Source organism: Vitis vinifera, chromosome 4 (genome assembly GCF_030704535.1).
Source record: "Vitis vinifera cultivar Pinot Noir 40024 chromosome 4, ASM3070453v1".
Classification (NCBI taxonomy): domain Eukaryota; kingdom Viridiplantae; phylum Streptophyta; class Magnoliopsida; order Vitales; family Vitaceae; genus Vitis; species Vitis vinifera.
This window is the reverse complement of record NC_081808.1, coordinates 46,470-107,417: the sequence shown is the minus strand read 5'-3', so window position 1 is coordinate 107,417 and position 60,948 is coordinate 46,470. Positions and strand designations below refer to the sequence as shown.

General features: G+C 35.2%; 4 protein-coding genes across 22 annotated transcripts; 1 reads left to right on the top strand and 3 right to left on the bottom strand.

Moving 5' to 3' along the window:
• Positions 1–6,856: 6,856 nt before the first annotated feature.
• On the top strand, positions 6,857–19,974 carry LOC100245843 (protein SAWADEE HOMEODOMAIN HOMOLOG 1). Of its 3 annotated transcripts, XM_019219418.2 has the most exons (10): positions 6,863–7,067; positions 7,560–7,655; positions 9,601–9,686; positions 9,848–9,893; positions 9,999–10,137; positions 18,000–18,057; positions 18,727–18,778; positions 19,058–19,201; positions 19,406–19,525; positions 19,653–19,974. In XM_019219418.2, the coding sequence occupies exons 2-10, from the start codon at positions 7,617–7,619 to the stop codon at positions 19,695–19,697; spliced, it is 729 nt and encodes a 242-aa protein (XP_019074963.1). In that variant the 5' UTR covers positions 6,863–7,067; positions 7,560–7,616; the 3' UTR covers positions 19,698–19,974. The 3 variants fall into 3 exon arrangements, with proteins under 3 accessions (XP_010648276.1, XP_019074963.1, XP_002277697.2); XM_010649974.3 differs by lacking the exon at positions 7,560–7,655 and having other exon boundaries at positions 6,857–7,067; XM_002277661.5 differs by lacking the exon at positions 7,560–7,655 and having other exon boundaries at positions 18,009–18,057.
• A 957-nt stretch (positions 19,975–20,931) lies between these two features.
• On the bottom strand, positions 20,932–32,262 carry LOC100254265 (casein kinase 1-like protein HD16). 17 transcript variants are annotated; one of them, XR_009465464.1, is made up of 19 exons: positions 31,584–32,262; positions 31,008–31,136; positions 30,837–30,910; positions 30,656–30,725; positions 30,493–30,548; positions 30,312–30,383; positions 25,699–25,793; positions 25,533–25,599; positions 25,297–25,426; positions 25,001–25,219; positions 24,764–24,906; positions 24,504–24,678; positions 24,291–24,381; positions 24,033–24,190; positions 23,760–23,948; positions 21,769–23,637; positions 21,608–21,631; positions 21,190–21,476; positions 20,932–21,085 (listed from the first exon to the last, which is right to left on the bottom strand). XR_009465464.1 is itself a non-coding variant. In XM_002272643.5 (16 exons), the coding sequence occupies exons 1-16, from the start codon at positions 31,941–31,943 to the stop codon at positions 23,578–23,580; spliced, it is 2,088 nt and encodes a 695-aa protein (XP_002272679.2). In that variant the 5' UTR covers positions 31,944–32,262; the 3' UTR covers positions 20,932–23,577. The 17 variants fall into 17 exon arrangements, 1 of the variants encoding a protein (XP_002272679.2); XR_009465467.1 differs by having other exon boundaries at positions 20,932–21,476; positions 21,769–21,803; positions 22,023–23,637; XR_009465468.1 differs by having other exon boundaries at positions 20,932–21,278; positions 21,769–21,803; positions 22,023–23,637.
• A 12,998-nt stretch (positions 32,263–45,260) lies between these two features.
• On the bottom strand, positions 45,261–46,315 carry LOC100250983 (uncharacterized). The gene has a single exon (XM_002277641.4). It carries the CDS (start codon positions 46,168–46,170, stop codon positions 45,529–45,531), a length of 642 nt encoding a protein of 213 aa, XP_002277677.1. The 5' UTR covers positions 46,171–46,315; the 3' UTR covers positions 45,261–45,528.
• Positions 46,316–51,934: 5,619 nt separating this feature from the next.
• On the bottom strand, positions 51,935–56,330 carry LOC100852869 (uncharacterized). Its single transcript, XM_010650487.1, has 2 exons — positions 56,047–56,330; positions 51,935–52,625 (listed from the first exon to the last, which is right to left on the bottom strand). Exons 1-2 carry the CDS (start codon positions 56,328–56,330, stop codon positions 51,935–51,937), a joined length of 975 nt encoding a protein of 324 aa, XP_010648789.1.
• Between the last annotated feature and the right edge of the window lie 4,618 nt (positions 56,331–60,948).

Genomic DNA, 60,948 nt, shown 5'->3' with positions numbered 1-60,948 from the left:
CACAAATTCATACCTTGAAGGCCTATTTTTCCTAAATTTCAATTCAAGATGATGCATCCTTTTGCCATGCATTCTAACAATTATTTTGTCTTCATTCTTTAATGTTCTTTTTGCTTGTATGCATTTATACGTCCTTTTCAATATTTCACAGATATATGGAACCAAGGATTATTATATTAAAAGAATATTGAAAATATAAATCCTTTAGTCTTTTGAAACCATTTAACATAATGCCTTTTAGATAAAAATATTTTTCAATAATTTTTTAATCTCTATCTAATATCAAACACTTTTTTTTTAAAGTTTAAATATAAAAAAAAAAATATCAAAACAAAGTGATTTCCCAAAAACATCAAAAACAGAGTTATATTTACAAATTTTCAATTATCTCATTATTTTAATAAAATATTCTATAAAGAAACATCATGAATTCAAAGATATATGTAAAATGTAAAATCTATATCAAACAATTAAAACATATAATGAATGGTGAGAACACTCAGAGAAATAAGAATCTAGTAAACTAAGACTCAAGTTTTAAGACGTGATGCTAAAAGGTGTATACATTTTTACAAATTTCATCAACCCACAAAAATAAGCAAAATTATAGAAAATATATATGAAATAATTTTTTTTATAAAAATTAATAATTTTGGGTTCTAAATATTTTGTTTTATTCACAATTCAAAAGTATATGACAAAAGTGTTTTATTGATTTTAAAAATCAATCGAAAACCTAGAATAGCTTATTCCAAAATAAATTTTATTGAAAAGCAACTAACATATGTATAAATTTTTTGAACTTAGAAGGAGATTTTATGATTTTTTTTTTTAAAACCTATTTTCCTATGTAAAGTCATTTTGCCAAAGTCAATGAAGTCATTATTATTTATAAGTGAAACTAGATAATTAAATTTGGAATTTTAATATTTAATTGTTTAATACAAAGTATTTGGTTCATTGATTTTGGTAACTTGTCTTTTTCATTAAGGAAATTTGTTAACAAAATATTTATTTTTAATTATCTTTTAATTATAAATGGAATGTTTGATTTTATTTGAAAGAATAAATTTTGTAACTTTTCAAATTTCACAGCGTGTTACATTTTAAATCTATGTTGTTGGCACATTAGAGGGTTACGTCCATCAAATCCCTATGTGTTCGAGTGTTGTGAGTATTTTGGTGAATGCACTATAAAGTTAAGGTATACGCATTTCCCAATAGTAATTGCTTTTAGAAGAGTTGGTAGTGCATAATGTCCTACATGTGGGATCAGAGCCAAGGTCAAGAGTTTGAAGTTGTGTTCATCAACTCCCCTTGTGTTCGAATGTCGTGAGTGATTGGGTGAATGTACTATATAAAGTTAGGGTATGCGCATTTCTTAACATCAATTATTTTTAGGAAAGTTTTTAAGATCTAAGATCCTACATAAGCCATGTGTTAAATGTGTGTGACGAGCCCGAATTTTATAGAATTGAAAAGTTATTCATTTTTAAGACCAATTTAATGATAATTTAATTCACTAAAAAAAAATCGATGTCTACATGAATGGAAAGGATTATGAGTTTATATAAAATCTAAGTGGTAAAAGATATTATGAGCAGTGAGTAATTCAATTTTGCAAACAACCCTTCTCCTACCCACTCGGTCTAGAACTTAAGAAGAAAGTGTTTTGAACTTGCAATTACGAAGGTTTCAACCTTTAAATCAGGAAGAAGAATATGGTATTTTAGATGATGAACACCATGAAAATACAGTTGTTCATTTCTTGTTTTTATCATTAATGTAGGATTGACATGGTTTGATGGGTGTTTAAAGCTTGACCTGTCAATCTCCAATACAAATTTGGAGTGTTGTTCACTTTATCATCTTGGATAAAACCTTATATTGTCACATTTTTATTAAGAAAAATGAGAAAAACACCCAAGAGATGGGTGAATTGGGTTTTTCAAAACTTTTTCAATACAACAAATTCAAGCACAATGTAATCAAGAAATGAAGAAATAGAGTTAGAGAATTCAAACTCGGATTTTATAGTGGTTCGACACTTCCTTACCTACGTCCACTCTCCTCAATCTCCTAATCGAGTGAGGGTTCCACTAGCTTGAAGCTTCAACCAAGCTTCTAATTCTTTACACTTGGATTCCCGCTCCAATGGGCTCTTACACAATCTCTTCAAGATTCAAACCTCTTGAAGACTTTAACACTTAAGTTTTACAAGAAAGAATCCCTCAACCTAGCTTAAAGATATCTCAAGTACAAAACAAAGCTAGGATGACTCACAAGGGTGCACTAAAAGATATGCAAGTGATGGTTTAATGCACTAAGAAAGAAATGAAAACTTTTAAACCAAGAATAGGTAGGTAGACCATTGATTGCAAGTATTATCTCTATCATAAATGAAGTGGAGCTCTCAATTTATAGGTTTCTAAGCTCGGGAGCTAAGAAAAGCAAAAGGCAGCCTCGACTTGTTGAGTTGGGGGTCGACCGGGAAGAATGGAACCTCAACCAGGAAGAGGAAGCTACTGGATGAGAGAGAGTGTTTTTTACACTCCTCTACCGGACCTCGACCGGATAAGGGCAATCGGTCGACCGGTTCCTCAACCGGTTGATCCGGTTGGCCAAAGCCTCGTTCGGTTCAGCCTTTTGGCCCCGAAAACCTATCATTTTCAATTCTTTTCTTTTCTAACACTTAAACAAGGTTTTTAGGTAAATTAATATGCCAATTTTGAAACGTTTTGCCTAAGGTACATTTGATAAAACTTGGGTTTTAATGAAATCGAAATTTTAAAGAATAAATTGGGTTTTCAAAGATGCATGAAAAGGTATGAAAAACCTAAGTGCGCCCATGCATTCATCTTACATTCGTTTCCTATGATCAAAAGTCTTCCAATAGTCTCAATCTTGTACCCCTTTGGTCATTTGATGAATTTTCGAATTTATGCATGTGATTCTTTATCATTCAAACCAATTAATCACTTAACCATGATTTGTTATCATCAAAACCCGATTGGGCGAACCCTTGGGCTAACAAAAAAATCTAAGTTCAAATGAGGTAATTATTGAACTCTGTCTTGATTAGTACAAATAATGAGAATAATGAGATTAATGTATACAAAATTAAGTTAGATATAAATAATAAGATTAAAGTATAAATACATAAAACTAAAATATAAAATAATAAGACTAAAGTATAAATTGATAAGACCTAAACATCTACATAATATAAGCCACTTTTTCGATAGGTACCTCTTTTGTGGTGTTGTTATATCTTCTTTCTTATGATTTTGAAGAGCTCAAATTCTTGGACGTGGTCCTTTTTTGAATATCTACATTAGAAATTTTAGAATATGAAATAAAAGAAAAAGGATAATCTATAATGGGAGTAAGTAAAACTTAGCTACTAGTGCAAATTACTTCACAAATACATTATATATCGAGTATGACAAAATTAAACCATAAAAAGATCAAATATTATCAATAAAAAGTTACTCAACATAATGTATCATCCTTTTGTTACTTTGTTCTAACTTTGAAGGCTAAAGAGTGTGTATATTGTTGAAGCCTAGTCAATTGGGAGTGGTGCTTCTCTCTTATTCCATACAAAAGATGTCCGGACAAGTTGTCCAGACACACCCTCTGAAGCCCAAGTCAAATGCTTAATGTCAACTCGCGAGATTGCCCCTTTTTAGATTTAAAGAAGGAGTTTTGAATTGCACGCATACCTTGATTTTGGGCTGGAGGAGGGCCTTTATAGTGTTTGGGACAGTGTCACATATGTGCTGAGGCGGCTTCTTGACTTTTGTAGTCATGATGATAGCACAGTTGATGATAGAGCAAGCATCACCCTTTGGGCGACTTACAGGAATTGCTAATGGGGGTGATCTGATGGTTCACTTGTCACCTTAGTTTGTAGGCCGCATGGTGCATCGTGTGGTAGGTCGCCTGCGGAGACTGGGTGACGTCCCATCGAGCATACTTCTGTCATGAGGAGAATGATTGCTCATGGGAGTGGGTCAGGAAACCTATTCGGAATACATCGTGTAATCTTAGAGGAACACAATGTAAACGCCTACTGATACTTATAGGCTGGATTGGACATTCCGATCTGGTTATGCTCGTTCGGACAGAGATAGAAGGATACCACGTGGAACAAAGGTGACCTGCCACGTGGCCACACGGGGAAGCCCCTACATATATGATTAAATAAAATTCAACTAACATATTTACATGTTATTTAAAGTACTTTTGGAGTCTTGGTTCTTCTTGAATATAGTGTAAATGTTCTAGTTAGAATGACAATTTCATGTTAAAAACTCCTAAAAGTGTTCTCCTAACTTGAGACTTTTAATTCATTCTTTTGACTATTTGCCTCATAAATAATTTTTAAGGTGTTGAAACTGTTTCATGGATAAGACATGTAATTGAGGTCGTGAATGGTAAAATTTTTCAAATGAATGGATAGTTTGGAAAAAATTGGAAACAACCTTTTCGAATAGTCTTATAATGAAAAGTTGTAAAATTATTCTCGGAAAGGAGTCCACATATTTGGAAGATAAAAGGCTAATATCTTCTAATGAGTCAATGACATGACATAATATAACCTTAAATTATTAAACCAGACATAAACTATGAAGTGGCACAACATATTACAAAATACTCTTGTATGAGACAACTAGCTAGATCGGAATCTTCATATTCCTGTAATAAACTAATAATAGATAACGTCAAAGGTGGAAATGACATAACATATAGGAGAATTACCTTTTGGGGTAGATGGACCCCCAAATTAACAAAATGTCCATATAACTCTTTAAATTGAGTTGAAGGATATGAAATAATAACGGACAAATATACCTTTTAAGAACATATATAAAATATTTTATAAAATTAAGTTAAATAATTTTTTTCAATAATTTTTTTTTCAAAAATACTAAATTAAATAAAAGTAGTTTTCAAAAATATTAAATTAAATAAAAGTATTTTAAAAAATATTAAATTACATAAAAGTATTTTTTAAAAATATTAAATTAAATCAAAAATATTAAATTAAATAAAAGTATTTTTCAAAAATATTAATTTTTTTTTCTCAAAATCAACAAAGGGCATTTTTGGAAATACTGAAGGATGATATCCTTCAACTCAATTTCCATACTTTCATTGGGTCTTATGCTCAATTTGAAGAGTTACATGAACCTTTTGTTAATTTGGGGGCCCATCTACCTCCAAAATATAATTCTCCTATATATGAATCCTTCAGGTTAGACCATGTGACTACGTCGCATATTATTATTATTATTATTATTATTATTATAGTGCTAATATCTTGAACTAGAAAAATAAAATAAAATTTTACTAAGTCAAATATAGCGACCTAATTTGTTTATTACAACTCCAATCCCAAATCAACTTGCAAATTATATTATTTTATAGATATATAAAATAATTAAGATTAAAATAAGAATAAAACTATCAAAGTCCTCAATTTTAAACATTTAGGTAGTGTTTGTTTGTTTTTTTTTTTTTTTTGAAAATAATTTATTTTCAGAATTTAAATTGTTTGTTTTTCTATTTTTTCTGACTTATTATAAACTTTTTACTAAATATAAAAAACTAAAATATGTAATTTTTTTTAAATAGAAAAAAATATTATATTAATTTTCCTTTACTTTTTAATATTTAATAGAAATAAAATACTAAAAAAACAAATGATATTTTATTTAACACTATTAAACATTAAAATTTTATTTAAAATTAAATAAAACAACAAACACCATCTTAGTTTATTTGATTTTAACCAATTTAGTCCAACATGGTTCATGCTCATCCTATTCAATTTATTTATTTACCTACTCAATGTTTTCCACAAAAGTGTAATACTAGATAACAATGGCCATTTTTCTTATTTTTCACAAAGAGTAATATAAAAAGAAAGAGTATAAACCATTTAGTGTTTGAACTGTCATGTATAAAAACTTGACTAATAGAATTTGAACCTTTTTTTTTTATAGAAATAATTCATATTCTTTAGAATGTAAATACTTTTCTAATTTTTTTTTTTATAAAGTTTGACACATTTTTATGTGGTCTTGAAAATAAGTTATTTTTAAGAATTAATTTGAAATATTTTTAGGTGATTTTTATAAAGCATATTAAGAGATGCCCGAATATACACGCACAATAGCCTAACTTTTTCGTATTTGAGTTGCTAAAAATAATTTACAAAAAAAATAATAATTGAGAACTATTTTTAAGAATAATACTTAATATTTTTATTGTTCTAAAAAACTTGCTAACCAGATCTACTCAGTAATGTCTATGGCTCTATTTGATAACATTTTGAAAAATAATTCTTAATTGTTTTCAAAATTAAATCTTATTTGGAAGTTTAAATATGATTTTTTATTTTTATTTTTAACCTTATTCTCGTAAAAGTTTCAAATTATTCTCTATGTTTTGCAATTGTTGTTTAAAATATTTCATAAAAAACAATTGAAAACACTTTAAATTTATTCTCAAAAAATAATTTTTAAAATAAATTCTAAAAAATATATATTTTTAGTTCAAAGATGTTTTTTAAAGGCCAAAAACTGTTTTTAATTTTAAAGAACAGATAGAACACTTAAGAAATCTTCCTTGCTTCCTTAGCATGAAGCATATCCAAATCTACCTAAATTTACATAATATAAAATTTGAAAAATATTGAAAGATTGAAATTGCTTGCATTTGGACGTAGGCCCAAAACCCAAAACCCAAAGCCCAAAGCCCAAAGCCCAAAGACCAAAGCCCAAAGCCCAAAGCCCAAGCCCTTTGCCCTGACAAGAGAGGACAGTAACAGAAGGGCATGTCCGTTCATCGGGGTTTTAACTTGCAAAAGAACAAAAAAGAAAAAGGGCGCCCAAAACCCAAACGAAAGCTTCAAACCACTGGACTCATTTCTCCGTACTATAGTCAATAGCTAGGGTTTTTCAGTTCTATCTGTGACCAAGTTAGGGTTTTTCAGGCTCGTCATGGATCGCCTTCGCCCTAGAGAGAGACGGCTGTTTTCTGGCTTCACAAAACTCGAGGTGTAATTCTTAATATATCCTTGTTTGTTCTATTTACATAATTTCTTTATACGGGCATTGATTAATTAGCCTAATAAGTTGAATTTCAAATGCTGGCTGTCAATTTTTGCTTGGTTTTTTTTGGGGGAAAATGCATTCAAATGTCAGATTCATGTGTGTTTATAGTGCATTTTTTTTGAAATAATTTATTGAGTTGTGGCTTTGTTGTAATGATAAAACGTGGGTGTTGATTAATAGTCATAATCATGCTGAAATTTGAAAGATTAGGTCTGGTTTTTGGCTTGGCTTCTTTACGTGTGTGTGAAAAAATACGGTGAAATATTGATGTGTGTTTGTCGTATGATGCATTTCCTGGTTAACATCATAACATGCAAGGAATTCTAGGGTTTCGATTTTAATGGCCTAGAGGAATGTGGGCGTTAATTAATTGTCATAATAGCTTTGAATTTGGAATCTTAGCTCTTCAAATCAGACCAGTTTTTTCCTATGCAGGTGAGCTATATTCAAACGTTTGTTTTTTGATGTATTGTTTCGATAGTGCTGCAATGGATGGATACTCTCATGCCTGTGAATTTAGCTCAGAGGAATGTGGGTATTTATTTATCATCATATCCATGTTGGAATTGGAAATATTGGCTCTTAATTTCTTCCTATTCTTCATGCTTCTGGTCTGGTTAAAACATGTATGGAGATGTTTTATATGCTTCTTGTATGGTGCATCATTGAGCATGCAAATGTTATTTTGACTGTGATTGTGCTAAATTATACTCTTGTATTAGCAAGAAAATATTGGTCCAGAATTTCCAAAGCTGGCTGTAAATTTCTTCTTGATTTTCTCTGGACTGTATGGAAGATGTCTGGAAATTGAGGCTATACATGTTATATAATATCGATGGCAAAGTTAGTTTATATTGTAATCTGTAAATATTTCTTGTTTTATGGTTGTTGTAGTGTCATAGATTGTAGCTTCTGAGTAGATGGTTCATGTTGAATCTGATTTTGCTTATTTTGGCTTTTTGATAAGTAAGCAAAAGAGAGAATTTATTAATGAAAAGGGCTATACACAAAGCAAAAGGCATAGCCAAAACAAGGGAAAATAATGCTCCCTCCCTCAATTAGACCTAGCCAATCTACAAACTCGAATGAGGACAGAATTCCTTATGCTATGTACATCCTAACCCCAAGACAATAGATTAATCACAAATGAACTCTTCAAAAAGTGAACCAATTGTTTTGTATTTTCAAATGCTCTTCAGTTTTTCTCTTTCCACAAAGTCCACAAAATACACAATGGGGCAGCGCTTCAAACTTTCTTTTGCTATCTTCCCTCCAGGGAGCATTGCCAACTTAGCAAGGCCTCCTCAACCAACAAAAGGACCCAAGTGACTCCAAATAAAGCAAAAAACAGGTATTGGAACCAACAAGATAATTAGGGTGCTGAAACAATAACCCAAAACCTGCTTGCTTAGAGAATCGCTTGCTAAGAGATTCAAACTGTTCTCATCTTCATATCTCTCCTAACCTTCTCTGGTAATTTTGCTTATTTTGTTTACTTTGTTGTTGTGTATTAGGCTGCTTTGAGATTTATTGTTTTTGTTCAGGGTTTGATTGAGGTTGTCAATAACTATTATACTTTCTACCTATTAAGACCACTTGGATAATGCCACTCTGTTATTATTATTATTATTTTTTTGATAGGTAAATAGGAGAATATATTAAAGGTGCTTGCAAAATGGCGCAATATAATGCCACTCTGTTATGACATAGTCAATAATTTTATTGCTTGATAATGGTGTTTTTGGACTTGAAATCCCTGTGGAGTGGGAATTGCAGTCGTCAACACATTTGTCTGTGCTTTATCTTCTTAGGATATACTATTTTGCTTGATTTTAAGTTTCTTCTGTATATGGGTGCTTAGCAGCTCCTTCCTAAGGAAATACGTGAAAGTCAAAATATATTATATACTGGATGGTTTCTCTTCAAGGCATTTGTTATGCAGTTTGACTATTTGGAATGGAAGCTGTGAACGTCTATTCTACTTGAATTTTAGCCATATGGATAAACTTTTACTTCTTTTCTAACAGTGCTCTTTAATTAACTTTTTGGCATGCAATTGAAAGCTGTTAAAATCATGTTATGTGGTTTGTCCTTATATACTGGAAACACCATGAAAGTGAGTTGTTATGATATTCTGTAGAAATTGGTGCATGTACGAAGTTTTTATACCATCTCATCATCTGCCAAGTAAGTGGGAGCAGTTGGATGATAAAGTTCCTTTCTTTTCTCTGGTTGACTAAAAGGTTGCAATGGTTTTCTCCACAGCAGTCACAATGATGCAATTAATGTTTCAATTTGCATTTTACCTATAAAAAAAAAAAAAAAAGTTTCAATTTGCATTTAGTTGTTGAATGCTGTGAATTTTTATTTTTGAGTCCGTTAGCACCTGTTGAAATTAGTGCCGATTCTATATAAAAGAAAAGGTTTCATGCTAAGTGGCATCATAAAACTTTTTTCCTTTCTCTCAACTAAACAGGTGGAAAAAATGGAGAAGGTGCTCAAGGAATCAGGAGAACAGGCATTGAACCCAGATTTCTGCAAAAGACTAACGGGTGGTTTTAAGTGAGTTTCATTTTGTCCATTACTGAATGTGGGTACTTTGTGAACCACATCAATTTGCAAGGAATTGAATACAGATAGAGTGGTTTTTCTTTCTTTTTCCCCATGTAAGACAGCTTGTTTGGGTATTTGGTGATTTTTTTTGGCATGTTATCTCCTTTCAGTCGCTCTTCAGGTCGTGCTGGGAAACCTGCTATAAAATGGATTGAGGTTCTACTCTCTCCCTCTTTTTCCCTTGGGCTAGATTATTTCTTTGTAATTAGTTCTTTTTCTTTTAGTGGGTGTATCACTCCTATTATTATTATCATTTTGCAGGTGCAAAGTTGGTTTCAGGATAGGCTACAAGAGTGCACGCACAAAGTTTCTTGTCCACCTAATGTCTCCAAGGAACTGTGTGTTTTACCAGAAACATTCCCTTCAAATAAGCTACATGAAAGTTCTCAAATGCCTGAAGGTGCTATATTTTTCTTTTCATTTTCTTATAGAATATGATTTGCAACTGTGGAATGTTCAAAATTCCTACCAATATTTGTTGCTTAATAGTCTTTTAAATGAACTTGACACTTACTCTCATGCCCACAGTAAGGATCCATGTATTTTATTGCAACCGGATGCAGGAAGGAAAAAAACTAATGCATTGTTATTCAATTCAAAAAAATAAGAAAAAATTGCTGAATAAATAGACTTGGTTACTAACAAAAGACCTAAACTGAATCCTTTGTTCTAGGGATAAACAACTTCAAATTTAAACTCCTAAAAAATTGGATAACAACCTAACAAACAAATAATTAAAAGATTTGAAAAAAAAAAAAAACAGAATCTGCGACACTCCCCCTTAAGCTGGGTTAAAAATATTGAGCATTCCCAACTTGTGTACCAATTTTTCAAGCATTGGTCTTCCAAGACCTTTTGTCTGCAAATCAATAGTCTGCTTGGATGTAGGGACATACAACATGCAAACAATTCCTTTCTCAATCTTTTCCTTTATAAAATGCCTACCAACCTCAACATGTTTAGCACGATTATGATGCACTGGAATATGATAAATACTTGTGGCAGCTTTGTTGTCACAATAAAGCTTCATAAGACCACCATTTGCAACTTTTAATTCTTCTAACACTAGCTTCAACCACAATAGCTTGCAAATCCCTTGGGCCATAGCTCTAAATTCGACCTTTGCACTGCTTTAAGCTACAATAAACTGCTTCTTGCTCCTTTAAGTCACCAAATTCGCCCAAACAAGGGTACGATATCCTAATATCAACTTTCTATGCTCCGACCTCCATTCTTCTTGAAGAACAAACCTTCATTGGAGTTTCCTTCAAATACTTTAATATTCGATAAACAACCTCCAAATGCACCTCACAAGGAGAACATATAAACTAACTCACAACACTAACAACGAGAGCAATTTTTGATCTTGTATGAGATAAGTAGATAAGTTTCCCAACAAGATGTTGATATCTCTCTTTGTTAATTGGACTAGTATGATCTAGCTCTCCTAATTTCAAATTCGAATCCATTGGAATATCCATCGGTTTACAACTTATCATACCTGTTTCTTTCAACAGGTTCAAAGTATATACTTCTTTGAGAAATTGATATACCTGTTTTGTTCCTTATCACCTCCATGGCAAGAAAGTACCTCAATAAGGTCCTTGATCTTGAACTCAGTAGCAAGAGCTCCTTTAAGCCTTTTCATTCCATCGACATCATCTCTTATCAAGATTATGTCATCAACATAAACAATGAGAATGGTAGTCTTGTTGTCTTGATGTCTAAAAAACAATGTACGATTTGTTTAAGCTTGATTATAACCTTGCTATCAAATTGATATAGTAAACCTATCAAATCATGCTCTGGGTGGTTGTTTGAGGCCATAAAGACATCTTTTGAGCTTGCAAACCAACTCACCTCTTCTAGCTTCATCAAAACCTAGTGGTAAGTTCATGTACAATTCTTCCTCAAGATCCCTGTTAATAAAGACATTCTTGACATCTAGTTGTTATAAAGGCCAATCGTAGTTGGCAGCCAAGTATAGAAGAATTTGGATTGTGTTGAGCTTAGCAGCTGGGAAAAACATGTCTTGATAATCAATACTGAGTGTCTACGTGAACCCTTTTGCTACAAGTCTCGCCTTATATCTTTCAATTAAGTCATTGGAGTTATACTTCATGGTGAAAACCCATTTGCATTCAATTGGGGTCTTTCCTTTTGACCTTTTCATTAGTTCCCACATTCCATTTTTTTCAAGAGCTTTCATTTCTTCTATCATCACATTCCTCCATTCAAGAACTTTTAAGGCTTCTTCCACATTTCTTGAAATTTCAATATCTGAAAGGTTAGTGGTAAATGCATGGAAAGAAGGTGATAGATGACTATAGGACACATAGTTAGAGATTGGGTGTTGAGTGCAAGATCTAACACCTTTTCTCACAGGTATGGGAACATCAAGATCATTTATTGTAGGATTGGGATTAGACGTGAAAAGATGTGTACCTATATTTAGTTTAGATTCTTGACCATGCTAAGAGTGCAGAAAGTTTTCCGCCCTTTGAGAATTGTTTTGATGTGAATAAACTAGTAACTCATGTTGCGGTTGTAATTCTCCCCGTGAAGAAGAAGTGTTACTGCTTGTAGGTAGCATTGACTCTGGTGGGTTTGATGAAGAGGACAAATTTGGAATATCTAAAGGTAAAGGAGGCACAGTAGAAGATATAGGCACGATTGGTGTTGATAGAGATGTATCCTAAAAATCCCCTTGAATTCTCCCCCTGAAGGGAATTTGGCCGATAATAAGGTTGTTGCTAAAAGAAAATGACATTCATTGAAACTAAATATTTATGTTTTGCAGTGGAATAACATTGTTATCCTTTCTGTGTGGTAGAGTATCTCAAGAAAATACATGTTAAGGCTCTAGGATCTAACTCAGATCTATCATGAGGCTTATCAAAAAAAAAACAAAAAAAAACTTAGATCTATCATGAGGATGAACATGAATGAACTCAGTACAACCAAAAATTTTGTGAGGGATCAAAGTGATGACTCATGTTTGGGGAAAAATTGAAGGAGAGTATTTAATGGTGTTTGGTACTAGAGAACTAGAGAACTCGAGAGAGCATTCAGTTTATCAAGTATGAAGCTGTAAGAACAACAGCAGACTAGAATTATTTTGTAACACTCATTGACAACATGAGAGCACGTGCAACCTTAAGAAGATGACGATTTTTATGGTCAACAATTCCATTTTGTTGTGAGGTATCAATGTATGAACTTTGATGTATAATCCCATTTTTTGTCAAATATTCCCAAGTATTAAATTAAAATATTTTTTTCCTTTATTAGTTTGAAAATTTTGTATTTTTGTTTGAAATTGATTTTGGATCATGGAATGAAAATTTTTTAAAAATTGTTCAGCATTAGATTTCTCCTTCAAGAGGTATGCCCAACATAGAGGTGTGTGATCATTGATAAAAGTAGTAAACCATTTTTTTCCATGAGTGTTTTGAAGCCAAGAAGGGCTCCCAAATATTGTTGCATATTATAGCAAATGGTTTTGACACTTTGTAGGGTTGAGAATGATTTAAAAGCATGAGAATGTTTAGCTAACTGACATGCTTCACATTGCAAATTAACAAGCTCTTTATTTCGAGACAAAGTTTTGAAATACGGAAAGCTTTTATGGCCTAACTTATGGTGCCATAGCATTATTTCTTGTTCTCCAAACACAGATGGAGAATTACAACTAGTGGCTTGAGCATGTTTATTCACATTGATGTCCTTTACAAAGTAGTAGTCCTTCATGTTCTCTAGCATTGCCAATCAGGTTATGGAAGGACACTTGGTGCAGGGATGTGGAGCTGGCCCGGAGATTCCCTCAACTCTTCAATGTGGCTGCCCAAAAAAGTGCCACTGTGGGGGAATTATGGGACCAGAATGCTGGCCAAGGAGGCTGGAACCTAAGGTTTTTTAGAAGCTTCAATGACTAGGAGCTGGCCTTGGTTGACGAATTGCTGCAAATCCTAAGGAGTCAAAGAATTACCTTGGAGGAGGACTTGGCCTTATGGAAGAGGGGAAAAAATGGGAAGTTTGACGTCAAGGATGCGTATGGGCTGTTGACCAGCCATAGTACATCTTTGTTCCCCAAAAAGGGCATTTGGGTGGAGAACGTGGCTTCCAAGTTAGCGTTTTTTGCGTGGGAAGCTACTTGGGGGAGGGTTCTTACTATTGATAGGCTTCAAAAGAGAGGATGGCAGATTCCTAACCGGTGTTATTTATGTGGTAGTGATGAGGAAAATGTAAATCATCTTCTTATTCATTGTACAGTGGCTAGTGTGTTGTGGGGGATGGTTCTTAGTCTGTTTGGAGCCCAGTGGGTCTTTCCAGAAACTGTAAAGGAGGTGATTATCAGATGGAAGGGTTCTTTTGTGGGCAAAAAGAGGAAGAGAATCTAGAGATCCATACCGTTGTTTATTTTTTGGACGGTGTGGAAGGAAATGAATAGATTAGCATTTAGGGGGGGGGGGGGGGGGAGCTAGCTATACAGAAAATTAAGTATTCTTTTGTCTGTAATATGTGGGGGTGGGCAAAATTGTATAATGGTGCGGAGTCCCGTTCCCTTATAGGTTTCCTGGAGTGGATAGCCTCCAGTTGAGGGCTGGTGGGTTTTTTGTTGTTTTTTTGGTCCTTTGTTGTGAGGCCTCGTCGCCTCGTATACTCCTTGTATGCTTTGCGGCGTTTGCCTTTGCTATTATATATGTGATTACTTATCAAAAAAAACAATCCAGGTCCTTTGTCGATTTACTAATTGAAAGGAGTTGATAACTTTTGGACATGGGGAAGGAATTTTGAAAAAATATTAGGAGCAATTTCTATTGTCCCAGTCCCTGCGACTACAGAAAATAAACTGTTAGCAATCTTAACTAAAAGGTTTCCTGGACTAGGGGTGTATGACAATAAAAAATTTGCACAACCTGTCACATGGTCTATAGCACTTGAATTAATGATCCAAGGTTCATGAAACTCATCTAGGGAATTTAGGGCAGCGGAAAGAAAACCTTTTTGTGCTAAGAGAGAAGTTTTGGACGGTTGTGATAGTTGTGCAGGGGTAATCATCTTTACAAATTGCTTTAATTACTCTTTACTAAAAGAAAGTTGATAGGATCTGGTACTGCCTCCATCCCTTTTTTCAGCATCACTTTCAGTCATTGCCTGCAGTCCCCTTGAATCTCGTCTATTCACCTTCTCTCTCTGATTTGGAGGTCGCCCATGTATCCTCCAACAGTTGTCATGAGTGTGATAGGCTTATTTCAATTGTCATAGAACAGTTGAGTATCACTCATCTTCTGCTCTCCTCTCTTCTAATTTCAGAAGAAATCTCTGGAATATTTGGTAATAGTTTCATTGCAAGACATCTCCCTCTCACTTCATCGAGTTGTTTATTCAACCCAACCAAAAGATCATGAATCCTATCTCTCTCCACCATCTTCCTATAACAAGCATCATCTTCAGGACATATCTAGTCGCTGTCATTAAATACATCCGGCTGTTGCCATAATTTTGTGAGCTCATCGAAATAACATGTCACGTCTAAATCTCCCTGTTTTAATTCTCTGGCCTTGTTCCTTAAAGCAAAAGCTGTGAAGTATTTTCCTGTTCTGAATACTTCTGTTTGGTGGAATCCTAAATGGCTTTTGCAGTTGAATACAGAAGACACGCTTGCCTGACATTATTCTCCATTGAGTTCACAAGCCAGGTCATGATCATGGAAATTTTGGCATCCCATTCTGAAAAGAAGGGTCTCCTTCCTTTGGTTGCTTCTTTGCACCAGTAAGATAGCCTATCTTTCCACATCTTGTATCACCATTTGAACGGTGTGGGACCAGTAAAGGTAATTTTTGCCATTAAGTTTGTGGGCTGTAATTTGCAGGGAGTTACTATCCGGAAAAACAGTGGGAGCAAATGTAGGGGTCGGCTGTGAGGTTTCTGTCGAAACCTTGTAGCCGTTGCCCCTGCTCACTCTAGTCATGGCAGTTTTCACCATATTTTTTTTTCGCAACTGATCTCCAGCTTTGATACCATGAAACCGGATGCATGAAGAAAATAAACTAATGTGCTATTATTTGATTTAGAAAAATAAGAAAAACTGCTGAATAAATAGACTTAGTTTCCAAAAGAAGACCTAAATTGAATCCTTTATTCTAGGGATAAACAACTTCAAATTTAAACTCCTAAAAAATAGGATAACAACCTAATAAACAGATAATTAAAAGATTTGAAGTAAATAAAAAATAAACAGAATCTGTGACATTTATATGTGTGTGTGTGTGTGTGTGCATGCTTATATATTGTGTCTATATCTCAACCTTGGGAGTTGCAATTTTCTTACTGTGCCTATCGGTCAAAATGCATCAGGATGCACCTTATGCTTGGCTCATACATTTCTGTTATGAGCCTGTAGGCATTATTACAGAGTCTTGTATCCAGGCTTGCATTCACTATGTTCTACCAGCCTTTTAATATAATCCCATTTACAAAGGGCTTCAGTTGTTGATTTGTTATCTCAGTTGATGGTGATTCTTTATTCAAGTAACACTTTAGCATCACTGGTGGAGCCAAGTAAGGCTCAGGGGGACATTGAACTAAAATTTAAAAATAAATAAATATCATTTAGTATTGGTACTTATTTTTTCTTGTTTATTCAATCTTTTTCCTTTTTATACTTATTTTTTATGATTCGGTCTTATCGGGCTTAACTAAATCATAAAAAATAATATTTTTAAACTATTATTGTTTTAGTGATGATTTATTATATGAAACATAAGTTTTAAGTAAAAGACTTTACTTTCAATTATCTTATATTTAGTTATTCAAAAAAGGAAAAAAATTAAGGTATTGATTCAGTATCTATGGAAATCTTAATTCCCACTTTTGAAAGTACATAGAAAAATCTAGGCCTTGGATGTAGGTACAAAGAATGAGACTAAGGTATAAATAAATAAAATCCGGTTATAAGACAATGAAACCTAAAGGCGCATGCCTCTTCCATTTGAAAAATATCAAAATTTATAATAGAAATGACTGGATTCTTTAAAATAATTTTAAGGGTTTTTGCTACAAAAGACTAAAATGATTGAAATTTTCTAATGATTTTTCTTTATAATTTTTATAGATAATCTTAAACTTTTTAAAATGTTCTTAGTACTATTGTTGTTTAATTTGATACATTTTCATAATTAATATTTCAAATTATCCAATTTTTTAATAATAATAAATACCATTAATTACCATAACCATATTATAATATTTTTCTCCTTGCCCCCCTAACAAAGGTGTCTGGCTCCGCCACTGATTAGCATCATGCTGTGAGATGCACTCTCTGTATAACAACCTAATATGATATCACTATTGATTGCAAACCTTCATATCCTATATGATGCTAGCAAGTTTCTTTCCAAGGCAGATGGAGTAGAGACTTGATGGACTCCAAATTGTTTTGAAACTTTTTATCCCTAGCATTGGGTATTTGACTATGTGATGTTGGTGAGTTGACCACGTGCTTCCCTAAGTCCTTATACAGCCTATGAATTGGATGAGTTGTGGTTTTGGGCTTGCCAACATTCAACTGGTCTTTATGTTCTCATATACTTACTGTAGCATTTGGACCAAGATTGTGCCTAGTTTTTATTATGTATCTGTTCTTTGCGTAATGACTACTTTACATGTTTACAGTAGTAAACAATTCTTCTCCCCAGTTTCTTCTATCCTTCATGCCTGCTTTGTGTTTCTGTTTACTAAAGTATGGTTATAGTAATTAAACAATTCTCCTTTGCCTTCTAGTGATGCTTTGGAACTGTTTGCTAGTAGACATGAAACTGGTTTTTTCAGAAATGTTTTAGCTTGAGAAATGAAAACAATGAAAATGATCGTTTTTGGATCACTTTAATTTGTGAAAGTGCTTGCATTTTTTAAAATGTGAAGAACAATATGTTAATGTTCTCTAAAAATAATCAATTTTCAAAAGAAATATTTAAATTAGTTTTTGAAAACATGTCAAACTACTTTTAATGTGTTATGTTCCTTTTTTCTAGAATAATGCTGTTTAGTCCAGACAGACTGGCTGATTTGCTTCTCCAAAAAGATGTTTAAAAAAAAGCCCTTATTTGCCATTGAATCTGTTGAAGGAGGAGCCTGATGAACCAAATCAGCAAATCAAATAATTTTGTTCATATCTATTTTTGTTAACAGAAAACAATTCTTATTTTTGTAACCAAACAGAATTCTATTTCCCCCTAGTTTACTGATGTTTGCTGGCAGGAGACCCAGATTTATCAGAATTAGAATTTGAGGCACGGTCATCCAAAGATGGGGCTTGGTAAGGATGCGTATATGGTCATTTCTGACCTGTTGAAAATATTTGGATGTATAGTATGCTTGTTTATTGCTCACTCCAGTAATTTGGCTGCATAATTTTAACAGTGTGCTATAATTTCATCAAACCAGCGGTCTGCTGTAATACATTGCTGCTCAGGCAGCTGGTAGAAATTGCATAAGCATGTTTGCTGTAATCATGATGGAATTACTTTGATGCACATGACTTTTACAGAAAGGTTATTTATTCTAAGTCACTCACAAACTCTTGTAAAGACCTGTGAAACATAAAGAGCTCTAGAGCTTGAGGTTGCTGGCCCCATTTATCATCAATTGATTTCAACGAATACACAACAATACTGTTCAATCGATATATTTTACTTCATCTTCTGTCTGCTTATTGTATGGCATTTCTGTTTGTCTCTCTCTTGTATTCTGCATTGTAATGCATACTTCCCTCTCCTTTTCAAAATAAAAAGGGAAATGATGACCTGACAGTATGCTTTTTATCTTTTGAAAATATATTCATAACTGGCTTGCTTAGTTTTGTGCCCATTCTAGAGAATTTGATCATTGTTGGAATGGATGTAGGCAAGATTTTTAGGATCAATCCTTTGCTTTCTTTTTAGCTAGCACAAACCTGCACACCTTTCTAATTTTTCTGCCTTTACAGGTATGATGTTGATACATTCCTCACCCACAGATTTCTTAGTTCAGGTGAACTTGTAAGTAGTCAAAATATGATTCTTTGTTTTATTGCTTTTAGTACTAAAAATAATTAATTTAGAGGCCAGCTTCTTACTGTATGATGTTTTAGCCCCTTTTTTGGGTGGGAAATGCCTCTTTATTTCATTGCTTGTATTTTATTATCATTTGCATTATTTATTTATTTTTTGCCTATTTTCAATGTTAGAAGTCTTTTCTGAGTGATGTAGAACTGGCGAAAACATGAGTTGATCTTCAAATCTGAAGGGAAGTTTAGCATAATTTTTCATTTATTGCAGGAAGTTCGTGTAAGATTTGTTGGATTTGGGGCTGAGGAGGATGAATGGGTAAATGTGAAAAAGGCGGTGCGTGAACGCTCTCTCCCCCTGGAGCATTCAGAATGTCACAAAGTTAAGGTTGGAGACGTCGTTCTCTGCTTCCAGGTACTTTCAATTTTTTATTAGTCATGCACTTCCAAATAAGCTCATGTCTCCCTTTCATCTTTAACCATAAGAATCTCACTAATTACAATAGTTTCATTTTCACAATATATTTATAACAAGACTAAATTTTCTTTAGTTTTTATTGTTACCATTAGCTAATATCCTCTCCGTGTTAGCTTATCATTTTATTTGCATAAACATCAGGAAAGGAGGGATCAAGCAATCTACTATGATGCCCATGTTGTAGAAATTCAAAGAAAAATGCATGATATAAGGGGATGCAGGTGTCTCTTCTTGATTCGATATGACCATGACAACACAGAGGCAAGCATTGTTGAATCCACACAAATTTTCTTCTCTCCTTTTATATCATCAATCAAGTTAATAATTCATCCCTTTGACTTTTGGTTCAAATATTCTTCTGTTTTCTTTCTTTTTTCCTTTTTCTCAGGAAAGAGTTCATCTGAGGAGATTATGTTGCAGGCCAACATGTTAAATTTGTCAGAAAATGGCATCGACAATATAGGTATGGTTGGAAATCTTTTAGGGTTTTTGGTGGGGGGATAGCTTAGTTGGTATCAAGGGGTATATAGATTGGTGAAATGTAGTGTACAGGGTTGTCGAATGTAATGTAAGTGTTTACGAACTCAACTGGGATTCCATATTTTATATGCTTAGACAGCATTTATCTTGCCAAGCCCATTGTGGTATTCAGCGTTTGCTTTTTGGCAACTGCAGTGAATTAAATGCTGCTGAGATTGATTGACCAGCAATCGTTTTGTTTAGCGGCAAAATAACTGGGATGGTGGGGGGCTAGATATTATAATGGATTTTTTCATGCTCCTGTTTTTTCGTTTTAAAAAAATTTAATAATGGTTTTGGAAAGTGCAAGGGAAGGCTTTTTGTTTTTTTTCTTTAGAGTTGTTTAAATAACTGAATATTTAAAAAACTTAAATTACCTCAAAATCTAAAATTATAATTTAGACAACCTTCTGCATTGATCGCCTTGATTTACGTGGTTAATAAAAATTTATAAAAGATAAGACAATTTAGTAAATATTTATACTGTGTTAAGATACAGAAAATCATTGATAAAGATTTTATTTTGTTCAATTTATCATAAAAAAAACATGAACAAACTAAACACGAATAAGATTAATCAAATACATACACATTTTAAAATTATTTAAAATAAATTTTAATGATATCCAAAGACGATTCCTTAACCTTAAATTTTATTTTACTTTCCTTTAATTTCCTTTCTTTGTTTCCCTTTGTCCATTTTCATCTCTTGCAGTTTCCCCCGAACACAAGTTTCCCACAATCAAAAAAATGATTCTTAACCCTCTTGAATAGGAAGAAAATACGAAGTGAAAATGCTCTAAACCCTTTTGAAACTCTTCTTTTTCTTTTGCTAAATTCAAAAACCCATGTAAGAGGAGCCTCAAAAGTGTTATCAGATAACAGTCGGAGACTCCATTGTTCATCACCACCGTGGGACTTCATCTGGGCTCTCAATCAAACTTGGCCTCGGCCGTTTTGCACCACGAGCGAAAAACCACCACAAAATCCAATCAGATAATACAGATCCAAACTTGTCCTCGAAACCATCATCCAAGATTTGCTATCACATAAGGTAAAGATCCGCAAATCTCACAAAAATCATTAACCAACCCAAAACCTAGTAGTACGCACAGAAAAAGGCAAAAATAGTATGATAAATCCTCACCTGAAATCAAATGTCCAATCTATTAAATAGATTTCTCAATAACACTTCTATCAAGTATCACAGCCATCGCTCTTGATCTATAAAATACCACAATACACTGAGATGACCATAAAATCTTCAAGTTCAGCATATGCCGTCTCCCTATTAAATCATGGCTTGGAGTTGCCAAAAAACAAGAAACAGGCACAGATATGTATCAGATAGGAATTTAACATGTTAAGTTCAGACATGGATGTTGTTGGCAGCACTCGTAGTATACCGTGTCCACAAACAATTTATGGCGTCAACAGTTCTTATTTGGGTAGGCAGCTTGACCACCAATGGCTAATAGGTGCAAACCAATCATACCTGCAATGAGGGTGAAAACCTAGGAAGCTGTAGAGAAGCACAAAATCGACAAAGCAAAGACCCTTTTTTTTTTTAATTCCGATCAGGTTAATCAGAAGATGCAGGTTCAATTGCGCCTTGCTTCTGAAGGGAACATTCCCCGCTTCAACAGGCCATCAAGAAAGTCACAATGTGATAATTCCATGCTCAAAATGAACCCTGCTTGAACCCAAACCATCTGGTTAGCCCTCTAGAAACAACAGAAAAAGAAACCCTTGGAAGTGCAGGTCATTCTAAAGGTCACAGCACCTAGAATTCAGAAAGTGCACATAAAAGCAAATGACACATACCATGTAGCAGTCACCTTCACAGCCCTGTAAATGCATGACAAGTGTCAGAACCAGGTCGTGTCCAAGTGTGCAGCACCAACAGCAGAGAAAGAAGAGGATACATCCATATGCACGAATAATCCCAATGGTTAGAAAGTAATATACAGAATCAGATGTCTCACTTGTAAATTTTCAACTTGTACATCGTCTGCTGCTTCTGTTCACAAGGTTTGAGGAAACCTATGACTTTCACAGATTATATATCAAATGAAACAGATAAAACCAATCATAGATCATCATATTTAGTGACTACACCATACAGACATAAAAGCCATGCCAGCAAAGTCCAATTTCAACTCAACTCGAGTATAAACAGCAAGCTAAGGAACTTTGTATGAGATTTCCAAGTGATATTCCAGGCAGGCTAGGACCTTACCAAGTGTAATAGCTGGTGGGCTTCTTGGTATGACAAAGGTGCCTCAGCTAATTGTGCTTCTGTTCCAAAGCAAAGATCTTGACCAAAATCGTTCAGCCCATGATAAATTATATACCAACATATCTAGTACATTCACATCCTCAAACTTTAACAACAGTAATCTAACCAAGCAGCCACCAATATGTTCAGTGTCAAATGACCAGCTTAAAGTATGAACTGAGTGAAAGTAACAGTGTGATGTGGATATTACAACATAAAATGCTTCCCAACCATTATCCTATAGGGTCAATCCCAAAAGCCAAGCCAAGCCAAGCCAAGCCAAGCCAAGCCTCTCAGTTTGATTCATGAATGGTTCAAGTGTTCCCTAGTTTCCAAATATTCTTCAATTAAGAAAATGGTTGAAAGAATCAAGACAATAGTTTGCTTCCGCCAATTTTTCAAATAATGAAACATTTAAATGTGGTTCACATCCACTGCAAAATATTGACTGCAATGACCACTCTATCAATAAATTATCACATGAAGCCTCTTGGGATAATTTGATGTAGAGTACATTAGCATTAAGGTATTCAAATATCTGGTTGTCAATGTGCGAAGTTCATTCAAGAGAAACAATGTATTCAAGTCAAATCAACAGATAGGAAACCACCAAAAAAAAAGGTAAACTAAAAAGTCTGCAATTAACAAAATGTATGCATGGTACCATCCTCGCATATTTTCAGAGAATCCATGCAATATATGCTCCTAGTTTGTGGAAGAAAATTGGAAAAAATCCATGTTGCTAATCCTGCATGCAGTGCTTGCATATATTCAGAGAATCCATGCAATATATGCTCCTAGTTTGCGGAAGAAAACTGGAAAAAATCCATGTTGCCATATTCCCACACACAGTACTTGCATATATTCAGAGAATCCATGCAATGTATGCTTTGAGTCATTTGGAAGAGGCACAATGAATTGAAAAATAGGGGGAAAAAGACAGCTAAACTGATTAAGATGTTATAAGAACTGTTTCTGAAGATTAATACACATGAGTATCATTCTCTCAAGTCAAGTTAAAAAATCTCCGAGGTCATACAGCAAACAAACATAGGTTGTGTGAAGAGACCAAAAAAGAAAGAGCATAAAGAACCAGAGAGAATTGAAATGTCCATTATCTGTCGGAAAATCTTAAAAATTGCATGTTTCTCAAAATAACAACAATCGAAACATGACCTGTGCACATGCCTTCAATAAAGTAATTATTGTTCTAGACTATACAACCTTTTCAACAGTAAGTAAAATAACCCCATCCAGATGGAATAGACATTAGCTTGAAAGCATTTCGATACAATTGAAAGACAGTGCACAGGTGTTAGTAATAGGTGCAATGTGATGGTGACAATTAAGTAAAGTTTTGCATACATCAATGCCCAACTGCCATGATGACCAGTTTTGCTGCGGGAAAGATTTGGGTTTTGCAGACAGGGCATGGATGGTAAGAGCAGGCTCACAGCTTGTATGCATGAGCAGTCAAAAATAACTTCAGTGAACATCCTGATAAAACTTTGCCAGCTCAAGAAACAGTCCGACCATAGCAAACTGATGCAATGTAAAGATTTTTTGCCCATTTCTCCTGTAAGAAACCACCATATATAAATATTAAATTTGAAAACAAAAACCAATTCTAAGACAAGGAACAGGCAAAAGAAAAAAGAAAAGAAAAGAAAAGAAAAGAAAGTAATGCAAATAATCCACCTTGACATGTGTGCTAGGAAAAGCAGAAGTTCTGAGCGTCTCTTGTGTTTCATCTGCAGGTTTTCTTCTTGGTACACTAAGAACAAAAGCAGCCTGGTCCCAGGTTGCTGCAGTTGCTGTGATGCGATAACCATTATCCCACCTCCGATGAATACCTTCACTAGGATACAAAAAATCTAGCTCTACAACCTACAAGTAAAAAATCAATCAGAAACACCTTCTTTGCTACCACAAATAGCATGAATGGAGATAGATTCCAAAACACAAAAGAACCTGATCAGAAAATCCAGCACCACGAGACATGACAATCGCCCATCTACTTCCTGCAGTGGCCATAGCAGTAACATAGAAACCCTCTCTCCATTTTTTATTTATCCACTTAAATGGAAATGACTCACTGACTTTATAGGACTGCTGTAAATATTGCGTGCCTATATTCAGTAAATTAACAGAGGTTAAAAGAGACAGATAACAATCATAAAAGAAGTCATTGTCTCAAAAAATGATTGGTTTTAAATAAGTCACACTGACCCTTGGACATCACCACCAATGAGCTCCCATTATTAGCTCCTGCTATTGCACTGATGTAATAGTTCTTCTCCCATTGTTCCATAATCCATTCCTTCAGCAAAGACAAAAATACAGTATTAACTTGTTTTCAACACAATTTACGTGCCAGTTTGTGACATGCATACTGTTCAATGAAGTGCTAACATGCAATGCCTGTTAAGGAATATAAGCAACCTTGTGAAGGAAATAAGGAGAGAGTTCATAAACTTGAGCACTGAAGCCTGTGCCAGCATCCATAATTAGGGCCCATAAGTTTGAACAAGAAGCCACACTACTAATATATAATCCATCTTCATTTCCTTTCTCTACGTGCTGGGGAAGTCTCACATCTGCAACGTTATAGTGATACCTACAACAGTAAATGTTAAACATAAACCTTTTTATCCCTTTTGCAGTAAACAGGAAGAACTTAATATGTAACTCAAAGCACATACCTTTGCTTCATAGGCCGACGAGCATTGTAAACACTAATCCATTGTGTTGCAGGCATTCCCATTCGGACCTTCTTCTTTGGTTGCTCATCATCATCCTCCTCCATTGTCAGTCGTCCTCTCTTATGTCCAACCTGATATATAAGCTTCACAATAGGTAAATACATGTTAGATGCACTCCAAAGCCAAATGTGAAAAGAAATTCATATTCAGTACAGACAGATAAACATAAATGGGTACCTTCTGAGCACCATCAGTGTTTATTGGCCTGATATCCGGATTTGGACCCACAATCCCATCAAAGAGGGAGATATATTTTGCATAATTAGGTTCTTCATCAAACTTCAAGTTCACCACATATTCAACAAACTGCCGAAAAGGCTGAGGACAAAAGCAACACAAAGCTTCTGGAGATGTTGCCATCTTCTTTTTGCAAACAAGGTACCCTTTATTCTCTCCCTAAAGAAGCTGTTGGTTCAGAATGATGTACAGAATCACATAAAAGAAAATCCTATTTAAGTTTGGAAACTGTCAACCTGGTAACCTTGCCAAGGCAGCCGTCCACGGAGAAGAAAAATGAGGGTGTAAGCAAGAGATTCCAAATCATCTCTTCTGCTTCCAGTCCTTCCAAGGTGAGCATGCACACTAGCATAACGTACTGTTCCCCTGTAGCATAACATATTGTACCAGCAAGTAAACAAAAGGATATACAAAATCCCACATTAAAATGAAGCTAACTGAAGGCAGTTGAATACTCAAGTTCTGATTTTACCTGAAAACATCTGGCCGTTGATCATATTCAACATGAAGGCCAGTTGAACTATCTCTCCACTTGGTGGCTGGCATGTCAAAATTAGATTACACAGAAGATAAGAAAAAAATACATTAAGTGAACGGATTTATGCTGCAGAATGGGAAAAATATGTGTTACAGTTTACCTAATCCAAGGTCAACAAGAAACAGTTTTTTCTCCTCATTAGTTCCTGGAGGACCAAGCAAAAAGTTCTCAGGCTTTACATCCCCATGCACATACCTGCCAGAAGTTGCAGGAGTCATTATAACAGCACTATATCTTTTTTTTTTTTTTTTTTTTTGATAGGCAAAAGCAGAAATATATTAGAAAAGGGCACCAAGAGGAAAACCCAATAGCATACAGGGAGTATACAAAAGGCCCCTTAAGGCACACACAAAAGAAGAGAAAAAAACAAACCCGACCCTCATCTAGCGCCTAGCCAATCAAAAAAACTAGGTAAAGTAAGAGAACCTTCATTAACAATTGTTTTTGTCCACACCCAAAAATTACAAACAAAAGAATTTTTCAACCTATGAGCCGAAAAATCCTCATTATCGAATGCAATCCTGTTTCTTTCTATCCAAACCGCCCAAAAAAGGCACAACGGGGCTGCCTTCCACACCTTTCTATGCTTCTTGCCCAACATAAAGCCTCTCCATTCAATAAGGGTCTCTCTAGCCGAAAAAGGAAGGACCCAACACACTCCAAAAAGGGCGAACAATAATTCCCATAAAGCTCTTGCCTTGGAGCAATGTATAAGAATATGATCAATTGACTCCTCTTCCTCACAGCACAAAAAACATCTGTTAGCAACAGCCCACCCCCTCTTTTTAAGCTGATCCATAGTAAGCACCTTGCCCCAAGAAGCCTCCCAAGCAAAGAAACTCACTTTGGAAGGCACATTAGGGTTCCATATCAAACCATGAGGAAAAATACCAGCTCTTCTTGAAAAAAGATCATTATAGAGTGATTTAACTGAAAAAATCCCATTCAAATTCGCCTTCCACATCATTCTATCTTCCATAAGAGGACTAAGTCTTGCACCTCGGATTGTCAAAAGAAGCCTCTCCACCTCTTCCACCTCCCAATCATTGAAGGGCCTAGAAAATCTAGGACTCCAAGCCCCTTCCCCTCCCGACGTGTCCCAATACTCCTCTACCCAAGCCTCCTTAGAGGAGGCAAAAGCATACAAGGAGGGAAAAGAATTGCATAAGGCGAGGTTCCCTCACCATATATCTTTCCAAAATTTTACCCTTCTACCATTCCCCACTACAAAAGCGACTTTATTTTGCATAAGGGCACCTTCCTTCCTTATTTCCTTCCAAAGACCTACTCCATAACTCTCCCTGACTTCTCTAGAACTCCAACCCCCTTCTTCCTCCCCGAACTTCCTACTAATGACGTGCCTCCAAAAATTCTCCCTTTCAATCGCAAAACGCCAATTCCACTTGCAAAGAAGGGCCCTATTAAGGATGGACAGGCGTCTAACTCCCAAACCCCCCTTCCTTTTATCCATGCAAACGGTATCCCAATTAACTAAGTGAGGCTTCCTCTCCAAAGCACCCCCTCCCCACAAGAAATCCCTTTGAATTTTCTCCAACCTTAGACTAACCACTCTTGGTATTCGAAGTAAAGACATCAAGTATATGGGCATACTTGACAATGTACTCCGAATTAGAGTAATTCTCCCTCCTTTGGAAATAAATTGTCTCTTCCACAAGGCCAACCGTTTCCGAAATTTCTCTTCCACCCCATCCCAAACAGCCACAGACTTGTGATTCGCCCCCAAAGGGATCCCCAAATAAGAAGAAGGCAGTCTGCCCACTTTACAGCCAGCCTCAAGAGCCAAATTCTCCAAATTCTCCACTCTACCAACCGGCAAAATTTCACTTTTGTCCAAGTTGATCCTCAAACCTGATATGGCTTCAAACCACATCAACAACCAGCTTAAGTGGACCATCTGATCTTCAGAAGCTTCACAAAACACTAACGTGTCGTCGGGAAACAGCAAATGAGAGACCAAAGCCCCATTCCCACCCCTTCCATTAACCCTACAGCCTGATAGGAACCCTCCCCCCACTGCTCTATGAATCAGCCTACTAAGGGCCTCCATTCCTAACACAAACAGGTAAGGGGAAAGGGGGTCCCCCTGACGCAGCCCCCTTGAACTGTTGAAGTAGCCTTCTGGGGTGCCATTGATCAAAACTGAAAACGTTGCTGTAGAGATGCACCAGGAGATCCATCCAATCCACTTTTCCCCAAATCCCATGCTTTGCAATACAAACAGCAAAAAATTCCAATTTATGTGATCGTATGCCTTCTCTAAGTCCAATTTACATAACACCCCCCTCTCGTTTCGTTTCAACAAAGAATCTATTGCCTCATTGGCAATAAGGGCAGCATCGAGGATCTGTCTTCCTTCAACAAAAGCGTTTTGAGCTGAAGACACCACTTTGCCCACTACCTTCTTAAGCCTATTGGCTAACACTTTTGCCAACAGTTTATACAAACCACCCACCAAACTGATCGGTCTGAAGTCTCTAAGGTCCTCGGCGCCAGCTTTTTTTGGGATTAGGACCAGGAAGGTCGAATTTAAGCTCCTAACGAATCTGCCGCGCTCATGAAATTCTAACAGAAAGCCCATGATCTCTTCTTTGACAACATCCCAGCAAAATTGCCAAAATCTAAGGGGGAAGCCGTCTGGACCCGGAGCCTTGTCCCCGTTCAGGTCTGAAAGAGCCTTGAGGACCTCTTCCTCTGAAAAAACCTCCTCCAGTCTTGCTGCATCCTCATCTCCAATTCTATTAAATTCCAGACCTTCCATAGAAGGGTGCCAGCCCCCCGGGTCAGTCAACTGGTCCTTGAAAGCTCTAACCACCCCTCTCTTTATCTCCTGCTCCTCTGTTAACCATACCCCGTCAACTTTAATCTTGGACAGGCAGTTTCTCCTTCTATGGGAGTTAGCCATTCTATGAAAATAACCTGTGTTTCTATCACCCTCCCTTAGCCAAACTTCTCTTGATTTCTGCCTCCAAGAAACCTCCTCCATTAGAGCCCATTTTTCAAAGTCCCCCTTTGCTACCTTTCTATCTTCCAATTCCTCCAATGATAAGGGACGAAGCTTCTCCTGACCATCCCAGAAATTCACCTTGTCTAGGGCCACTTTCTTATTGACATCCACCTGCCCAAAAACATCCTTATTCCACGACTTTAGAATAGCCTTCAAAGCCTTCAACTTCTCAGCAAGAATGAAACTGAACGACCCATTAAAGCTTAGACTCTGCCACCACCCCTTTAACAGATCCTTAAATCCCTCCTCCTTAAGCCACATATTTTCAAAACGGAAAGGAACAGGACCTCTTCTGACCCCTCCCCCATCCAATAGAATAGGGAAGTGGTCGGACACAGGCCTAGGAAGAGTACACTGCACCGCCCCCTTAAAGTGACCCTCCCAATCCTCCGACACCAAGAAACGGTCTATTCTGGTCATAACTTGATTATTCAGTCCTCCACTCCAGGTGAATGGACCCCTCTGAAGGGGGAGGTCCCTCAAATCCAAGTCATCAATCACTTCCGAAAATCTTCTCATTGAAGAAGACAATCTTCCCCCTCTTCTACTCTCATTCGGAAATCTGATTAAATTGAAGTCCCCTCCGATACACCAAGGATCGCTCTGGAGCCCGCGGATGGCCCCTAGCTCTTCCCAAAACAGCTCTCTATATCTCTTTAAGGTAGGGCCATACACTCCTGAAAAAACCCAATTAAATCCATCTTCATAGTTCTTGAACCGGCAGGAGATGGAGAAAAGACCCACCTCCATCCCTTCCAGTTCCAACACTCTTTTGTCCCAAAACACCAACACCCCTCCAGCTGCCCCTCTCGCATTCATTACTCCCCAATCTAAAAATCTCCCCACTCCAAGACTTCTCACCACCCCTAAAGACATCTGAGACATTTTAGTCTCCTGCAGGCATACCAAATCCACTTTATGGGATCTGATCAAGGCCTTAATTGCACTTCTCTTATTTCTGTCGTTCACCCCCCGGACATTCCAAGAAAGGATTTTAATTTTCATTTAAGACACAGAGCTCTATCCCCATTTAGTCTATCCGAGCCTTTTTTCCTGCTTTCTCCTTCATAATTAATGGACCATTCCAATTTTTTCACTTCCCTATCAAACCTAGTCATCCCTGCATTTCCTTTCTTCTTGCCTTGATCCCTCCTTGATTTCAGCCTTAACAGTAGTTTAAGGACTTCCCCTTCAACGCCAACTGTCGAGAATCCCAAAGTCTTACTGAACTTAGCCAAGCTACTGTCATTCCAACCGCTACCCTGGTCTATATCCACCACAAGTATGTACAACCCTAGAGATATATTGAGGTCACATAGAATAGACCAATTGTTTTTATGCAATAAGTCCAAGATATTATCACATTGTTCATAAAGCAGCAGCAGAAGTCGCAGAAATAGAAGATCACCCTCCTATATCATTGACACTTCAACCATCTAGATTCAATTCAAGGGGCCTCAGAATCATGAAATAAATGAACTGTCTTTCATTATTCTTCTGCATAAAATAACACAGTATAATGCTATCATGGCCATTGATACTGTTTATGTGCCATATCCAAACAGCCCCAAATCATATACACAATTTGGATAAATCATGTCCACCCTCTAGAGGTCCAAACCCTGGTACAAAATCTTTTTCCTTATACTAAAGAAAACAGGCATCATAAGCAGATTAATAGTACTCACCCTCTAGAGTGCATCTTCTCTAATATAGAGATTGCTTCAATAGCAATACATGCTACCATTTCAATGGACATCCTGAAATTGACAAAGTGAAAGTAAACATTAGATAAGAGTAAATTGCATGTGTTACATATAAACTAAAAGATAACACACTTTCCGCCACATATTTGAAAAAGAAACTTACGTGTGTGAGTTGTTATTCCAAACATCCCACAAACTAGGTCCAAGCATATCCATAACCTGTATGCATTGAAAGGTTTTCTCCATCGTCATTCTAAATCCATAAAGAAAAGCTAGATCACACTGTTATAAAATCATAAAAAACACATAAAATACTTGGCACATACCATGACATAGTAGTCACCTTGTCGGCCCTTGTAATGTACCCGTGGCACACCATGGCTGCCACCAAGTGCACTGCAGGAAATCAAAGAAAGCAAATAATACCATCACATGTATATATATCCAATAGCTACCATGGAATACATGCCAATCAGACAGATAAGAAGAAATCAGAAGATGCCTCACTTGTAAACTTGCCACTCATATGGTGGTCCATAATTGCACCCTTTGCTGCTTCTATGCTCAAATTTTAAGGCAACCTAAAATTCATGAAGATCAGAAAACATATTAACAAGATAAAACCCAGCATAGATCACCACATTGAGTGATTGTACCACAAAGTCATAAATGTTACACCTCTACAGCTCCTGCGCCAGTTCTTTCATTTGAATTTCCACCAATGCGTCGCCCAACATAAACTTGTCCAAAGCCTCCTTTCCCCAGTTTTCTATCAATTTTGTAAACTGGAGAACCACCCACCTGGACCTGTTTCCAATAAAGCAAACAACAAAATTCATGATCAAATATAAATTTTATACAGGGTCCAGATTCTGTCATTGTAGCTTTTAAAATTCTCCAGATATCCAATTGCCAAATTGATATTTTGTAGAAAGTTCACAACAAACTAGACCCTTTGCAGAAAATTGGCTTCCACATTCTAAATTAGACCCATACAAGAATATCATTTTTTTCATCCAAAAGATATAAATAGATTTTCCATTCAATTTTCATGCAATCAAACACGCCATTATGCAGTGTAACACAAAAATCTTCAAGACAAAGGAAAAGAATATTTTAAGATTTCTTTCCTTTTTTTCTCAATTTCCTAATCAATCAATACGCAACTATTTAACTTAGCTCCGATTTTTCGTTTTTTTTTTCATTTTCGAAAGAAACCAAAAAAAGAAAAAGAAAAAGAGGTCATTCATCAACCTTCTCAGGAAGCGGCGCAGTGCTTCCCTCATCTTCAGCTCCGGGACCCTTGTCGCCGCTCCTTCCGCCGCTATCGTACTCATCCATCTCCTTCTCCGCAACCTCTTCTCTTGGGGGACCACTACCACCACCAGTCGCACCCAAAACCTTAACCTCCTCTTCCTCAAACGACGTCGCTTGCAGACCCAACCCCCTCAAGATGTCCCTCTCTCCACCATCGACAACGACCTCGCCCCTCCTATTCTGCGCGGCCCTCCTAGGTCGGGTCCGTACCGCTGTCACACTCTGGTCCTCGATTCGAATCGCGTTGGGGTTCCTGTGTGCCCGGCCTCTGCGCACTCCACTACGCAGTTCAGGCATCGTAATTCATCCATGATATTTCATCAGCCGAAACCCCATTCCAAGCTTCGGAGAACCTTCTGGAAGCATCCAGAAGAATTAGATATCAGCCGAAACCCCAAATTTCTACAGAGAGAAAAATTAGGGTTGGATGGTCTGAGATTTTGGAGATCTGTGGAGGGAAATGAAATGAAAGGATTCTACTAACACAGATAGAACGAAAGAAAGAGAGATGAGACAAGCAACAGCCTTTCTCTCTCCTTTTTTTTTTTTTTTTTTCCTTCTTCCTTTTCTTTTATTTTTCGGGTTTAACGTTTGAGGAAAGGTGGTTCATCTACAATTTTCGCTGTACATTTGTTCCAAATTTCAAATATGTTTGCCACGTCAGCAGTTGGGTGGATTATGTAGGGTCGCATGTCTGAAGAGTTCGAGAAAATGCTAAAACGTGTATAAACATGCATTCATTTCTAATAAACAGCATGGTATTGCACCAAGAATGACGCCTTCAATTAAAAAAAAAAAAAAATCATTCAGATTTTCTTGATAAAAATTACACTTTTAGATGTTTTGGATATTTCCTATCTCCGGCTCATTCTTAACAACAGTAATAGTAGCATATCATCAACCGTATATATATCTAATAAAAATAGTTCCATGTGAATTGGGAATGAAAATGGATAGGTGATAGAGTTGAATTATAAAAAATAATTTTTTATATAAAAATAAATCAAATATATTTATTTGGACTCTATCAAGTGATTAGTGTATGAGATAGATCATCAAGAAAATGGGGAGGAACTTGAAACCATTTTGATACGGAATTCCAAAGCTTATTCCTGCATTCTCCATCGCAATTGCTCATTTGATGTGTAAATAAAATAATAAGTCATTGTTGCGAGTTAACAAAGAAAATTTTTTGTCTTCTTTATTTGGAGTTGATAAAGATGTACATAAGGAATTTTTTTCTTAAGATTAAATTATTTGTGGTGATTAAAATGGAGCAACGTTGCCTTAGGAAGTAACAATTGTCAGGTAAATATGTGTACTCTTCTTGATATTTAATAGATTATAAATCTTTGTCTCTAACGATATTTTACAAAACTTTGAAAAAGATTTTTGGTAGGTAAACTATCAAATGTTCAAAATCTCTTAATAAATAATTTTAAATCTGTCAATATATAAATGAACAACTTAAGAACCTCAAACCTATAATTCGAGTTTGATCAATTGAACAATTAATTCAATTGATTAATTAACTATTAGACATTTAATACTTTGTTGGGGTTGAAACAATGCCTACTCTTAAGTCCCCGCATGGGTCACCTAAATGATAGTGGTCAAATGCCATAAAAAACATTTTAGGGTTTTATTTAAAAACATAAAACTATCTAATTTTACTAAAATATGTTCAATTTAATAGCATAAGAGGACTATTTTAAAACCTTCAAGTGCATGAAAGGTTTTAATCAATTCAAGCCCCCTAATAGGAACAGTCTTATATTGGTTTCTTAAGTTTTTAAGAGTCTTCAATTGGGTCAAGTCTTTGTTAAACAAGTTTAAACTTTGAATTAGTTATATTTTATTGAAACCTGAAATAATTAACTTAATTGAATCATTTTAATCTTATTTTGTTATCATCAAAATCTTATTAGGGCAAACTTTGGGTGAACAATAGTTTATTATTATTAGGATATAGTCAAATAGATTTTAAAATCGTTTAATTATATTTTGAATTAGAAATTTTAAATATATTTTAAACTTCAAATTCAAGTTGATTTTAAAAATTAATTGGACTTAAGACCTAAATTAGCTTTCATCAAATTGATTGTCTAGATTGAACCAAACTTACATGAAACAAGTTTGGTTCGATTTAAGTTTTCCATCATTAAAAGATTTGTTTGATCAAAAATCAATTATGTTAGTGTGACTATTTTTTCCATCTAAAAATCAATTGAGCCAAACCTTTTTTACATTCCTATGTTCAATTAAAAATTTTGTAGAGTGGTTAGAGCATTAAACATGAGTCCCTTCTACTTGGTGGTTTTGTGGTGGCTTTTGCTCACCCATATGAAATCATATGAAAGATTAAAGCATTTGACGAAGAAAAATAGAGATTCCTTCAAAATTTTGTTTTAAAGAAAATGATTTTAGCTTTTATTAAAAGTATGTATGAAAGGTCAAAACGGGATTCAAAAAGGATGAGGGAACTAGTTCTCTAATACGCTCATCAAAAACAATTTTTGAGAATAATTTTTAAAAGCAGTTATCGAATATTTTGTAGAATAAAAGTCTATTAACAACTAAAATATATTTTTTGAAAATATCATATTTTTTATTTTAAGAAGTAAAAATCGTTTTATATTTCTTTTACTATTAAATATGTTTTTCTATTTTCTTATTTTTGATAACAAAAGATTATTTTTGAAAATAATTACTAAACAAACTCTTAACCTTTTACAATTTATTTTTGGTTATTTTCTATCCAATTATATATAGAATGTGTAGCCCGAATCTCTTAAAAGGTGTCCGAGTATGAGCTACTTAATTGGTTATCATATATAAATTAAATAAAAAATTATCTCCTTTTAGTAAAGTTTATTTAAAGCTTCATCTACATTTATGTGTTTTTTTAACAATTGTTTTTAATTCAATTCTAAAAAGAAAAACAACGGCCAGAAAAGGCTAACGTGCAAGTTTCATTGTTTACTTTTAATTATTACTCAACTTAGTATACATTGTTGAATTGTGTTTTAAGGTTTAGAATTTTATCAAGTGATGGTTAAAGATGGTGTCAAAATTTTAGGGCATGTTTCGGAATATTTTGAAATCAGTTTTAAGGAATAGTTTTTGTTGTAAAATAAGGACAAATGCAATGCAAATAAAAGTAGTAGAGATGAAATATATTTTACGTTGATATATAATAGAGAAGCAGAAATTAAAGAAGAGAGTTGAGAAAGTTGAGAGAATGAAAAACAGTGAGAATGAGAGAAAGTAAGAAATTTCTTTCTTGCTTAGGGATCCATGTTACAGGGGATGAGAAACCTTTTATAGGCTTTCTAAATGGTTTCTATTAATATTCTCATTAATGAAACTCATAAATAACATTAATGGTTCCATTAATGAGTATTAATGGAAGTTATAAATAATACTTAATTAACATTTATTATAATTAATGTGGTGACATTCATTACTTCAGTTATAACACTCCTCTTGGATGTCCACCACATTAAAGAATATGTCTCATTAAAACCTTGCTAGTAAAAAACCCTATGGGAAAAACCTAGCGAAGGAAAAAGATTACAATATTCTTATAATTTTTTAAGTTGCTTTTAATATGTTAGGAATGCCTCGTTAAAAACCTTGCCAATAAAACCCAGTAGGACAAAACCTGGTCGAAGGGAAAAAGAGTACAATACACTAACACCCTTTTACAAGCATACTCCCTCTCATGTCGATATCCTTGAGTTGACGCATTCCAATCTTGTGTATTAACTTCTTGAATATTGAGGTTAGTAACGATTTTGTGAATAAATCTGCTAGATTATCACTTGAGCGTATTTGTTGCACATCAATTTCACCACTCTTCTGGAGTTCATGTGCATAAAAGAATTTTGGTGAAATTTGTTTAGTTCTATCTTCTTTAATATAACCCTCTGTTATTTGTGCAATGCATGCAATATTATCTTCAAATAATATTGTCGGGTCACCTTTGATAGAGGAGAGTTCACATGATTCCCGAATATGTTGGATCATAGATCTTAGCCATATACATTCACAACTTGCTTTATGAATTACCAGTATTTCTGAATGATTTGATGATGTGTGACCACTATTATTTGTTTAACAGATCTCCATGAAATAACAGTACCATTACAATTAAACACATACCCTGTTTATGACCTACCTTTATGTGGATCTGAAAGATATCCTGCATCTGCATATCCAAGCAATTGTTGCTTTGATTCCCTTGAGTAAAATAAACCCATATCAGTAGTTCTGCGAAGATAACACAATATATGTTTGATACCATTCCAATGTCTTCGAGTGGGAGCGGAATTGGATCTTGCTAATAAATTGACAAAAAAAACAATGTTTGGACGTGTACAATTGACAAAATACATAAGTGCACTAATAACACTAAGATATGGTACTTCAGAACCAAGTAATTCTTTATCTTTTTCGCTCGGAAGAAATAGGTCATTTTTCACATCAAGTGATCGAACAACCATTAGAGAACTTAAATGATGCACTTTATCCATGTAAAAACGCTTCAATACTTTCTTAATGTATGCTGATTGATGTACTAAAACTCCATTTGGAAAATGCTCAATCTGCAGGCCGTGACAAAATTTTGTTTTTCCAAGATCTTTCATCTCAAATTCCTTTTTCAAGTAATTTGTTATTCTTGTGAGCTCTTCAGGAGTTCCAACAAGATTTAAGTCATTAACATACACTACAATAATTGCAAATCCGATTTCTGATTTCTTAATGAAGATACATGAATATATAAGGTTATTCACATACCCTTCTTTTAGCAAGTATTCGCTAAGGTGATTGTACCACATGCGTCCATATTGCTTTAATCCATATAAAGATTGTTGTAACTTGATTGAGTACATGCTATGATGCTTTGTACTATTTGCTTCAGACAATTTAAAACTTTCAAGGATTTTCATATATATATATATATATATGTATGTATATATCATTATCCATGAATCCGTATAAATATGCTGTAATAACATCCATGAGACGTATATCTAGTCATTCTGAGATTGCCAAACTAATTAATAAACAAAATGTGATTGCGTCCATGATGAGAGAATATGTTTCCTCATAGTTAATACCAGGTCTCTACGAGAAACCTTGTGCTACTAATCGCACTTTATATCTTATGATCTCATTATTCTCATTGCGTTTTCGTACAAATACCCATTTGTACCCAACAAGCTTTACATCTTCAGGTGTTTTGACTACAGGTCCAAAAACTTCTCGTTTTGTTAATGAGTTTAACTCTGCCTGTATAACTTCTTTCCATTTTGGCCAATCATTTCTATGTTGGCATTCTTCTATATTTCATGGTTCGGGATCTTCATCATTTCTTATAATATTAGAGGCCACTTGGAAAGCAAAAATATTGTTAATAACAATATTATTTCGATCCCATTTTTCTCCCGTGTATAACTTACTGAGATCTCATAATTTTCAGGTACCTGTGCCTCTTCAAGGGCTTCTTGTTCAATATGTGCCTCTTCAATGGCTTTTGGTATTATTTGTGTCTCTTCTAGGGCTATAGATTTATCAATTTTAAACTGATCAGTTATTTTGATGGCTTCTTCTAGAGTGCCAAGTTTTTCTTGGGTTCTCATCTTTCGGGGAGTTAATCCTTTGAGCCGACAAGTCTACCAAGCTTTAGGCGTATCTTAGATTCTATTGTTAACTGTCCTATAAGGACATCAATCCGTACTGGAGTATTTGCAGCCGAGATATGTGACTTTGTCACTTTCTTTGTATCAATGAATGCATCTGGTAATTGATTTGCAAGATTTTGCAAATGAATGATCCTTTGAACTTCTAGTTCACATTGATTTGTACGAGGATCAAGATGGGTCATAGTAGATGCCTTCCAACTAATTTCTCGTCGTTCTTCAGGAATCGACTTTTCTCCTCCTAATGACGGGAAAACACTCTCATTAAAATGACAATCTGCAAAGCGGACTGTAAAAACATCGCCTGTCAAAGGTTCAAGATATCTTATGATAGATGGGGAATCAAAACCTACATAAATCCTAAGTCTTCGTTGGGAGCCCATTTTAGTGCGTTGTGTGGGTGCAATTGGTACATATATTACACAACCAAAGATTCGTAAGTGAGAGATATTTGGTTGTTTTCCAAGCACAAGATGTGAAGGGGAGTATTCATGGTAAGTTGTAGGTCGAATACAGACTAAAGTTGCAGCATGCATAACAACATGTTCCCAGCCGGACGTAGGTAATTTGGTTTTCATTAGTAATGGTCTAGTTGTTAATTGGAGACGTTTGATGAAGGATTCTGCTAAACCATTTTGGGTATGAGTATGAGCAACAGGATGCTCAATATTTATCCCTATTGACATGTAATAGTCAATGAATGTTTGAGAAGTAAATTTGCCAGTATTATCAAAACGTATTGTCTTAATTGGATAATATGGAAATTGTGCTCGTAATCTAATTATTTGTGTAAGGAGTCTAGCAAAGGCAACGTTATGTGTAGAAAGGAGACAAACATGTGACCACCTAATAGAAGCATCTATTAAGATCATAAAATAATGGAATGGTTCATATGGTGGATAGATAGACCCACATATGTCCCCATGTATTCTTTCTAAAAAGACTGGTGACTCAGATATGACTTTAGTAAAAGATGGTCTGACTATCAATTTGCTTTGTGAGCAGGCAATTGATTGGAGCCAAAATATGTGCTATAATGACACATATTCGATATGATTTGTGCACCAAAGGACATTCAAATCACCCAATTTGACCTAATCAATGCTAAGGCCCTAGCCATGAGTTTAATTTGTACTTTGGAGACTTATCTCAGGTTCAAGGGAAGAAAATGGTGCAAGTTGAATCACTTTAGATTGTGAAAGATCAAGAAAGGGCTAAATGAGGAAATAAGTGAGTCAAGACTCATGAACCGTAAAGAAATGCAAGATGAGGATATAATGCATTTGGAAGATAAGAAATGACCATTATGGAGTAAGAAAGAAGGCAAGAAAACATGAGAAATGAGGCATGAAGCAAGATTCAACTGCATGGAAATTTAGAACTCAAAAATCTGATGGTATTATATATTCTAACTTTGAGGAAAAATTTAGAGGACTTTCTAGAGTCCATTGTATACATACTATATATCGTTTTGAAGCTCGGGATGTCAGGAGCCCAATGCTTCAAACGGTGTGCAAATCGGAACTGAAATGAAGAAGTTATGGCCATTTGAAGACAATTACACCAAGTTAGAGGGTCATTTAGAAATGATTTCGAAATTCAACTTATGATTTCGAAATTCAACTTATGATTTTGAAATCCACTTTGAAATGACACCAATTTCGAATTCACCCACCGTTACTTTGATGTTCCGTCTTTTCTACCTCGGGAATTGCATCTATTCAACTTATGAATTCGAAATCCACTTTGAAATGACACCAATTTCGAATTCACCCACTGCCACTTTGATGTTTCGCCTCCTTTACCTCGAGAATTGCATCTAAGGCACTTCATCCGCCCTAAGTGGACCCCACACGACTAGAAATCACCATTTTATTATTTTTGAATCATTTTTAGGAAATTATTTTGTAATAAGTGGCCAATAAGAGTGTGCCACATGTTAGGTAATTGATGATATTATATAAACTCTCTCAATTCTAGGTTTGAGGATCTTGGATTTTTTTCCGGAGAGTTTGACATTGAAGGTGGAAGAAGATGAGAACTTTGGTTTGTTTTTTTTTTCTTCTTTATTAAATATATTGTTTTTAGTTTCTTTTGATTCAAATTATGTTACCCTATTATGGATTGTGAATGTGACATCACCCCCATGAGAGACTAAGAGCCAACTTGGGGCTTGAACCATGAAAACCTAAGGGCTAGGAAACCTATAGGGACAATGGGTAAATTATTATAACAATGAGATTAATTATTGGTTGGGTGACAATTTATCATTTTTTTATCCTATTCTTGTGAGTTCGTTTAGGGAATGATACGGTAGGTTATTACTTGATACTAGTGATTCTTAGTAATTCTTGATCATTAGTTATCCTCGTCTTCCCTACCGTTATTTACCCCTAAACAAAGCTATAAAGAGTAGGAAGGGTTAAAAAGCCAAATCTTAAATTGGTAATCAATCTCATTCATTTGATGGTTTTAGGAATTTGTTTTAAAAAGGAAAAATTAGGTTTCAGATGCAATTTTGAGTTATAGAACTCAACTTGATTGCGAGTGACCAAGGATCCCGAAACCCTAAGATCATATTACTTAAAAGACCCTTGTTTTCTCTAATTTCTATACCCTAGGTTGGATTGTGGAATCTCCAAACTTGAATCAATTGAATTTAAAATCAATATTCATTTTTTTTATTAATTTAATTTCTTTTACTTAGTTTCACATTATTCACATATTGTTTTTCACTTTAGGATTCAAACAAAAACAATTCATTTATTCTAGTATTGATAATTTCCATAAGTCAGTCCTTGAGGACGATACCTGGAATATTATAAAAGCCGTAGTGACTCTTTCTCTAGTTTTTTTTCTTGACCAGAGTTACTACGTAAAAAAGCTAAGTATTTTGGTACAATAGAGAAGTTCGGTCAGCAACACATGAGTATTCATTGGGCAAAAGAATCTTCTGATTCTTTAGTGGATGCCCATGTGAGTGTTCGATTATTCGACGCATCATTGAAGACCCTGGGTGACCTAGCCTGACATGCCAAAGGATAAAACTTTTGGGTCATTGAACTTTTAGTTCATGACAACATATGATTCAATAGGCTTTATAGTTATATGACACAACCTAGAGGAGAAAGCCAAGAGTTTTTCCATTATAAGCTTCTAGCCAAATATAATGGAAGTAATGTAAAGATATTCTACATTATCTTCATTCATAGTTTCAATATGATATCAATTTCTGCGGATATCTTTAAAATTGAGCAAATTTCTTCTGGATTTGCTAGAATATAAAGCGTCATTTATATGGAATCTAGTTCCATTTGACAACGTTATGTTTGTTCTTCCAAAGCCTTCAACTAAGTTTGTAGTACCAGATATGAAACTTACATTAGCTTTTATTAATGTCAATTCGAGGAAGTATCTTTTATCTCAAAGAATTGTGTCCGTGGTTGCATAGTTTGCGAGACATTCATCATCCTTATTCATCTTGAGACCAAATAACACATTGATTTCATATATAACTAAAAAAAAAACAAGACATAATGTAAATAACAAAAGAAAATTAGATGTAAATATAAGACATAATAATATATTATTTCATATATAAAGTAACATCAATCAATGTTAATTTTCTCATCATTTATTAAATGGTATGTTTTTTCATTGGGACCTCCAAAGAAATCAATGTCATAGTAGGTTAGGTCCAATCCATCACCATCGGTAAAGTTCATCTCTATCTCTTTTCCTTTTGCTTTTATTGATGCTTGGTAAAGGTCGACCAAATGTTTGGGCGTACGACAGGTACGCAACCAATGCCCCTTTATACCATATCTATAATAATTATTCCCATGGTTCTTAGGAGGTTTATCTTGTAAACGCTTCCCATTTTCTTGTTTGCCTCAGTATTGTTCCACTTCTGGTGGTGCAATGAAGCTTTCATTTTATGAGAATTATTACTATGAGAACCATGGTATTGGGGATTTCTTCCACGACCACGACCACGTCCTCGTTCTTGTCCATGTCCACGAGTTTGGGACGATATTGCATTCACTTCAGGGAATGGTTTAAATCCAGTTGGACGAGATTGATGATTTTTCATCAAAAGCTCATTATTTTGTTCAACAACAAGAAGACATGATATTAATTCAGAATATTTTGTAAATCTACGCTCTCGATATTGCTGCTGCAGGAGCACATTCGAGGCATGAAACGTAGTAAAAGTTTTCTTTAACATGTCTTCTGTGATTTTTTCTCCACACAACTTTAATTGAGAGCTGATTTTGAAAAATGCGGAGTTGTATTCACTAACAATTTTAAAATCTTGCAACCTTAGGTACATCCAATCATATCAAGTTTTTGGGAGAATCACAGTTTTCTGGTGGTCACATCTTTCCTTCAAATTACTTCATAGAGTAAAAGGGTCCTTTGCCGTAAGATACTCATTTTTTAAACCTTCATGGAGGTGATGGTGAAGGAAAATCAATGCTTTTGTGCGATCATGCAAGGATGCTTGATTTCCTTCTTTGATTGTAGCTCCAAGGTTCATTCATCAAGATGTATTTCAGCATTAAGGATCCAAGATAGATAGTTCTTTCCTGAAATGTCAAGTGCCACAAATTCGTGTTTTGTGATATTCGACATTGTCAAATAACTTCATATATATGAAAAAACAATATTATTAGAATAAGTTATAATAACTTGATAACATTGGTATAACTTTGATTATAAACAAAATCAAATAATTTGTTTATAACTTTTAACAATATGAAACAAAACAAATCAACAATAATATAAATATGTAAAATTTTATTTTATATAAATAACTTCAAGTTTAAGATACGAGAATTATCTTTAGAGCAATTCATGTTGATAACGTGTTGTAAAACAAGGACAAATACAATGCAAATCAAAGTAGTAGAAATGAAATATATTTTATTTTGATATATAATAGAGAATAAGAAATCAAAGAAGAGAGTTGAGAAAGTTGAGAGAATAAAAAACAGAGAGAATGAGAGAAAGTAAGAAATTTATTTCTTGCTTAGGGATCCATATTATAGGGGATGGGAAACCGCTTTCTAAATGGCTTCCATTAATATTTTCATTAATGAATATTAATGAAACTCATAAATAACATTAATGGTTCCATTAATGAGTATTAATGGAAGTCATAAATAATACTTAATTAATATTTATTATAATTAATATGGTGACATTCATTATTTTAGTTATAACAATTTTTAATTATTTTGAAGAATATAAATTTATTTATTAACTCAAAAACAGTTTTCTCTGTTTTTAATTACCAAGGTAATATACACGTATATACAATATAAAAGTTTTTAAAATATTTTTTGTATTTTTAGTTGTTACTTAAAACACAAAAAAAGAAAAAAAAATTGAAAATACTCTAAAAAATAATCAAGGCCTAAATTTCAAATACTTTCATGATTAATGAGATTGACTTTCCCAATAGCATGCTTGGGTTTTCATGCTAAAATTTGTTGATTTAGATGACAGCCAAAAGTATCGATAACCCTAACCATTGTTCTTGGAGGACTTTCACACAAAATTAAGGGCATAATCTGTCATCTAATGTAAGACTAAGGGCACATTAATGTTACATCTTTATGCAAAAAGGTAGAAGGAAATTTCCAAGACCCAATAAAAATATTGGAGTGTTGTTCCTCAAAAGACAATATAAAAGATTTTGGTCAAGGCCTTGCGTATGTCTGCTACAATCATTGTGCACATCAGAAAACACGGATGTCAACGAGACTCAAGAAAAAAAAAAAAAAAAAAAATCTAGATTTTCCTCTTAATGCTCAAAATTGCTGAAGACAAGACCTGCTTTTGAATTTTGATAGCTCTAGATACTCTAAATGGCTCGGAGCCTATCCAGCACTTGCTAGCATAATGGGTAGAGGGAAAATGATTGAACAGAGTCACCTCTAACTTGGAAGCCCATAAATTTTTTTTGCAGCTGCATTGTATGTGGGCTAGATGCATCACTTGGTTGACCCTGCCAATCTAGCCAATGAAGTGTTACTATACTCTTGGAGAGACGGACAGGGGCTCCTAGACAGAAATCCATTTTCCTGGTTTCTTTGCATGTGATACTTATTATTAAAGTCTATAGACAGAAAACAGCCATAACTTCAATGCAGCTGTGGTACAAGAAGCTATTACCAACTCTCACAGACGCTGGCAATTGCTGCTCGGTTTGTGGCCACTGGTTAGGATACCCCACCAAGATGTCAGTAATCACTTCTCAAGATAGGTATGCAAGAAGTACCATTCAGAAAGGATTCATTGCATCCTTTTAGACCCAGCTGAGGACTTCAGTCTGAGCTTAGCCAAGCCCGATTTCACCCAAAATGCTGTGCCTGAGTTCAGCTCCCCCTAGTTGGGCTAGCCCTAAAGCACTTTTCGGGCCAACAGACCCAATTGGCACCCCTGGGTGATCTAAGCTCAAGAATTTCTGAAGTGATAGGTATGTGTACATCCACAGCCACAACCTTAGACACTTGGGAAAAACCAAGTCATTGATTCAAGAATTGGTTTCTTCTGTCCAAACAGATCCTTAATCTTTGAGTTTTTTCATCGTTCTAAGTGACAAATTACTAATCGGATGGTCCATCTTAAAGTCATTTTTGTCCTAGAAGCCTAATAGATGATTATTAATGCAGAGAAAATGAAATAGAACAGATATTTTTTAGTCATTTGATCATAGTTAGGGATAAGCATTCAATCAAACTGCAAATTGCATGAGAAATAAATAGCAGCTATAGGACATGAAAGAGACTATTTGATAATTTAGCAGCACCATTGCCCCAACGACACCACCATCTTTCCCAATCTTATTCATTAGTCTCTTTCTCTAGTTGCTTTATGTCTAGCGGTATCAGCTACCATCATTTTCTAGAGATGCGTCATTGTTCATTTCCTCAATTCTAACCAATCCCCACCAACTGTTTGCCAAGCCTACCCCATCAATCTCGAACTATAGAACTAGATCTTTAGTGTAGTTCTCCAACATCTATCTGGATCAAATGTTGTGCAATCAAACGCCAAACCAAACCCAGTGCTTAAATATTTCCGAACTTGTCTCAACCTGAAAAAACCATTTTAGGGCATAATGATCTCTTCAAATGAGTGCTAACATATCTCCCAATTGTAAGCTAGCTCAATTTATATACTGTTTTTGTCAAAAGCTTGTTAGTACTTTCAAGACATTTGAAACATCTCATGAATCCATGAATCCATGTTTCCATGTAAAAGTTGTAAAGCATTCGATACAGTTATAAGCTTCTCATACTTCAATTATAAATATGTCCTATAAGAAAAAATCTACCTTGCTCACAACTATATATATAGAAGAGATCCCCAGATTCCAAATTGAAGCTTGTTGGATGACTCATAGTTAAATCATAACTCTACAAAAATCTACCTCCTTTTCATAACTTCAAATTTAAATGCCCATGCAACTAAATACATTTAATGAGATGCAACTGAGACCTAATATTTAATAATTTTATATCTCACCATTCAGTCTTCGTTCACTCTATTATTGAGTGAAGGTCTCTACAACTTTCGCATTTGTCAAAGTGCATGAGCCCCCAACCACAGGTCTAATAGCTTTCATGCTTGACTATGGTGCAGAGAGCCATTAATTCAAGAAATATACCTATAGATGCTACTAATAGGATACATAGGTAAAATTCTATTCTTAATTCTTGTATCAATAAAATAAAAATTATTTAAATTAACGTATTTTACCATTCTTTAAGTTTCCATATAAAAGACCTAAAAAGCATGAAAATAAGAATTTATTGAGCTTGAAAAATTATTATTTTTATCTTCCTTCACCCTTACCTTCTTATGATTTTGCAAACAAGCAAAAAAAATTTGAGACAACTTTTGTCTTGAATGTACAAAAGAGCTCAAAGCTGACAAATTTTTAATTTATTTTCCAAATATACAGTGCAAACGTAAAAATAAAAATAAAAATATTAACAATATGAATTAGGCTTAGGACTTCTGTTTTCGTATGATTGTAATCGGATTCCGCTGAGTGTTCCTATAAGTGGATAATTTTATCCCTAAAATATACAATCACTAAAGCAAGATTCTCCATAGTCTCATGCATTTCACTTGTAGATGAACACGGCTCTGACCAGAACACATCAACCATAATAATAGGCTGCTTCTTGCGCAGCCTTCCACTTCTGCCGCCGCAACTCCTTGTAAAACCTCTCAATAAACTCGTCAGCAGCTTTGTCCACGTGGCAGTCCACGTCATCATCCTTCAAAGGGAAGGGCGAGTCAGTGACCCTCAATTGCCGCACGGCCACTGGGCTCCGCCCGAACGCCGCTCCCATCAAAGGCGACGCCGCCACATCACCACTCAACATTTCGAGCATCGTCTTCATGACAGTCACCGCAGCAACGTCGTTATCCGCCGTGGGAGCGTGATAGCGGGCGTAATGATGGCGGGGGCGGTTGCTGAAGGTGTAGGTGAAATGGGCCTTGCGCTTGGTGAGGTGGAAGGGGTAGGCGGGGCTGTTGCTGCAACTGAACTCGTAATCGTGAGGGGAAACGAAGGACATGTGGAGGTCACGTGAGCGGCAGCTGAGGGAATCGAGGGTTGTGTGATGGCGGAGCATGAGTTCGTTCACCTCCTTCCCTAGGATCTTGCCGCATTTCATGATGATTTGGCAGAGATCAATCATGAGTTTGCTTTTCGTCAGACCCTTTCTCAACATGAATAACACAATACGTACTGTGTTCAACAGTTTCTTAGTCACCACTGGTGGAATTGATTCCATTCTCTGAAGAGAGAGCGCGAGAGGGAGAGATTTGTAGTACCAGGGCTGTATATGGTTGCAGTGGAAGGGGAGCAAGATGTATTTAAAGGGCAGTCGAAGCACCAAAAAGCTACGAATTTGATAAATTATTGGAGTCCGACTGCGATGATTTCGAATTTAGATGTATGATTGAGTCACCGTAAACTTTATAATGAAATGTAGCATGCAAAACTCCAAAAAGCAAATTAAGGTAAATAGTTCTTAAAAAACAAATTTTTGAAAACAGTTTTTGGGAATAAAATTTGATTTCAAATATTGTTTTTAATAATAATAAGACAGACCCTTGGTGTTAATTTTTTTTAAACGAAAATATTTACATGCCTCAGTATGCTTGTAATCTCCTGGTGAAATCTTTGAGAATCTAACCCTCTTGCTATCAATTCAAGCCGATTTAATAGAACCCTCTACTTGATTGACTATGCTCAAAACACTAGTTAATCCCGCACCAACCTTTTTGTTTCGTTTAATTTCTTTTCTGGTGGTCTTAAATTAATTGACTCAGTTTGTAACTAAAATCCTACTATGCATTGATTACTGCATTTTAATGTATCAATGATGTGTTTTATATAGTGATATTCGTGGTAATTATAGAAATTAATTAATTGAGCCCCGATTTTATTAATATGGGTCGTCGTTTTAAATGACTTCAAAATAAGAGGTTGAAGAAGCAATTACCTCTGTTTTTCACCATTCAGGTGAACTTAGAAATGATGTTGTACAAAAAGTCTCTGTCTAGCTCTTAGGTTCTTGGTCACAGAAAGGGATTTGCCAAACCACCACAGCTTAGCCAGAATGAATAGAACCAACTACCTTGACACCTGGCTGGCTCATAGGCAATAATCCCAGACTGGATCATGACCCTACATTTTGATGCCAATCTTAAGTACTGAAATCTCAGCCATTCAAGCATTTTTCTAAGAGTGAAATTACCTTACAGAGGCCACTAGGTTAACTAATGTAACTGCTAAGAGAGATGCTCTATTTGGTTCTTCTAAAATTTGGGTGCATAATTTCTCATAAGACATTGGAGTCCACCTTAGTATCAGACAATATTTTTTTAGGTACCAAAAGGGCATCACCAATTAGATGATGCCATGGATATATCTTCAAGTCCATTGCTTATTCTCAATCCTGTTTATTTATATTATTATACCTTAATCCTATTTGTTTGTACTCTTAATTCGAAAGCCTAAATCTCACCATACACGATCAATGGTCCTGATTTGAAGTTCAGTAGGTACCTCTCTAGTAACTTGGCATTTTCCAAGACATTGATACATATCAACAATTGGAACCAAATCTTTCTAGTAGAACAGCTCTAGCAGAATTGTTAAGATTCTTAGGGATTCTACAGAGGGTTGGTGTGGCGAAACCCAAAGGTAGAGGATGTGCCAAAACAATTAGCTGGGATTTAGGGGTTTTATCTATTTATTTCGGCTCATGACACATTAAACAAAGATTTCCATATACATCAGATACTACAAATTTAGGGGATGAATGACCTGAGTAGGGTACTAATTTTTGAGCGTGGTGTTTGTACAGTAGGTGGCAAATTCACATCAAGCAAGGGGGTGGTAATAAGGGTAATGAGCTAACAGCCTGACGTATACAAGTGGTGGCCACAATCCAAGCCATTGTAGTTAATGTGAAGTGTTCAGTGCCTGCATAGACAATGTAAAGATTTTGGAAGCTCATTTACTCAAATCTAAATGGAGTAAATTTTTATGCTTGGATCTCAATAGAAGTGCATAAATTTTTGGTCAAGCAAGCACCAGATTTTGTCATCAATTAATAGAAAAAAAGAAAAAAAGAAAAAGAAAAAGACTAGATGTCTAAAGTTGAAAAGAAATATCCGGATTCCAGAAAAAAAAAAAAAAAAATACAAAACACCAGGAAATTACATACTCAAAGGTATATTGCTGCTGGCAAGGACACCTTGGCTAGTTGGTATGGTAGCTTCATTGGCAAAAGTAAGAAGAGGGTTTGGAAGATGACCCGTCTTTCCTTGTGATATATTTGGAAAGTGAGGAATCAAAAAAGTTTCCAGGTTATGAAGCTATTAAATTTTTCTTTGAAATATTTTATCCAACAATGTCCATTGGGGCAATGGCCTTCTTGAAGTCTTTAATTTGTCATTCTTATATTTCATTGATTGTATTGCCAGGGTTAATACCTAAAATTTGCGTCCTTTTTTTTCTATTTTTCTAGTTCCTTTATTCTTTATATTCCTTGTACACTTTCTATATCAGAATTGCACCTTTTTGGCTAGATGCCTTTTAATATATCCTTCTATTTGCCTATCAGGATTTATTTTATTTTACTTTATTTTCTGTTTTGTAATTTAGTTTTGACAAAGTCTGCTTTGCATGCGAAGAAACAATCAATGAAAGCTTTTCCAAATGAAAGAGCCATCAAATGAAAGCATATCCACCTACCTTCCTTAATGGTTTTCCCGTATTTGTGTAGACTGACTAAACGAAGCTCTATTATTTTAGATATTTAAGTTTCAAGTATAATTATTGGAGGTTGCGAAAAAGAAAGTAACAGGAAGCTGGTTTCGTTTAATAGTCTTAGCTCTCTAAGTATCTCAACTAAATACCATTTGGTCTGAGTGTTTAAAAAATTTCCTCTTTTTTTTTTTTTGATTGGTCAAATTTTTCCTCCCTTTTAGCCAGTTCATTTTCCAGATAGTTTGATTCAAATTGTTTAGTTATATGTTAAAATGACCCACTTTTTCCATAGGTACCACAAACTAGGTAAAGGACAAAATTTAGGTATTTTTCCCAAAAATGACATAAAAAAATCATGGTTTTGTTATAGTCTTCTAGCTTGTATGCTAAGGCCTTGCACAGCAAGTAAATCAGCAACAGAGGAATATGGTTGGAGGTCCTACCAATGTTATGTTTCAACCAAGTATTCTGAATGGAAAGGGAATGATCTTTGGCCACAAATGTGAGTGTAAATAAAAAAGCAAACACATGAGCAAAAATGTCACACCCCAAAACTCACTCCAAGGGCATGATGCTCATTTTATACCTCAAGCCCAAAGGTTCAAAGTGGAAATAACACAAACATTTATATTGTAACTGGAAATTTACCAATTACTTAATTCCTGTTCAGAGTAGTATGACAAAATTCTAAAATCTCCAAGTATTAACTTTTAAAAAAATTAACACATCAACTAGAGTGTTATTGTTCAAATAACTCCAAATTTAAATAATTTAAACGAGAATTAAATTTTAACATCTAAACAATATCCAAAATAAAGTTTGAACCAAAATCCTAACAAAGAAAAATTCCCCAGCCTAACCATCACCCCTCGCCCGAACTAAGAGTATCTAAAAAATTATAAACGAAGGGGCATGAGCTTAAAGCTCAATAAGGAACATCAATGCAGTTTCATGGATCAAACATTTTTCAATCATGCTTGCAAATATGAGATATAACATATACTTATTTTCATAAAAACTTTTGAGTTCAAAATACTAATACATTCAAACTTTTCAACAAACTTTCTTATATCCATTTCAAAACAATTTCTCATCAAAACCAAATCAAAATTATTCAAAATATCTTTACTCTATTTATCAAATAACAAATGGTACCCAATTAGGTGGGACTTCACAAGTGAGTGACTAGTTTCAAATTTGTTTAAGTTAAAGTGAACAAAGTCAAATGTCAATAATTATAACCCGTTGACTAGAGTCATAAAGTCAACTATTATAATCCGTTGACTAGGGTCATATAATATCAACTATTATAACCCGTTGATTAGGGCCGAATATGTCAACAATCATAACCCATTGACTAGGGCTATAAAAATGTCAACAATTGTAACCCGTTAACTAGGGCCATAAAAAAACCAGAGTCAAACACTTTATTTCATTAATTCAAACTTGCAAAACAAAATATCATATTTCCAAAAATTTTCATTTTTCATAAACAAAGAAAATTCTCAAATGTACTTTCCATACAAAACACATATTTGATCCATGCAAAAAGAATTTTTTTTTTTTACACATTTTAAAATACAACATAAAAAGGAAATTATTTTCTTTTATAAAAATCTACATTAATTTCCCTTACCTCGAAAAAGCACTCAAAACTTGAAGTATTTAGCTTGACGAATTTACTCCGCACCTCACATAATATCATACATAATATTGATTATTGATTATTTATCTAAATATATAAATTTGACAATCTTAAAAATATTTTATTTAGTATCAGGGATCCTAATTAATTTATCATGTTAATATTATTATCATCCAATATTATTTTCAACTTCCTAAACAATAATTTATTTCGTTTTTTCTAACTTATCTAAATTAATTATTTTAAGAATATTTATTTGCATTAAACTATTATTACTATTATTTAAATCTCCTAAACTTAACAAATACCCCATGCAATTTTTTACTTATTTTTTTCAACATGCCAAATCCTTCCTACGCATCTTTCATCCTTTTTTTTTTTTTTTTTTCTCTCTAAAGTCAAAACTTTTAACCTCCATACTCACAAATTTTATGTAATTTTCACATCCGAAACTATATAATTTTTTATTTTTTATTTATCTAGATCTATTCATTTGAGTAATCAAAATTTATCGATCTCCATTAATAAATCAAACTATGTTCATAAATTTTTAATCTTTTTGACCTAGAAATTAATTAAACGAACTTTAATCAAAATTGAGATATTCCAAAGAATATCTAGAGTGTTCAAAACTAATTAACGAATATAAAATATTAACTAGAGTTAGAATCTTACCTGAAAAAATTTGAATTTCAAACTCTAGACCTCTGAACCTTTAACCCTACGTTATTCAATTCTTTGATTTTTGGTTAATAGAGTTTTCTGAATAAAAAAGATAAGAGGAAACTATAATTTATACATAGGATTTTTAATTGTAAAATGACTCTTTTACCTTTAATGAGTTTAATTAATTAATTAATTAATTAATTTTAATTTACTATTTTGCTCCTAAAGTTTATTTTGGGCTGTTACATCCTCTCCTTCTTAACAAAAGTTTAGACCTCTAAACTTGACATACATAAATCTTCAAATAATGAGGATGCTTTTCTCTTATCTCATTTTCTAATTCCTAAGTGACCTCTTGAATACCAATTAGTCTGCAGTCTATATGCAGACGATCGATGATGCTGAATACCATATCTCTGCAATAAGGTGTCGACTTCTGCTCTGAAATGTACTCTTCTGTCTGAAATCAACTCATGAGGGACTCCATAGCGATAGATAATGTGTGATCTAATGAAACCAGCAACCCCAGTTGATGTCAATCTCGCATATGAGGCGACCTCCACCCACTTGGTGAAATAATCAATGGCGACCAAGATGAACTCATGACCACTGGAAGACTTCGGCGAAATCTTCCCAATGATGTCTATACCCCATACTGAAAACTACCATGGTGAAGTCAATGCATGTAACTCTGAAGGTGGCATGAGAATGAGGTCCCATGAATCTAACCCTCTAGACATCTTTGAACAAACTAGCAACAATCCGTCTCCATGGTCAGCCAAAAATAGCCAGTCCTCATGATCTTATGGGCTAGCATATGCCTTCCCATATGTGGTCCGTAAACTCTCGCATGAACCTCTCTCATCACTCGATTGGCAAAGGCGCGATCTAGACATAATAGTAACATCCCATTAGCTGATCATTTGTTTAATGTCTCCCCATAAATCACAAATTGGGTGGCCAACTATCTCAATGCCCTCTTATCATTGGCTGTGGTGGCCTTAAGATATGCACCAAGTCTCAAAAACTGGTATATGTCATGATACCAAGGCAAACCATTATCTAACTCTGTCTCATCAATCAGACAACAGTAAGCAGGAACCGATCTCGACTCAATCAGTAAAGAGGGAACAATAGTATCCGTAGGAATATCAATCATGGAAGCTAGAGTAGCTAAGGCATTAGCGAAATGGTTCTGCGCTTTACGTGGATGTGTATACCTTAAATCATTAAATCTCCTAACTAGTAGCTCCAAGTATGTGTGGTAAGGCCTAAGCTTCACATCTCTAGTCTTCCACTCATCCTGAATTTGTCTCAAAACCAGATTGGAGTCACCAAACACCTCAATCTGTCTAATCCTGAGCTCAAAAGCTGTCTCTAATTCCAATATGCAAGCCTCATACTCAACAATATTGTTTGTGGCAGGGTGTCGATTAGAGAATGCCAAACAAACAGATCTAGGAATGTGGTCACCATGAGGGGATATCAACAAAACACCTATCCCGTATCTAGAATGGTTGGCCGTACTATCAAAGTACATACGCCAACCTGACAGACTAGTCACAATAGCAACATCCTTATCTGGGAAATCATCATCAATAGCCCTACCATCAGAAACTAGTAATGAGGCTAAGTGATCTGCAACAATGCTCCATCTGATAGACTTTTGAGTGACATAATGAATGTCAAACTCAGTCAGAAGTGCCAACCATCTCATGAGTCGTTCGACCAAAGCAGGCTTGTCAAACAAATATCTCAAGGGATCTAGACGGGATATCAAATACACTAGATACTCTGTCATGTAATGTCTCAGTCTTCAAGTAGCCTAAACCAATGCCAAACAGAAGCGCTCAATCATAACATATCTCGTCTCATAATCACGCATCCTCTTACTCAAATAATAAATGGCTCGCTCCTTTCCCGAATCATCAAGTTGAGCCAACATGCATCCCAATGCTATGTTTGAGACTAACAGGTATAGAAGTAAAGGATGACTTGGTGTAGGAAGCACCAAGACTGGAGGTGACAACAAGCACTCTTTGATCTTCTCAAATGCGCGATGACACTAATCATCCCAAACAGTAGGTTAACTATTCCTCAAGAGTTGAAAAATGGGCTCACAAATGTTTGTCAATTTGGCAATGAATCTGCTGATGTACTGAAGTCTACCTAAGAAGCCTCTGATATCTCTCTCGGTTCTCGAAAAAGCATGTAAAGAATGGCTCTGATCTTATTTGGATCCGCCTCTATGCCTCTCTCACTGACCATATATCCCAGTAGCTTTCTAGAAGTCACTCCAAAAGTGCACTTCTTGGGATTCAGTCTCAACCTGAACTGCTTGATCTTCTAAAAAAATCTCTCCAAAACTGCTAGGTGATATGCTCTATCTCAGGATTTCACTATCATGTTGTCTACATAAACCTCGACATCCTGATGCATCATGTCATGGAAGAGGGTAGTCGCTGCTCTCTGATAGGTAGCTCCTGTATTCTTCAACTCGAATGACATGACTCTGTAGCAGTAAGTACCCCACTAACTAATGAAGGACATCTTCTCCATGTCCTCTGGAGCCATCAAAATCTGATTGTACCCGAAAAATCCGTCCATAAAGGACAACATCGAATGATTTGTCGTACTATCAACTAGCATGTCAATGTGTGGGAGAGAAAAATCATCCTTAAGATTGGCCTTGTTGAGATCTCGGAAATCAACACAAACTCTCACTTTGCCATCTTTTTTGGGAACATGGACAACATTGGCTAGCCACTCGGGATACTTGACCACTGATAAAAATCCTACACTGAGCTGCTTTTGGATTTCTTCATTCACCTACAAACTCCAGCGATGGTGTAATCGTCTCAACTTCTGCTTAAACGGTCTGACATGAGGTAGAAGTGGCAAGTGATGCTGGACGATAGATGGATCAAGGCCTGACATGTCCTCATAAGACCATGCGAAAATGTCCAAATATGATCTGAGTAACTGGACGAGGCTATTTCTCTCATCTGTGATAAGTCCAATATGATCCTCAGCTCCCTAGGCTAATTTGCTATATTGAAATCAACAATCTCTGTGTCTCCTATAATAGGTTAAACTCTCTGATCAATGGGGCCCGGATCAGAAACAGAAGATGAGTCATCATGTGAACCATGTTGTACAATCTCATCATCCATATCAAATATCTGTGATGTGGGTGAAGATAATGTAGATAAAGTGATATCACAAGAGACATGCAGATACTCGAAAATGCTCAAATCCATAAGTGAAGAATCATGAACACCGTCAAAACGGGAGACAAATCCCGATAAAACATTAAATAAAATAGGTGGTATGGACCCGCATTTTTCATCTGCGTCCCCACTCAATCGGCAAGACTCGCTTTTATTTAGTGAAACATTAATTTTGGAAAAATTCGGAGTCGCCACTTATTTGATTTATTTTAAAGGGAAAATAAAACAAGAAATAAAACCCTAAAAAAATGACTTCATAGTTTTTTAGAAAAATATGTCTTTGGAAAACCTGAGTCTAGGTCCGAGGATTAGGTTACTTATTGGGAAGGTATATCTAGGAGGTAGCACCCCTCTAAGCCCTATAAAGGTCTCTACTAACTTGGTTAAGAGAAATATGACAATTAATTGGTTAGTTACAAATACCTAGGTAGACTAAGGTGATTTAAGAATTAACATAGCAAGCCCATTAGTCCAATCATGATCATAAAAAAGAGTCAAAGTGTGTACCTGAACTGTTTCTCAAGTGCTATCATAAAACATCAAAGTTAGTTCAAATAAATTATATCATCCAACATGCGCTTTATAAAAAATAATCGAACAATGAAGAATATATATCAAGACACCCAAGCACTATCAAACATAGACGCAGTTCACAGTGACAAGCATATTCATAGAATTTAGAAGGTAGGTGATAGGGGGTGTACCTGGATAGCATAAATAACTTGTAATATGCTTCCGCAAGACACGAGAGGTTAGATAATAAATAATAAAATAAAGAAATCCTAGCATGCTTGTTATTTAATTATCATAGCAAAAATGATCAAAGTATAAAGAAACATCAGTTATCACATATATCTTGTATACAATTCCTAAAAAAATATGTAAATATGAACAAATAAGTAGCAAAGATGGTAGCTAAGATGAGTTTTGAAAAGATTTTCTTATGTAGGGGTTTCACCAATTTCCTAATTGATATACACGAATCTAGCCTAGAATCATCCCATTTATTTGGGACCACAAGCTTTGATTCGTGTTTTATTCAAAACCAGAATTTTTATTGAAAACTGAGAAAGATGCGAACCGATCAAAACATGGTTGCATATTATTTAAGAAAATGAGATTTTGATTTCAAGGACTCAAAATGAATCTTTTTAAAATAGATTTTCAAAGGGATCTTTTGAGAAAAATGTTTTACTTTAAAATAAAAGAAATTAATTTGAAAAACAATGGAACTTAAGAAACAAAATACCAAGCAAAACAAAAGAAAACGAAATCACAAAGTAAAATTTTTGACAATCGAGCAAACTAACATGGTGAGAATATGGCCAACCTTCATGGGTTTCTAGTGGCTTTCAAAAAGGGATTTGACTAACAATCACTAAGGCAACGAACTAATGACTTCCAAATCAAACAAGCTATCAAAATATTATTCAAGACTAACCTCTGTGAAGTGAAAGAAAAAAAATCCTCTCTTGATGCGTCCAAGTGGCAACCCAATCCTCCTCCGAAGTACTCTGCAACTCTCCAAAATTTGTATGTGTCATTCCAGAAAAATTTCTCAATTTTATGTTTTTCTTATATTTTATTTATATGGCAGTCCATTCCTTCTATGGAATATTGTAATTCCTTTTTTAATGCACATGGATATGGAAAGTGCATACATGGTGGCTCACTTGGAAATTTCCACCAAAATCTTATGTATATTGTAGGAAAGTAACCACGAATAGGGGTGAACCAATGTCAGAAAATCTCTTTGATCCATGCACCGTGGGCCCAATGCCAAACCTCTCAACTTGGGAATTGGTTTTTTTTTTGTTCGGATAGCTGCATTAGTATCCTGAACCACCCAGCTTGGTGAATCTTTTTCTGGATATCCAAAATAGTAGCGGTATTTGTCGGGGATGAGGCCACCAGAGCTGCAACACTGGTTGAACCTCCTACCATCGATTCATCAAGTTCTTTGGAAGGAACATATGAAACAGGATTATCGATAGATGACAACGGAGTAGTTGTGTTGGGAGCGTAGTCTTGGAAACGATTCTTGAGCGAGGCGTTGCTGTCGGCAAGGGGATTTGCACCTAGGGTTTTGCTAGGGTTTTCTTGCAAGAGCTTTTGTGTATCGGTCGCCATTAGATTGGATTACGTCAGGAGAACGCAGTCATAGGAGAGAGGAGTAGACCTGTCGAGGAGGTGTTGATACTTGCAAGAGATATTGTGGGTCCACTGAGAGAAGGATGTGGCTAGAGAAAATGAAGAGAGATCATCGAAGGGCGAGCCTGGGTCGGTGTTCCAACGTGATGAAGAGGATGCCCTCAAGTGTTGTGTCATAGCTGTGGGTTCGGAGGTGGTGATGAAGAGAGATCATCAACACTGACACTACCGGTCGCTACAGTCTCCATATGAGGTTTTATTTCATAGTGATCGATGATGGTTGAGGTGTGGAGGAGGATGAGTTTTCTATTTTGAAAACAAATGGGTGGTGCGGCGGACTACTCTAGTAGTGACGAAGTCTATAAGTGACCCATCAAGTTTCAATGGCGGTGCATTACACCGACAATTATGAATTTGCCTTTTTCAAGGGAACACCCAAGAAGTCCTGCTATCGGTGTGGTGGCTTATTTTTATACTAGCATCAGAAGTCACTGGAACTTCAGTTGTCACTCATTCTCAGGCGTGGTGTGCATGTTCCCATGTTCATTGTTCTTTACCCCGAATCATCTTCTAGAGACTTCTCCAAAAACTTCACCGAATGCATGTTTTCATGTATTCTTGAGACACGCCTTACATACTTGGAGTTATGGGAGGGTGATCACTAGCATGGGCTCCTGATTGTGGCCTGTGAAAACCATCATCCACTAGCTTCTGTACATAGTCATCCCACGTTAGATTCATTACTTGCATGCCAAGTGTGTGTGGACAACTGATGAAACCTTGAGTATATAAGCGTTCAACTAATTTCATAGCCATAAAAAAATCTAAGATGTCAATTCATGGAATTAAAGAATGAATAAATAAGTGAGTAAACAAACAAATAAATTGATAAGGGTATAAAAATAAATATTAGATGTATGCAATTAGAAAAAAATAAATTAAATTGATGCAACATATTATAATAATTTAAATGTCAAACTCAAACCCTCAAAAATAAAAATAAAAATTCATTTCATGCAATATATAGTCAAGCTAATACCCATCCTATCTTGAAAAAAGAAATAACCAAAATCCAGAACATGCCTAAGTGAACTATGCCAAAAGAAGTGTCCAAGTGGCTTATTATGAAAAAGTGTTTAAGTGACCTAGGGTGAATGTGTGCAAGCTGGAAGGTGTTTAGGTGAATTTAAGCGGGTGAAGGTGAACCTAAGTGGGTCTAGGGTGGTGCCTAATGGGCCAAGTGCATCTAAATGGGCATAGAGTGCCTAAGTGTGCTATCCTAAAAAGAAAAAGAAAAGCCTAAGTCTAAATTAAGGCTGCCTAGGATCACAATGGGATAAGATGAGTCCCTCAACCAAAGTTTCCAAGGTGACTTAGAAAGAATAAGCTACATGAGTAGTAATGGGCCATCAGGGAATTGTTGTAAAGTACCAAGCGAACACGTAATAGGACATGTGCTAGAAGGACAAAATGGAGGGTCTAGAAATATGTCACTCTTCGGTAAAGATCACGAGTGTAGGGAATGTGAGTAAAAATACGAATAATGAGTGGAACGAAGTGAACTATACTAAAGAACTAAAAGAAAAGGACTAGAGATTTTGTTATAGCACATAATGAGAGTAAACTTGAAACATAGGGTTGTAATTACAAAAATGGAATAACTCTATGTGGGGGAATGACAATGAAGGGTGAAGAGTATACGATGAGTTACATGAAGATGGAAATAGGTGAAAAAAAATGACTCAAAAACAACTCTGGGTCGTGAGCTCAAGGCTTTAAATGGAAAGAATGACTCTAGGTCATAAATAAGAAAAACGACTCTGAGTCATGAGATCATGGCTCTAAATGGAAAGAATGACTTTGGTCGTGAGCTCAGGTCTCTAAATAGAAAGAATGAATCTCGGTCATAAATAAGAAAAACGACTTTAGATCGCGAGCTTAGGGCTCTAAATGAAAAAGAAATGACTTTGGGTCATAAATGAGAAAAAACAACTCTAGGTCGTGAGCTCTGGGCTCTAAATGGAAAAGAAATGACTCTGGGTCATGAATGAGAAAAATGACTCTAGGTTGTGAGCTCTAGGCTCTAAATGGAAAAGAAATGATTCTGGGTCATGAATGAGAAAAACGAATTTAGGTCATGAGTTTAGAGCTTTGAATGAAAAAAGAAATTACTCTAGGTCATAAATGAGAAAAAGGACTCTCGGTCGTGAGCCCTAGGCTTTAAATGGAAAAAAAATGACTCTGGGTTATGAATGAGAAAAACGACTCTAGGTCGTGAGTTCTGGGTTCTAAATGGAAAAAAATGACTCTGGGTCATGAATGAGAAAAATGACTCTGGCTCGTGAGCTCTGGGCTCTAAATGAAAAAGAAATGACTTTGGGTCATGAATGAGAAAAAAAACGACTCTAGGTCGTGAGCTCAAGGCTCTAAATGAAAAAAGAAAAATAAAAAAGAAATGACTCTGGGTTATAAATGAGATGAACGACTCTGGGTCATGAACTTAGGACTCTAAATGAAAAAAAGAAATGACTCTAGATCATAAATGAGATGAATGACTCTGGGTCGTGAGCTCAGGGCTCTAAATGCTAAGAATGACTTTGGGTCATAAATAAGAAGAACGACTCTGGGTCGTGAGCTAAGGGCTCTAAATGGAAAGATAAAGAAGACCAACTTGAAAGTGGATAGGAAGTAAAGGGGTTCAAAGCTGTATACTCGAAATGCCGAGGGTCGGACTACTGAACTAAGAAGGGAAATATGCCATAGTATCCAAGGTGCTCATATTGTTGAAACAACCAATAAACCAATCATCCACTAAAATCAATGAGTTAGAAACCGATGCATCATGACAAACCTCTGAAAAAAATCTGAATTGAAAGAACTCTCTATGTCTCACAAGCTGTTCTAGAGACAAACCTCGAAAGGTAAATCTTGGAGTGTGTATATCACGACTCATTTAAAAGCAAATCTTAAAGTGTACAAAAATACTTCTCATTTGGATAACCCAATCTGCAAGGTAATCAATAACAAAAGTAATCTATCTCATGAGCATTTGGTTAGAGGATCCACCCATGCTCCTTGAGTGAAACCTAATGTGATCCATCTCTATCTCAACAAATCCATGTAGGGACTAGGGAGGTCTTGATACAGTCAATCATCGAAAGCCCCATACTAGTACTCAATCTAAAACCAAGCTGGCCGTTGTCTCAATCTCAAGCATACTCAAAGAAAATGGATAAATATGCCCCAGTATAAAATCTAATGTCAAAGTCATGAGGTAAATAACCAACACTAATAATCTATCCTCATACCATTGCGTAAACAAAATCTCACCAAGGAAGGGGGAATAAGTTGCAGTACGATATCTGATGTCGTAGTCGTGAGGTAAACAACCAACAATGATCATTCCTTTATGTACCGCTGCCCGAACACAATCTCATCATGGAGAGGGGAATATGCCCCAATATGGATATCTGATGTACAATAAAGAATCTGTCAAAATCAATCAAACATCTCTATGACCATAGATAGGGATAACCATATCGCCCAACAACAACTAGGAACCTCAGAGAAAAGGGAAAATATGCCCTAGTGTGGATATATGATGCACGACAAAAAGGGGAATCCGATATCATCAATGAACTGTCTCCAAGCTCAAAAATCCATCAAACATCAATATGCCAAGCAAGAGAGATCAAATGCTTCCAAAAGTATCTTCCATAAGAGAAAACGTAGTAATGACTATACTTCAACCAATCTGCAAAAGCCTGTCCAAGTGAAGACTGTTAAAGATAACGTCTAATCTTATGGCCTCAGAGCGGTCTTAAGACATGAGACGTAACGTAGGCCAGGGTGAAAAGGCAAAGAAATGAAAGAAAACTAGGCTTAAATACCCAATGATCAATTTCGTACCCTCGTGTATAGTGTACAACGCATAGAAAAATATTATGAGCATGTGAGCTTAAAAGGAGTTGATGAGAATGTCGATGGTGAAATGAGAAAGAAGGAGAAGTGGTCAAGCCATTAGCAAGTCATGCAAGTGATGTGAAGAAAGGTGTCAAATCGGGAAGGTGTATAGGTGTCGGAATAGGATGAAGAAATGAATAAATAGTAAGAAAGAAATGATGGGAAATTACATGAAAGTAGTGAGAAAGTAAAAAGGAATGATGAGCAACGCATATTAGTACAACAAGGTAAATCATATCACCCATGATGGAGAAATAGGGAAGACACTGATTCAGAGGCCTTAGTGAAAGGTTACTCAACTCTCATACCTATAAAATACAACTCTGATCTAAGAAACAAAGGATCTCACAAAACTCAAATCTCTCACAAAAACTCTCACCTCTCCAACTGCATAATGAAAATGACTCAAGGAACGAAAAAGTCCTCATGGAAAACTCACATAAACCCTCAATGATAAACCCAATAAACAAGCCTCAAATAACAACATATGCTCAATGAAGCAGGATATCAAGTATAAACATATCACTAGTTTTTTTATTTTATTTTATTTTTTTATCATTTCATTTTTTTTTGTTGTTTTTGTTTGTTTGTTTGTTTTTTTTTATATGCTCATACCCTGGTCATCAATAAATCA

Excerpts from the sequence above, each read along its gene's own strand:
- LOC100852869 (XM_010650487.1), bottom strand. The coding sequence starts at position 56,330 with ATGGCGACCGATACACAAAAGCTCTTGCAAGAAAACCCTAGCAAAACC. Across the intron at positions 52,626-56,046 it reads AAAAAGATTCACCAAGCTGG|ATGGAGCATTGTTGCAGATC; the intron begins GTGGTTCAGGAT and ends AAAGTCTATCAG.
- LOC100250983 (XM_002277641.4), bottom strand. The coding sequence starts at position 46,170 with ATGGAATCAATTCCACCAGTGGTGACTAAGAAACTGTTGAACACAGTA.
- LOC100245843 (XM_010649974.3), top strand. The coding sequence starts at position 7,011 with ATGGATCGCCTTCGCCCTAGAGAGAGACGGCTGTTTTCTGGCTTCACA. Across the intron at positions 9,687-9,847 it reads AGACTAACGGGTGGTTTTAA|TCGCTCTTCAGGTCGTGCTG; the intron begins GTGAGTTTCATT and ends ATCTCCTTTCAG. Across the intron at positions 9,894-9,998 it reads CTGCTATAAAATGGATTGAG|GTGCAAAGTTGGTTTCAGGA; the intron begins GTTCTACTCTCT and ends ATCATTTTGCAG.
- LOC100254265 (XM_002272643.5), bottom strand. The coding sequence starts at position 31,943 with ATGCCTGAACTGCGTAGTGGAGTGCGCAGAGGCCGGGCACACAGGAAC. Across the intron at positions 25,600-25,698 it reads TCTTGTTGACCTTGGATTAG|CCACCAAGTGGAGAGATAGT; the intron begins GTAAACTGTAAC and ends TTGACATGCCAG. Across the intron at positions 25,220-25,296 it reads TGCCTTGGCAAGGTTACCAG|GGAGAGAATAAAGGGTACCT; the intron begins GTTGACAGTTTC and ends CAGCTTCTTTAG.